This window comes from Hippoglossus hippoglossus, chromosome 9, assembly GCF_009819705.1.
Source record: "Hippoglossus hippoglossus isolate fHipHip1 chromosome 9, fHipHip1.pri, whole genome shotgun sequence".
NCBI classification, from domain to species: Eukaryota; Metazoa; Chordata; class Actinopteri; order Pleuronectiformes; family Pleuronectidae; genus Hippoglossus; species Hippoglossus hippoglossus.
This window is the reverse complement of record NC_047159.1, coordinates 26,294,405-26,356,484: the sequence shown is the minus strand read 5'-3', so window position 1 is coordinate 26,356,484 and position 62,080 is coordinate 26,294,405. Positions and strand designations below refer to the sequence as shown.

At 42.7% G+C, this 62,080-nt stretch overlaps 2 protein-coding genes across 3 annotated transcripts; both read left to right on the top strand.

The window, feature by feature from the left end:
• Window positions 1-7,431: 7,431 nt before the first annotated feature.
• LOC117767770 lies at window positions 7,432-12,701 on the top strand. The gene is made up of 4 exons (XM_034595623.1): window positions 7,432-8,344; window positions 8,677-11,477; window positions 11,815-12,044; window positions 12,350-12,701. Exons 1-4 carry the CDS (start codon window positions 7,432-7,434, stop codon window positions 12,699-12,701), a joined length of 4,296 nt encoding a protein of 1,431 aa, XP_034451514.1.
• An 8,858-nt stretch (window positions 12,702-21,559) lies between these two features.
• Window positions 21,560-54,753, top strand: LOC117767802. 2 transcript variants are annotated; one of them, XM_034595675.1, is made up of 2 exons: window positions 21,560-29,496; window positions 54,227-54,753. In XM_034595675.1, the coding sequence occupies exon 1, from the start codon at window positions 21,582-21,584 to the stop codon at window positions 29,487-29,489; it is 7,908 nt and encodes a 2,635-aa protein (XP_034451566.1). In that variant the 5' UTR covers window positions 21,560-21,581; the 3' UTR covers window positions 29,490-29,496; window positions 54,227-54,753. The 2 variants fall into 2 exon arrangements, with proteins under 2 accessions (XP_034451566.1, XP_034451565.1); XM_034595674.1 differs by lacking the exon at window positions 54,227-54,753 and adding an exon at window positions 30,557-31,747.
• Window positions 54,754-62,080: the final 7,327 nt, after the last annotated feature.

Genomic DNA, 62,080 nt, shown 5'->3' with positions numbered 1-62,080 from the left:
GCAGGCAGGTAGTAGTCAGTCAGGCAGCCAGGTAGAAGTCAGGCATACAGCTAGTATCCAGGCAGACAGGTAGTAGTTAGGCAGACAGGTAATAATCAGGCAGGCAAGTAATAATCAGGCAGACAGGTAGTAGTCAGGCGGACAGGTAATAATCAGGCAGGCAAGTAATAATCAAGCAGGCAGGTAGTAGTCAGGCAGACAGGTAGTAGTCAGGCAGACAGGTAATAATCAGGCAGGCAAGTAATAATCAGGCAGGCAGGTAGTAGTCAGTCAGGCAGCCAGGTAGAAGTCAGGCATACAGCTAGTATCCAGGCAGACAGGTAGTAGTTAGGCAGACCGGTAATAATCAGGCAGACAAGTGATGGTCAGGCATCCAGCAAGTATCCAGACAGACAGGTAGTAGTCAGGCAGCCAGCTAGTATCCAGGCAGACAGGTAATAATCAGGCAGGCAAGTAGTAGTCAGGCAGCCAGCTAGTATCCAGGCAGACAGGTAATAATCAGGCAGGCAAGTAATAATCAGACAGTCAGGTCGTAGTCAGGCAAACAGCTAATAGTCAGGCAGACAGGTAGTAGTCAGGCAGGCAGGTTATAGTCAGGCAGACAGGTAGTAGTCAGGCAGACAGGTAGTAGTAAAGAGAATCACACAGGCCCATAAATAATTAATTCATAACCTATGCTTTTGATTGAACAAGTACATAAATCCATATCAATCGTGATGTATCAAAACAAATATCCTGAGACTTTTTATCGTGTATCTAGCGGAAACACTGAAATATATTTGCCCCATGATAAATACAGTTTATTGTACAATGCTTTGTCCATCTTACCATGTTTCTTATGTTTGCACACAAAAGCCTTCAACATATTCAGGATAAGATGGAACAAGTAAGATCAGAAAACTAGTTTGGAAAAAAAGGTGAATCGTAGCACTCATATTAAAATCCTGAATAAAGTTCACATATTACAATAAATGGAGCGGTGCTTGCGAGCTAGTTCAGGCAGCCAACTGGAGCTGTGCTGCTCCAATCATGTGACATACATCATGTGACATACCTCATTCTCCACAATCCTCTATAATACACACCCTTTATTTGCTGCCAGTGGTTTAAGCCCCTCCACCACTCCAGCATCCACCTGTAGGCTCCGACTGGGGGCTTATAAATATTTGCTCATCACTCCCATTATATCTATGTAATCATATCTTGGGGAGTAATAAAGTCGGAGCCTAGACGCCATAACACCAACATGTTCTGCTGTTGCAATAAACATTTGAAACAGGAACATTCTGACAGCCTGTTTACCTATTCATTTCTTCCATCTTCAATAGTGGGTCTAACTCTGTGTCCTGATCTGTACAAAAACAAGACACTTCATGGGAATGTCCCTGAGGACCTTATTTCACAATCTGCTGCAGATCTAGTTTCAACAAGAAATCTTGCCTAAAATACACATGTAAGTACATGTTTTGAGTGCCTGTGCCTTTTTCTAACATGAGAGAAAAGTCACTCAATGCTCCGTGCCAGCAGTCTGCACAGGACACTGCAGCTTGACTGGTTACACTACAGCCCATTTATCTGATGTATGCATGAAAAGAAACTAAATTAAACATAACAATGTTACTTCACTGACATTTGAATAACTTAATTTACAATTTACAATCAAAAGCAATAAAGCTTCTCTTTTCACATCAAATCAAATTTATTTGTGTAGCCCATATTCACAAATCACAATTTGCATACAGGAAAAATGTAGAAACATCAGAGAGAGTTGCAAATGGGGATTCCTCTCCCAGGATGGACAGAAGTGAATAAAATGCCGTTTCAGTTTTATTCAAAAAATATTCAGTCTTCTTTGCAGATTACACATGACACAAACTCTGCTTTTAAAAAAACGAAGTAATAATCCCACCCTGGCCTCTGACGTAAGCAGTTCTATAAACAAGCAAACTGTTGCTACCAGAGTCCAACCAGTCTTTGTGTTTCGATTGCCAAAGAGCTGGTTCGAGACGGGCACCAGCTCTGAACTGGCCGTTGACTTGCCTTGTTGGAAAAGGGCCGAGAGAGAGCAGGGGGTGAGCGTCTATTGAAAAAATTAAAGAAACAAGAAAAAATCATCCAAGCTACATCACTGATCATCACCCTGCAACACTCCTGACATGCAGAAATATGATTCCACAAAGCATTACTCATAATATAAATTACATATTCAGTACAGTAAATAAATAACGTACAAAGTAAAGTACGATTGCTGATATAATGTGGCAGTATAATACACATTTATTAGGATTTTTTATTGCTGCTTATTTCAAACAGACGTTGTTTTGATTTGAATCTCACCATGTTCACTCAGGATCACTGCTCCTCTACCCAGTGCTCCGACAGTAGCTTATTAATGCAATTGTATAATACTTTAAGTATTTATATTTGACCTTACTTTTTAAACTTGTGTTTTCAGTTGATTCTCCATCTTCCCTCTCCCTTCTCCATTAATCCAAATCAACTGAGCTGCAACGTAAGAATGTATCACAGGTAATAGTCAGACAGACAGCGAGTAGACAGACAGCTAATATCCAGGCAGACAGCTAGTAGTCAGGCAGACAGGTAGTAGTCAGGCAGACAGGTAGTATCCAGGCAGACAGGTAGTAGTCAGGCAAACAGCTAGTAGTCAGACAGAGAGGTAGTAGTCAGGCAGACAGGTAGAAATCAGGCAGACAGGTAATAATCAGGTAGGCAGGTAATAGTCAGCCAGTCAGGTAGTAGTTTCCAGGGAAAGACTCTCCCACCCACGACCTGACTATTCCCTTTGACAACTCCGTGTTAGCCCCCACCCAGACTGCTAGGAACCTGGGTGTGGTCCAGGCTCTGGTCATCTCACGCTTAGACTATTGTTACTCCCTCCTAGCAGGTCTACCTGGTAGCGCCATCCGACCTCTGCAGCTCATCCAGAATGCAGCAGCTCGACTGGTCTTTAACCTAAATTCAGTCACACTACTCCGCTCCTCCGCTCTCTTCACTGGTTACCAGTGGCTGCCCGTATCCGATTCAAAACATTAGTACTTGCGTACCGTGCTGCGAACGGATCGGGTCCAGTCTTCATCCAGGACATGGTCAAACATTACACTACAGAGCACTGGTCCCCTCTTTATTTAAAGTTTATTAAAATTGTACGTATCCTGTGTCCAAATCGCCATTTTACATGAGCTGGTGGAGATTCTCCAGTCAGTCTGAGAAAGGAGCATGAGGATTCTCAGCTGACATGGAGAAGAGGAAATAATGGTTATTTCAGGTCAGCAGGAGCAACTTTACTTACTTTCAAATGATGCAAAATATATGAGGTAATCAAACACTGGAAAAAGAACACACCGTTGGGAAGATTAATGTTTGGCTAATTAAAATAAGGAGCTGGGAAAGTCTTGTAAAATCTATGGAGATGGAAACGTGGGGGGAGTGGCTCATGACACAGCTCTACAATGGAATAAGATTTTACTCAATTAAAATAGCATAGTCAAAAAAATGTAAATCAATAAGTGGTGAATGTTGATATTAAAATAAGTGATTGTTTGTGAAACTGAGAATTGTATAAATACTTCTTTATGAAAAAGGCTCAGGTCACACTGATGATGGAATGTGGACATGTGATCTGATGTGTTCTGATGTGTCTGCGTCTTGTCAAAGGGTTGATCACACCTGTTTAGCTTTGGATGGGAAAATGCCTGAGGAGATGTGATAATTTTCACCCTCTGCTGCTCATGTTACAAATGATGACAGATGGCTGCAGATAAAGACACAAAAGTTTGTCAAGTCCAAACAGGACAAGACTAAGCTGTGAGAAGCTGCTGCTCCCACCATCTCAGTAAGAGGGGAGCCCCTGTACCTCTATACATCCCTACACCTGTAAATATACAGGTCGTAGCTGCTGATCACAGCTGTAGTGTTAAAATGGATGCAAGGATAATTACTATTTACTCTTTATTCTTGAAGGCACTGTTGTTACGTTCACTTACAGGATAACTACAGTGTCTGCAGACTGAAATCTATCACTGTTACATAATCCCTTGTAATGTAAAAAAACTATTTGTTACAATGTAGACTGATATCAACTAATGAGAGCACATAGAAATTTGACCCACAATAAATACAGAAGCCTGATCATCTTCAACTTATCATTAATGGAGAATAGAAGAGCCACTAATCTAAACTTAAACTAAACTTAAAATAAAATAACCTAAGGAATGTGATAAAAGTCTGCACCTCAAGCCTGATCAACGCAGAGCTTTAGAAAAGAGGTGTGTCAGTGGAGGTCCAAAATGCTTGATTGCTTGAATCCATATATAGAGACACAGAACTGTGATTTTTGCTCATTAATAGTGTTGGTATGTACTTTACTGGTACAGTGTTTGTACAAAAGATAACCCTGCAACTCTTATTACACTGATTATACTTTAAAGGGGACATAGCATGCCCATTTTACCACAAGTTGATATGGTTCCTTGGGGTCTTAATGAAATGTCTGTAACATACTTTGGTCAAAATACCACAAGGATCATTTCAAACAGCACCCTTTTTACCCTGTCTAAAACAGCCCTCCACAGAGTGACCTGTTTTGAGTGCCTGTTCCTTTAAATGCTAGTGAGCCAGCTCCCCACTCCCCCCTCTCCCCCCATGATTTTAAACGATATAAATTACATATTTTATATGATATAAATTATCAAATATGCATCCCATACTTTGTATTCCCCTTCAGTTGTCCTGGAGTTTTAATTTTCCCAATCACATAATTAAATGTCCCCCTCTGCCCATCCACTACAAGCACACAAGCAGACAGACAGAGAGAGAAAGAGAGGTGGGGGGGGGGCTATGAAGACCATCATTTACTGCCGAACCCCGACATTCAACGGGTACAACAACAAGCGGAGAAAGCAGAATCGCGGGCTGACCTTATATATACAGTCTATGGGGCTGACCAGCGCGGAGAAATGCACGTCCCGTGTGAACAGCCAGGCGGCTGCGCGCTTGAGAACGGCGCTGCGCTGCCTCGCAGCGGCGCTTCCGCGTCCGGTGTAAACCCGGCATAACGAGTGGGGGGGCTCTGTGTGTTTGTGCCAGTGTTACAGTAGTGCTGAACACTGCGGAAGTCTTCCACACTGCTGGCTGTGTGGCGTTGACACAAATTCCAGCTCACGCATGGGAGAGCGAGCGGTCGCGCCCGAGCAACTGCTGCAGCCTCCCAGTCCCAACGATCCAGACAAATGCCACATGTGAGTGAATCGCGGGCTGACCAGCGCGGTGGGCCAAGGCCATGTAGGGAGACTTCCAGTGCCTTGTTACGACACAAAACCCAGGAAGCTCAATCGAGTCACTCAAGCATGACGTTTCTGACTTAGAGGAACCATAACAAAACGCGCGAGTGTTTTTTTTCCCAGAGTTTTTGGGTTGGTAGACATGCCAGATACCCACATTAACCTGTAGAAGCACTAACAAAGTGGAATTTGCATGCTATGTCCCCTTAACTAAATAATTTGCAGCAGATCACAGGCTATTCTTATATTATACTCATAAAATAGTGCAATAAAGTGTGAGAATATCAATATAAAATATATTAGTTTCCTTACTATTATATTTATAGGAGCAGCATATAAGGAAGAGTAAGGTTTTAAAGTTAATTAAAAGATGTGTAAGTTGTGCATCATTCAACAAACTGATATGATTTTATGGTATATGGCAGGGTTCTTCAACGTTTTTCAGGCCAAGGACCCCCAAACTGATGGAGAGATGGAGAAGGGACCCCCTACTATATATATTGTATAAAATAGTGTTTTATATTAAACTGGGCCATAGTGCCATGTATAAACATAGCCACCCTGTTACTGTGCATTCAATACTAAGCTATTCAAATAATACACAGGTTCATATATTCATGTTTTTATATATGTCGCTGAATGTGTGTGTAGCCAGATGCGCGCTCCCTCCCTGCCGCTGCGGGGCGCTCTACCTGTTCTAATGGCGCACCAGTCATTAGGCGACGTCAGGCGTCCCGTATTTAAGGAGGCGGCCGTGTTTGGCTCGCACTCCTTCCGTTTCCGCTCCTCTCCGGTGGGTCGTGGATAGCGCGGAAGAGCTACCTCTGTAGCCGCGGCGTGGTTGTGCAACAGCCAGCGCCTCCTCTAATTTTCCCCCCTCGTACGCAGCGTGACTGACTGCTGGCGGGGGATCGCTCCGCTGGGGGACCTTCGGGGTGCAGTTGCGGGTCTGCTTTGTAAGTAACGTTGTCTGCCGTTTCTTGCTTCTCTTACCCAAGCTGACTGTTTATGTCATGCAACAGCTGGACTCATCTACGGCTGGGGGAGACTCCCACCCTCCGGGTTGCTGTGACGGTGCCTTGGCTTGCAGGGTGGTGCGTATGGCCCCATTATTCACCCAATTCAGTTGTTGTCATATTAATTATTAAATTTGTTTATTTCGCCCTCCTAGAGGCCCTGCTCCTTCGTCGGCCGTCATTGGCCACCACGTCTCAGACGGACCTGCTGTTTTGGCTTTACCGGAAATTGCACTATCCTAACTCACACTTTTAATGAACTGTGGCAGCTGATAGGAGCACGGCTCCACAGTTGGAGACTGCCCGGGCTCAGGACCAATTCTGTGTGTTCTTGGAGTATTGTCTCGTGCACTGTGGCTCTCCACGCTACACCTTCACGGCGCGTGGAGTGATCACCACAAAGGGACGCCTAGTTTTTTAGCAACCTTTTAAATACTGTTTATATTGGTTGGTATTTCGTTGTTTTGTTGTTCTGTTTTGTTTTGTTGTTTCCACGCGGACATGTTTTAATTATTCTTTTATTGTTGGTCAGGTCAAGCGTTGTATTGCCTGTTGATTGGTGTTCTGTTGTTTTCATTTTGTTTGTTGATTTATGCATTTATTTGGTTATATTAAAGTTCTTTGTTTATTAGTTAAACACGTCTCTTGCCCCGTGATTTAAACGAACCTGTGCTGCTGCACTTACAATAGTTGAGTTATTTCCTGGAGGTGAAATTCCCCAGGTGGCGTTGTGGCAACCTATCACTATCCCCGCTTTCCCACCTCGCTACATTCTGGCGTTGTTGGCAGGGTATCACAGTTAAAGGGGCAGAGACGTGTTTTAGTTTTTTTTCATCCTGTTATTTTGTTGAACTATTTATTGATGGGCGTCTTCTCTGTGGTGTGTGTGTGTGTGTGTGTGTGTGTGTGTGTGTGTGTGTGTGTGTGTGTGTGTGTGTGTGTGTGTGTGTGTGTGTGTGTGTGTGTGTGTGTGTGTGTGTGTGTGTGTGTGTGTGTGTGTGTGTGTGTGTGTGTGTGTGTGTGTGTGTGTGTGTAAAGCCAGAACAGCAGTGTTTAGTCTGATTTAATCCCACGTACCATTTTGTCAGGCTTTGGTGCCGTTTCACCTTGTCAGTATGGAGGAGGAGATTCAGCAGCTCAGGGAGCTTGTGTTACAGCTTAAGGCAGATAACGAACAACTTCGGCAGGCGCGTGCTGCATCTCCGTTGGACCCCGGTGGGGCTGTTTTCTTTCCCTCTGCTGCAGCTAGTCAGGCGCCGGCTGCAAGCGTAGCCGCCGCTGTCACAGAGCGACTGGTTGTGGTTCCTAGAGACCGTAAGTGTCCCATGTTTAATGGCAAGGCAGGCATAGGAATAGCTGAGTGGATAGAGGAGATACAGGCATGTGTGCGTGCTCGTCATCTTTTTGCTGTGGACCAGGCCCTTTTTATGTTTGATCATTTGGAGGGAGAGGCAAAGGAGGAGATTAAGTTTCGCCCTAGTGCGGAGCGGCGAGACCCAGTCCAGGTTCTTGCCATCTTAAAGGAGCTATATGGTTGTGCTCAGTCGTATGTGACCTTACAGCAGGCTTTCTTTTCTCGGCGCCAACTCGAAGGAGAGACGTTGCAAGAGTTTTCCTTAGCTCTCATGGCTTCAATGGCACGGGTTAAGCAGTGTGCACCTGATGGGATGCCTAATTCAGATGTCCTCCTCAGGGATCAGTTCACTGAGCATGTTCTTGACAGCTCCCTGCGCCGGGAACTCAAGCAACTAGTCAGACGCCAGCCTACTGTCACCTTGTTGGAGCTTCGTGGTGAGGCAATTAGGTGGGAGAGGGAAGGTCTTCCAGGGGGTGATAGGGGGCGTAGCTCCTCCTTGCCATCAGCTTATGGTCTCCAATATGGAGTGCAGGGTCGCTTTCAACCCACCCCTCATGTTACTCCACCGGGGCCAGGTTTGAGTGAGTTGATGGACCTTATGAAGTGTCAACAGGAGCAGCTTAACCAGCTCACCCAGACAGTAGCCTCTCTGCAGGCCCCTCGCTCCCAAGGTCAGACTTTTCGTGGTGGTCCTTTAATCTGTAGAAGGTGCCAGCAGCCGGGACATTTTGCTCGGGAGTGTGATGGTGAGCGGGCTTCGTTTCGACGCCTTGCTAATTCAGTAGCTGGGTCGAACCCACGCACCACCGTACCGTCCCATTCCTCCCGCCAATCGGAAAACTGAAGCCCACTGAGCTGCAGAGTCACAGCACAGTTGGGGAGTCTACAGGCTCACAGGAAGGTGTAACAGCTGACTTAATTGCTGCTTGTCCAAACATTACTGTCTTGATCGGAGGAGTCACTGCTTTATGCTTGGTGGACACTGGTTCCATGGTGTCCACAGTTACTGAAAGCTTCTTCCTGGAGCAGTTTGAACCTTGGGGCCACGATCGCCTTCGGTCTTGTCATTGGCTACAGCTGCGAGCAGCGAATGGTCTAGCAATTCCATATATAGGCTACTTGGAGCTTGATGTGGAACTATGTGGCAAGGTGATGCCCCGTTGTGGGATTCTTGTTGTCAAAAACCCCCCTGGTTTTGTGTCTTCTGTCCCTGGCATCTTGGGGATGAACGTGATACGCAAATGCTATCGAGAGCTCTTCGGCGCATTCGGGCCCTCTCTTTTTGATTCACCTTCGGTGTCGCAGGCGCCTGGTCCCGTTATTGCGGCCTTGCAGCAGTGCCATCAGTCTGCCGCCCAGGCTCCAGGGGGCCACACTGGCATTGTGAGAGTCCGAGGCAAGCGAGCGGTGCGCATACCTGGAGGGGTGATGAAACTGGTTGCTAGTACCTGTCCAGAACAGTTCACTAGACAAAGTGCTCTGTTTGAGCCCCCTGAGTCAGGTTTACCAGCTGGGTTGCTAGTTTCACCATGCCTTATACAGGTTGTCCGGGGTACAGTGTACGTCCCAGTGGTCAATGTTGGGACCACCGAGGTTCTCCTTTACCCACGGACTACTCTGGGCGTCTTGAATGCCGCCCAGGTTGTCAGCCTGCCTGCAGGTGTAACTGAGGAGAGGTCAACCTTGGCAACTGTCTCCTCCCATACAGTTGCCCCCTCGGTGTCAGATAGGTTAGAGTCACTAGATCTGTCTGAATTGACTGAGAATGAGCAAGCCAGTGTAAACTCTCTAATACGCAAGTATCAATCCGTCTTTTCAACCCATGAAGGCGACTTGGGCTGCACCAACCTCCTCTCCCATGACATACCTCTGCTCGATGATGTCCCTGTCCGGCAGAGGTACCGGCGTATCCCTCCCTCAGAGTACGAAGCAGTGAAGGTTCACATTAATCAGCTGCTGGAGTCCCGGGTCATTAGGGAGAGCAGTAGTCCATATGCATCACCCATAGTATTGGTAAGGAAAAAGGATGGGAACCTGCGCTTGTGCGTGGATTATCGCCTCCTTAACAGTAAGACCAGAAAGGATGCATTTCCTCTGCCTCGCATCGAGGAGAGCTTGGATGCACTCTCTGGGGCTTGCTGGTTTTCCACCCTCGATCTGGCCAGTGGTTACAACCAGGTCCCTATGGCAGAACAGGACCGACCCAAAACTGCATTCTGTACACCATTTGGCCTTTTCGAGTTCAATCGCATGCCTTTTGGCTTGTGTAATGCCCCAAGCACTTTCCAGCGTCTGATGCAGAGGATGTTTGGTAACGAGCAGGGTCAGTCCTTGCTACTTTATCTGGATGATATTATTGTCTTTTCCTCCTCTGTTGAACAACATCTGCAGAGGCTGGAAATAGTGCTTGGTCGGCTCCAAAAGGAAGGCCTAAAAGCAAAGCTCGAAAAGTGTGCATTCTTTCGATGGGAGGTTGGTTACTTGGGGCATGTCATCACAAGCCAGGGAGTCTCCACAGACCCCAAGAAAATCGAGGCTGTGGCTAATTGGCAGCGCCCCCGTCACCTATCGGAACTGCGCTCCTTTTTGGGTTTCGCCAGCTACTACCGTCGCTTTGTAGAGGGTTTTGCAAAGCTGGCTGGCCCGCTGCATAAACTAGTGGCCGAGCTGGCAGTTACCAAGTCCAAGAAGGGGCCAGGCCAAACGTTGGGTGCTGCATGGACACCTCAGTGTGAGGCGAGCTTTGAGGCCTTGAAATCAAAGTTGGTCTCGTCCCCAGTGCTAATATATGCCGACTTTTCGCGGCCTTTCATTTTAGAAATTGACGCCAGCTATAGTGGGCTTGGGGCTGTCCTCTCACAGCAGACTGACAATGGCGTGAAACCTGTGGCCTATGCAAGCAGAGGCCTTCGGCCCACCGAGCGCAACATGTCAAACTATAGTTCCATGAAGCTGGAATTCCTGGCACTCAAGTGGGCCATGACGGAGAAGTTCCGGGAGTATTTGTTGGGGCATAAGTGCCTTGTCTATACCGACAACAACCCGTTGAGCTATCTCCAATCAGCTAAATTGGGGGCCACAGAGCAACGATGGGCTGCTCAGTTGGCCGACTTTGACTTTGCCATCAAGTATCGTTCAGGTCGTAGCAACAGGAACGCTGATGCGCTCTCACGGCAGTATGTTTCTGGCTCCCATTTAGTTGCTCATGTCTTGCCTGGCACTTCAGTCCCCCTAGGCTTTCAGCAAGGGCCACACCCAGATCCGGTGATGTCTGCAACTCAGTCCCTTGTCTCAGCTCTTCCATCCCACTCTACATCTGAGCTTCATTCCTTGCAGCAGGATGATCCCTTTCTAAAAGATGTGTTTGTGTTTTGGCGACGGAAAGCGCCGCCTACCTTGGCTGAAAGGCAACAATTGTCCAAGCCAGTCATGGCGATTTTGCGCCAATGGGACCGCCTAGTGGAGAAAGATGGGGTTCTTCTCCGCCGAGTCTTCCGCTCCGACGGGGGAGAGGAGTCTCTCCAGTTAATCTTGCCTGCAGTGCTCAAGCAGGAGACCTTGAACCAGCTTCACCAAGAGCACGGCCACCAGGGCATCGAGCGGACTACAGAATTGGTCCGACAGCGCTGCTATTGGCCAGGAATGTCTTCAGACATAAAGACTTGGGTCCAAGAGTGTGAGCGCTGCCAGGTCGCTAAGGACTCGGGCCACGTGCCACATAGTTTTATGGGCCACCTGCTTGCCTCTCGACCCAATGAGATCGTGGCCATCGATTTCACGTTGTTGGAACCTTCCCGGGAACGGGTTTGAAAATGTTCTGGTAATGACAGATGTGTTTAGTAAGTTTACCGTAGCTGTCCCTACACGGGATCAACGAGCCTCCACTGTGGCTCAGGTCTTGGTTCATGAGTGGTTTTATAAGTTTGGTGTTCCGGGCCGCCTTCACTCGGACCAAGGAAGGAACTTCGAGAGTTCTTTGATTCACCAGCTCTGCTCGTTGTACGGTGTCACAAAATCCCGTACTACCCCATACCACCCTGCGGGTAATGGCCAATGCGAGCGGTTTAATAGAACACTTCATAACCTCCTTCGTACCCTGCCAGTATCACAGAAACGGGATTGGGCCTCTTGTCTGTCCCAGGTGCTGTTTTGTTACAACACCACACCTCATCAGGGCACTGGTGAGTCGCCCTTCTTTCTAATGTTTGGACAGGAACCTCGACTTCCTGTGGACTTCCTCCTGGGTCGAGTTCAGGATCCAGTACCTGGCGAGGTGCAGGACTGGGTGGTGGAATATCAAGCTCGACTCAGAGTTGCTTTTGAGGGTGCTCGTGAACGGTTGTTGGCTGCTGCTAACAAAAGGAAAGAGCGGTATGATCAGCGGGTCTGAGATCTACCTTTCACAGTAGGCAAATTAGTGTACCTGAGGGACCACGGTGTTAGAGGTCGTCATAAAATCCAAGACCTTTGGAATTCCGTGGTCTACCAAGTGGTGAAGCCCCCCTGCAGTGATGGAGCAGTTTACACCCTCCCCGCCGTCTTTGGTGGCACGGGATGATGATTCCTCTAGTGCCGGAGACTTATGGGTCTTGGTTCCTGAAACCTTTTTCCCACAGTCTGCAGTGGTTCCAAGTACCATGTGTCTTGACATCCCTCCTGTCATGATCCCATTGCAGACCAGGCCCATTCTGGCAACACCTCCTGCTTTTAGAGGTTCCTCGCCGCCAGCTCCTTCATGGTCCCCAACGGAACAACCAAGTCCCAGGCAGCTGGCTCTGCGTAGATCTGCTCGTTCCACGGCAGGCCACCATCCGAATGTCCCTCGTCTTCCTTGGCCCGCAGATCACCAGGACCATGCTGCCAATAGACCTCCAGGCCCGGTGTCTAACTCCCAGTTGGCCATTTTTAGACCTTGGTGTTAGTCAGACCTTTCTGTCCATCGTCGGGCCGACGATGCAAAAGGGGGGGATAGATGTAGCCAGATGCGCGCTCCCTCCCTGCCGCTGCGGGGCGCTCTACCTGTTCTAATGGCGCACCAGTCATTAGGCGACGTCAGGCGTCCCGTATTTAAGGAGGCGGCCGTGTTTGGCTCGCACTCCTTCCGTTTCTGCTCCTCTCCGGTGGGTCGTGGATAGCGCGGAAGAGCTACCTCTGTAGCCGCGGCGTGGTTGTGCAACAGCCAGCGCCTCCTCTAATTTTCCCCCCTCGTACGCAGCGTGACTGACTGCTGGCGGGGGATCGCTCCGCTGGGGGACCTTCGGGGTGCAGTTGCGGGTCTGCTTTGTAAGTAACGTTGTCTGCCGTTTCTTGCTTCTCTTACCCAAGCTGACTGTTTATGTCATGCAACAGCTGGACTCATCTACGGCTGGGGGAGACTCCCACCCTCCGGGTTGCTGTGACGGTGCCTTGGCTTGCAGGGTGGTGCGTATGGCCCCATTATTCACCCAATTCAGTTGTTGTCATATTAATTATTAAATTTGTTTATTTCGCCCTCCTAGAGGCCCTGCTCCTTCGTCGGCCGTCATTGGCCACCACGTCTCAGACGGACCTGCTGTTTTGGCTTTACCGGAAATTGCACTATCCTAACTCACACTTTTAATGAACTGTGGCAGCTGATAGGAGCACGGCTCCACAGTTGGAGACTGCCCGGGCTCAGGACCAATTCTGTGTGTTCTTGGAGTATTGTCTCGTGCACTGTGGCTCTCCACGCTACACCTTCACGGCGCGTGGAGTGATCACCACAAAGGGACGCCTAGTTTTTTAGCAACCTTTTAAATACTGTTTATATTGGTTGGTATTTCGTTGTTTTGTTGTTCTGTTTTGTTTTGTTGTTTCCACGCGGACATGTTTTAATTATTCTTTTATTGTTGGTCAGGTCAAGCGTTGTATTGCCTGTTGATTGGTGTTCTGTTGTTTTCATTTTGTTTGTTGATTTATGCATTTATTTGGTTATATTAAAGTTCTTTGTTTATTAGTTAAACACGTCTCTTGCCCCGTGATTTAAACGAACCTGTGCTGCTGCACTTACAATAGTTGAGTTATTTCCTGGAGGTGAAATTCCCCAGGTGGCGTTGTGGCAACCTATCACTATCCCCGCTTTCCCACCTCGCTACATGTGCATTGCTGACTGAAAGATAACGTCTTCTGCCTCCATTTATCCTTTCACTACAATATGTTGGATTCATGTTAATGTGTATTTAAAGACATTTAAATTAGTGGAAAAAAAATTGGTTGGAAAAAAAAAAAAAAAATTGTCTAATCAACCAAAGATTTCGCGACCCCTCTGCAGTACCTCCGGGGACCCCCTAGTGGGTCGCGGACCCCTGTTGAAGACCTCTGGTATATGGCATCTCATCTTAAATTAAGCACACAAGAACTTATTGTAGTTCTAATGTGATCACTCACTTGTCAAGTCAACCTATCCGTCATTGTTACTTCAGCAATTAAAAAAATATTGTAGTGGAAATTTTTCTCTCCCGGGTGGCCAACCACCGAAGACTTCTCGGGTCCAGACGATCTTTCAAGGGATCCTGTTCGTGACGCCAAGTTTGTAGTGGAAATTTATCTTGAGATGTGAAATAATGAGTTTCTCAGACAGGAGTTGTCTTTGAGTTTTAATTGTTGGCTCTGCAGAGGGTTACAGTCAGCAACATGGCAAAAAGCAGACAGGAAACATCTGCTGTCTGGCATCACTGTTACAGAAAGAAGAATAATCCCCAGCACCCAGTTGCACAGATAAACATCAACAGGAGGTGAAATTACCAAGTAAGTGCATGAACTTCTGCTTCTGCCCACAGTGTTTCAGGTAGATCTGAAAGTAAAGGAGAAACATCAGAGGGGCTGGACAACATGGCATAAGAATGAAGGTGATTTTCAACCACAATCAGTGAGTGTGTGGCTGGAGAACAGAAGGTTGAAGAAATCTTTAGATCAAATGCACTCAGACTGGGTGGATACATTACGTCAGGCTTAGTTGTGGGTTGCCAATCAACGGTAGCCTGGCATGATCTGACAAATGGGCCTAAGTCGTGCCACTGGTCATCATGGGATTTGGAAAGCGAGATGTGAGGGCTGGAATTTGAGACGCGAAATAGTGCCATCTGCTGGTCAGTGAGTGAGATGGCAGCTGCACTTCTGGAACCAGACCAAAAAATATTGGACACATTCAGAGAATCATTGGGAAAAGGCAAAAACAAAGATTCATAAACGTGATCTGGTGTGTCTGTCACATGTGAGGTGCAGTGCAATGAATCAGTGTGCATAAAATCAGAAAAAGGGGTGACGAGAGAGTGTGACGTGGAGAGCAGATCAGTTGAGGTATTTATAGGAAGATGCCACTGATATACAAACAGCTGCTCATGTGTGGTTTGTGACATGAGAAAAGGAGGTGAAGAGGACTCATGCGTATCCGTCACTCCATCAGGGGAGGAGGCCTAACGCAATCATCAAATCTCTTCCTAATAGATTAATTGGGCAACAGGGAGACAATAGAAAATCATGTTTGTCAAATTGAACCGTGCACGGGAGAGGTTTTGTGAAATTTTCCTTTACTCTTGCGCCTTGAGAGAAAATTAAGCGACCACTCATTTCAGGAGATGAGGGGAAATCTGACATCCTAACCACAGAATAACCTGCACCAGAGTCGACCATGAAATTGTGTTTGTGACTGTTAACACACAGTTCGAGTTGAGGCATTTTCTTAAAAGCATCATTATTGTATTTAACATTATGTGTGTGTGTGTGTGTGTGTGTGTGTGTGTGTGTGGTTATTACAGCAAGCTGTTCTTCATTGCATGAGCGTGTGTTTCACTTCCCTTTTTCTGCTCCTCTGTGGGTAAGCGAGTCGTCTTCTCTCCGCCTGCTCCCCCCTCACTTCCTGTATTTCAGTCAGTAGTGAAAGTTCTTGCCCACCCCCCCTTCCTCTTGATGCTGGGGGCAGTCCCTTCCCCAGTGTCCTTTCTGTCTGCAGATGAAACACTTGTCTCAGCCCAGTGGGAGGCGTCGAGGGAAGCCTCGCCCACGGCCAAGTCCTCGACCGTGACTCTCTCTTCCTTGTACAGTGAAGTTGGCTCTGCTGTCGCCGCCATCTTGCCTACGGGGCCCGTGGCCCCGTAGGCCAGTGCTGACACAGCCTGCATCATGGTTAGCTGTGCTTTCTGGAACTGTTGATCTTTTTTCTGCTGACCTTTGTCTTTGGCTTCTTTCTGCTGATGTTCAGCCTGGCGCCTGACTTCTGTCAAGCGAGCATCCTCAAGCCCAATGCAGGGGCGGCCTACGTCTGCCCATAGTGGAGGAAGCAGACCTTTCAGGAAGGCCTGTTTCAGATGTGTTTCATAAGCACCCGGTTGGTCACCCAGTTGATCAAACAGGACAGTCAGACGAGTCAGATAGTCAGCGACTGACTCTTCGTCGGTTGGTAGAGTCTGGTATTGTCACTGCATCATATTGAGGAGGGTTTTGTCGTTGGGGAGGAGGAGAGCAGGCATCGAGGAGAGGACCACCACACCCTGTAAATGAAGGATACAGATACATTTTTATTTTTTTAACCTTAGCCATTTGTTTAAACGTTTGTTTTCTGTCCCTACATTCTGTTTCTTTTTCCCACATTTCAAGACATTTCTTATTATCTTCTGTCTTTCCACATTGTGACCTTGACCTTTTTATTGTTTTTTCTCTTACGAGTTTAATTTTGTCGACACTTAATGGCCCATTATGAGGAAAAGCAAAGTCTCTGGACCATGTTGGAAGAAATGTCACACTTTTCCGTCCCCACTTCGCAATCATGGCGTCCACACTGTGACCATCTGGGACTATTTCTTCCGTCACTACCCATCTTTATTAATTGAGTGTACGAAATCGTAATCATTCACAATTTCCCTTTCACACTCAATTTAAGACGTGGACGTCTCCACGAATCCTTGTTTCTTTCTCCAGCAAAACTAGGTAAAATGCCATCACTGTTTTACGTTAGAATTATTCTAATCGTAATTGATTGTTTCGAGGACTGGTCAGATAAACATCATTAACAACAATAATCCAGAGACAATGACTAATACACCTATTCCAAATAACACCATAAACGTGTTATTTCCTATGTCTGTTTGATTTTCTATTTGAGAAATCATCTAAACAGTCATGAAAAATCTGAATTTCAACATCTCACCGGATATAAGATGACCAAAGAGAGGTCTTTGGATCCCTGTGAAGAAGGTCTGGAACCCCAGTCACTTCGGTCCTCTCGTCTCTTAAATGTCAGAGGGAGAGGCAGAAGATTTTTCTCTCCCGGGTGGCCAACCACCGAAGACTTCTCGGGTCCAGACGATCTTTCAAGGGATCCTGTTCGTGACGCCAAGTTTGTCGTGGAAATTTATCTTGAGATGTGAAATAATGAGTTTCTCAGACCGGAGTTGTCTTTGAGTTTTAATTATTAGCTCTGCAGAGGGTTACACAATCAGCAACATGGCTCAGAGTGCAACCACGAGTAGCTAAAAAGGAAGGTTTTTATACAATGTGATAAACAGGAAATATGACAAAAAGCAGACAGGAAACATCTGCTGTCTGGCATCACTGTTACAGAAAGAGGAATCAACCCCAGCACCCAGTTGCACAGATAAAGGTCAACAGGAGGTGAAATTACCAAGTAAGGATATGAACTTTGAGGTTGCATCCGCTAAGTGCACAGAAAACAGTCAAAACAGTAGTAAGGCATTCTTCACGGTAGTAAGACATTGATCAGTGGAATTTTCCATTACACTATAAGTCCGACCCATGGATCCACCCCATTAAGGTGTGGTCAACAGTATATAAATCAGGTACATTTGAAAAGGTGGGTCTGAGACTCACACTTGTCTCTGGAGGAGGTATGAAGCTTACAGATGATAATCTTTTTCATTTCACTGTATCTCATTGTTTGTATGGTATTAATGTCTGGAGCATTTGTCTGATACAGGTGTGTCTGTTCTGTGTGCTTCTGTCTCACTCAGAGAGGAGTTCATGAGCTTCAGTGTCGGCTGCAAACTACATTGACAGTAAGTACATGATTTTATTCTGGAAAATGTATTTTGAGCTGCATGCTTCCCAGTGAACTTATTACAAACTGTTTTGTTTACAAATGAATTGTTTTGTGTGATTGTGATTATTGTGATTAATGTATTTGGACACTAGCCAAGACTTAGATGTCCAAGATAGATGTCATGTCATATGTCAGGGGATCATGCCATTGAATTATGTGCAGCATATGTTTAGACAGAGTCGAGACGTTAACAATTATATGCTTTGGATAAAAACCCCTTACAGGACAGGTCTCAACAAGTAGTGGTTAACGGTACAAATATCAGCAGCGCTGTGCTCATTTCAATAACTGTCTATCCAAGTGTATCAGATCATGTCAGCCAAAATCAGAAATCAGTCACAGGAGACACATCACAGCGCAATGATTTAATTTTACATTGGTTCTTTAACCACATGAAATATGTTTACTTTGATCAGTTAAAGATAGGGTTGGAAATATTTGCAAGAACAGGCTACACTTTGAAAATATGCAACCGATACATTCCCCTTCAATCGGTCCTTTCATCAAAGCTCCGCCATAAAACATATGAACCTGCACTGACTGACTACTACTAGAATCCAACGATTCTTTGACTCACACGCAAATTTCGGACTATAAACTCTGCTTCAGCGTTGTATGTCTGTCTGGCTTGTGAAGACTCTGGTCATGTGCAGTGAGAGCACGGGTAGGCTGGTTGGTTAGTGACAGACAGACACGCCCACCAATCATTTCATTTGGTCCAAATGATTGGTCCTGTGAGGGCCACAGACACTAGCTTCCATCTAAAATCTTTTTAAATTTTATTTTATTGATGACTGTCAGGATGTGAAGAGGATTTCAACAAATAAAATGGAACGTTTTTCAGAAACAAATTTCGAGCCCTACCTTTAACTATTGTTAAAATCATACATTTACTATGATAAATACTTCTGTTATATTGTAACTACATTAGATATTGCTATTGTCTAACTCTAATTACATGAAATACTTTTACTGTGATATTTTAACCACATAAATTACATTTACTTTAATATTTTACCTATGTTTAGGACCTTAACTGTGATATTTAGTTACATTAAACACTTTAATTGTGTTCATCAAACTACATTAAATACTTTGTCATGATATTTTCACTCCATAAAATACTTGTACTGTCTATTTTAGCAACATTAAATACCTTTACTCTAATATTCTAAGAAAATCTTGTTCCATTACTGTCATATTTTAACTACATTAAATACATTCACTTTGATCATTTAAGTAGATTAAATATTATTGCCATACTGTTACGTCCCTAAGACGTCTAGGGTATGAGGGACAAAAACAAGAAAACAGTAGGATGCGTTTTAAATGAAACAAGTATTTATTAAACAACTATAGGGTTAAAACAAAACACCCTTCTCAAAACGGAAGTGGAAAAAGAAACACAGAAGAACACTTAACTATGCACAATATCCACAACTTCGAAAAGAACTTCGTAAACAACTCCACACCGGAACACCAATACGGCCACACAGTATGTCCCCACGCAACTTCTCCAAACTGCCGTTTGGCCCACTGGCAACAGCTGATGCTCTGCTCAGGGTTTTATTGGCCACACCCTGATTCCAGAGTGGCCTCAGCTGTGCCAGTGGAGGTGCTTCCAGAGCACCCACCTGGAGGAGGAGAGAGAGAGAGAAAGAAACAAAACACGGCACGTAACACATACATTAAATAAACTTTTATTGTCATTTAAAAAATTAAATATTTTGACTTTACAAAATACTTTTATTGTCATACTTTAGCTTCATTAAATTATTTTACTGTGATATTCTAACCACATGAAATACTTTTGCTGTTCTTTTTTAACTACATAAAGGAGCTTACTTATATCATCATACTTAAAGTGCTAAAGTACTTTTACTGTCATACTGTAGCTACATCAAATACTTTTACTTTGATTGGTTAACTGCATCCAATGATTTTGCTTGATACTTGATTAAACACTAATACTGTGGTTCTTAAACTACATCAAGTATTTTACTATCATATGATAACTATATCAAATATCTTGACTGTCATAATGTAACTGCAAATAAATATTTTTACTGCTATCCTACTTGATTCTGCGAGTAGGATAGCAGTACTTGCGTATTTAATCAGAGTCTGAGTACAATTTTTAAAGTAGATGTCAGGTAAAATAACAAAATATAACAGAAGGCTTGACTCTTGGCTGGGTCCATATTTTAACTCCAGTATCAGTATCAAGTGTGAAGAATAAATACAACTCTCTTCAATTTTGATATTACACTGAGGGAGAATGGGCTTGCAGGCATTAACACACAGTTCACATGAATACACTAAACACAACCAGCATCAATCAGTTGCTGCAGGCGTAAAAACTTAATATTAGTCATTTCCTCCATTGTTATGTTAAACTCTGTTATTTGCTCATCATTGGGCTTGGGAAGTGTTACCCCCTCCCCCCCAAAAAAACCCCAACTATTTATTATGTATGCCCCTAATATTCCATGTACATATTTTAATTACAGTGTTAGTCTCAATGATAGCACAATAATAGCTGAGGGCAGTTGTACTAACCATGCTGGTCATGTCAGTAGGATTCTTAGGATATCCTGACATAAAAGGTAAAACATTTTTAAGAACCTAAGTACTACAAGTGATATCCACAAAAGCAGCTGACATGAATTCAAAGTGAGAGGAGTGGAAAAGAGGTTTATAGTGAACATTGAGTCACTGCTACCATCTACTGGTGCAATCGGTAGGGACGGTGAAGAGGACAATCTGAGCTTGACACTCAGTTTATAAAGCTTTTCTGATCATAGTAGTGCAGATGTTTCTTTGTTGTATGAACGCTAACCAGTCCTCAGGGGTGGCACTGGATCTAGCCTTGGACATGGCTTTGTCTCTGTTGGCAGACTGTATCTGTTTTTAATTCTGTGACATTTGAAGGGGGCGTGTCCGTTAGCAATAACACTAAAAGGCTGGGAAAAGTTTTCCAATCTCTTGGCTGGATTAGAAATGGAGAATATTCTTGAAAATTAATGATAAAGGGAAGTCGCTCTTTATAAGAGTGCTAGATGCTGCACGTTTCACCATTACTAACGCAGTACCTGTTTTAATCCTGTTTGGAATGGGCTGTGTACTTGGTCTGTTCCTCGTCATTAGTGAGTCCTCCTCAAACATTATCCTGTTATTTTTTAATGTTTGTGTGCTGGATGGCTTGTGCATAGCTTTTTATAAGCAGTCTATGGGACAGAGTGAAGTTAAAAAAAACTGTGTGTTCATCCTACCTGGTTTATCTGCAAGGAAGATTTGATAGTCAATGTTTTTCAAAAAATGAAACTGAATGGTGAAATGGTTTGTGAATGATGAAAAAAAATTATCAAATAATCTGGTAGCAATTTAGACCCACAATTTAACCCATTTGCCAACTGCTGTTGAATTTGATCTGAGGACGTAAAAGAGGACATGTTCAACTCGGTCCTCAGACTCAGGCCCATTGCCCTGTCCCCACTGACTGCTACAGTGCACTGGTCACCTGTTTATTACATTTTTATTGAAATTGAACATACTGTGTATGCATAAATTCGACACTGCCCTTCCCTAGGACAATAACAACACACATACCAAGTGTGAAGTTGATAAGATGAATGGTTTGTGAGATATACATTCCACATTCAGACAGACAGGCAGACGTTTGTAGAATTAGAAGGTAGATAATAATGTCATTAAGTTCAATTTTATAAAAATAGTTGTTGGTAGTAATTAAATTGTATGTGTTTGTGTATTTCTTTTATCTTTCAGGAACTATCTGGTCACACTTCATTGCTTAGCTACCGAGAAATTAATTAAAAATGGGGAACGTACCATCAGAGAGTAACATGGGCAACAGCCTGAGATGCTGTGTATGTGATAAAGTCTTGCCTCCGTGCCATTCTTTTGACAATTTGTACCAAACTACTCTCCATGGCCAACATGTTCATGTCTTCAATGGAGGAGAATACTACAGACCAGTCGGTCACAATAATCAATACAAATGCCAACATTGTTTTTTTAAGCAAATCGAAGATGAGGAACAAAGGAAGAGAGAGGAGGAGAGGAGGAGAGAAGAAGAGAGAAAGAGAGAGGAGAAGAGAAAAGAAGAGGAGAGAAAGAGAGAGCAGCAGAGACAAGAAGAGGAGAGAAAGAGAGAGGAGCAGAGAAAAGAAGAGGAGAGAAAGAGAAAGGCTCAAGAGGCTGAAAAGAGGAGACAAGAAGAACTGAATCAAAGGCTTGAGGAATCACAAAGGCAAGCGGAAGAGCATGAAGAGAGCACCATAAAAGAGGAACTTGTGTCCAAGCGACGCGTTCTAATAAGCCATCTGGATGAGTTTGATGCAAAGTACGAATCTGATTATGATGATCTTCTGGAAACTCTTTCATCAAAATGCAGCATCCCGGTGTCAGACCTCAGTCTGGTTCAGCTGAGTGCTGACCAGCTGGGCAGCATCCTGTCAGCCCTGGACAAACTCCTGTTTGATGAATGGATCAGTGCTCCTCCATCTCTGAGCACTCTGCAGCATGCCCAGGTGTTAATCACAGAGCTGTGTGCCCTGTCCCTGGAGATATCTGAGGGAGTTTCCCTGAAGGGCATCTCCAATCATGTGCAGTCCCTGGTGAGCCACATCAGCCAATCAGCATGCAATGTCTCTGAGAGTTTCCTGCTGACTCAAGCCCTGTACCTGAACCTGATGCACTTCTTCACTGACCCTGGCAGCTGTGATGCAGCTTTCATAGCTAAACAATGGGCTGAGCAGGACCTCACAGCTGAAGATCTCTTTCTTATAGAATTCTTGGGCACACTCACAACATCACTACAGAGTGCAGTTGGAAGAGCATCCACGTTCATTTTGAAGATGGAGATCCAGTGCTTGGAGCTTCTCCTATCCACACTCACACATCTAAATGGCAAGGAGAGACATGTAGGATTCAATGAAATACTCCTCAGAATTGTGCAAACAAACAAATGGACACCAACTGAGGCAGTGACTCTGCTCAAAGTGCTGTCAGAGAAATATAAAGAGGATGCTCCCATCACTGAAGTGCTCACATTAGTACAAGTGTATGACCTATCACCAGAGTGGACAGATGACTCCGGACACTCCCTCACCCAAGCTCTGGACGTCCTTGGCCCTGAGAGATTCCTACTTGACTTCTGTAAGACTCTCAGAAAACAAGATGAGAGCAGTCTAGATTCAGCTCTAGCAGAATTAAAAACACTCAATAACTTAGATGATTCTGTTGTCACCATGATGAAAAACATTACCAATGGTGTCCTAAAATATTCAGAAAATGCCCCAAAAGGTGAACCTTTTATGAGAGATTCCTTTAAAAGTGGAAACCTGACTGCAAATGAAATCCAAAACTCACTCTCTCAGCTGTGCAAAGCAGTGTCTGACACCAAAGGCTGGTGGCCAACAGTGCTGCAGATGCTGAGGTGGTGTGTGCTGGTGCTGACTGAGAAGGCCGCAACACTAGGATTGGTTGGTGTGGAGTTGGACCCATGTGTCACAGCCATGTTTGCAGCCACAAAAGTCCTCATGGGAAAGAAAGTGGACATTGTGTTGAGCTCTAACATTCACTCACTCAATCAAACTAAAGAGTGGTCTGACTTCTACAAGCACCTGGGGATTTCACTCAACACAAACTTGAGGAGAGATAACACATCATTGATGGATGTCTATGAAGCCGACATTGTGTATGGTACAATGGACGACTTTGTGTCTGATTACCTTCAATGTGGCTTGAAGGGAATGGAAGGGGGTAGCCCTCTCCTTAGTCGAGGATTTCTCATTGAAGACAGATGCCTCAGTGCTTCCTATAATCTGGAACTCTCAGTGCTCAAGGAAAATGATGCTTTAGTGTTTGCTTCAGAGACTCTGCAAAGCCTTATGGGTATGTTTTACAGTGAGGAGATGGAACTGAGAGACAGATTTATCAAGGCTCTTTTTCAGGTCCTCCATTCTCACCTTAACAAACGCACAGATGAAGACAGTAAAGTCATAGCCATTTCACAAAAATGCACTGGAAAAGATTTGCCTTCCAATAAGGTCTACATCCTGTCCATTCTTGAGAAACTCCTCCAAGAGTTTAGTGGAGAAACGGAATGTGAGAAACAAGGGGCATCCCTGGTTGGCAACTTGTGTTTGGAGATTCTTTTTTCCCATGCAGGGCAATTCCAGATGGTGTCAAACCTTACAGCACAAAAAAGATGGTCACCAGAGGAAGTTGTAGCCCTCCTTGTAACATTAACTGACCACCATCACGATAAAGACTGTATTTCTATCATGAAGATTTTACATCTGATAGAAACATATCAAGTGTCTTCTAGGTGGACAGATGAGAAGAATCAGTCTCTCCTTGAGCTCTTGAGCATGCTTGATACTAAGAAAGTGATGCAGCATTTGGAAAGAGGCTTTGAAGATGAGGAAATAAAAAGCCTTGAGTATCTTTTTGATGAAATACGGCAGATGAAAAACATTGACGAAAAAACCCTGGAGAAGTCTTATTCTATAGTAAAGGGGGTTCAAAACATGATTAAATCTGGTGAAATCAAAAAACACACTAATCTAAAGCAAGCTAAGAAGCTGAGTCATAGCACAAACACAGAGGACTTGCAGGAGATCCTGGCAGTCTTATGCAATGCTGTACATGTGTGCAATGCTGAAGAAAAGTGGTGGCCCAGAGCCACTCAGTTAACAAGCTGGTGCTTCTTGGCCTTGTCTGACACTGGAAAGCTTCTGGAGATGGGAACTGGAGAGGGGAAGTCATGCGTCATAGCAATGTTTGCAGCGCTGCGTGTATTCCGGGGCGAAAAGGTTGATGTGGTGTCCAGCTCATCTGTGTTATGTCAAAGAGATGCAGAAGAATGGACAAACTTCTACAAGTACTTTGACATCACGGCTGACACAAACACAAACAAGACTAAAGATGAAGATAGAAAAAAATGCTACCAGAAGGACGTGGTCTATGGAACAATTGAAACCTTTGCTGCAGATCACCTTCGCCAGATATTTGAGATGAAGGATGTGAGAACAGATCGCAGCTATCAGTGTATCATCATCGATGAAGTGGACTCACTGCTGTTGGATCAGGGAGTGCAGCTGACATATCTCTCCAGCCCCATGGTCTCCATGCAGCACCTGAATGTTATCCTGGCCATGATCTGGGGCCATGCCAGCCAGTATGGCTTCTTGTCCACAGGACACATCACATTCGTACAGGGTCCCCCTTCTTCATTCTACAAGAGCATATTTGACTCAATTGACATGGATGGAATAAATGACCCCATGGACGTTTTACATATTGCTGAAGAGTCAGGGATTGTGCATAAGGGATTTACAGAGGAAATCTACAATAGCGAAAAAGATGAACTTCTCAGGAAACTGAAAACTGTGAGTCTGGATGACGTGATCGATTTCTTCCAAAAGATTGAGCAGTATGTCCCCTATGGTTTCACTGTGTACACGTTAGATGATAATGGATTGCTCTCTCTTAGAAAGGCCACACCATACAACAACCCCGACATTCCAGAACTTACATTTCTTGTTTTGGATGATGGCTTGTGTTCTGCTCTCTATGATTCTGAGGAAATTCTCGCCAATCCCATCACAGAATTCATCTTAGGAAAGATTCAGTACACTCCATGCACAAACAATACAGGGAAAATCAGCATCCCTGGATTCTTGAAAAATCTGATAGAGAGTAAATTGCCAGTTTGGGTTCAGAATGCCTTTCTGGCAAAGAGACTGAGGCAAGGACGAGAGTATGTTGTGGAAAATGACTGTGTCTGTCCCGTTGACTACAGATCCACGGGTATTGTGGAACTAAGTAAGAAATGGGGTGACGGCCTGCAGCAGTTTGTTGAGATCAAACACCAAATCAAAATGAGCACGATTTCAACAGTGACAAACTTTATCTCTAACCTTTCCTTTTTTGAAAAATACAATGGGAAAATATATGGGACCACGGGGACACTGGGGAGTGAAACTGACATGCTGTTTTTGCAGGATCTATATCCCAATCTCTCAGCCTGTAAAATGCCAACTTTCAACCGGAGGAAATTATTTGAGGTCAAGGGCAACCTGGAGACTTCAGCTGAAGAGTGGAAATCTAAAATTACTCATGTGGTTATGGATCAAATTTGCCCAAATTCATACAGAGAGGGGAGAGCAGCCTTGGTGATCTGTGAAACTATTACCAAAGCCAAAGAGCTCTATGATACGCTAAAAAGTGTCATCCCAGGTCAAATCATTCTCTACAGCCGGAGTGACAAAGACAGTTTGAGCAAAATAGATAAGAAACTGGATCCTGGGGATGTCATTGTTGCCACAAACCTGGCTGGACGTGGCACCGACATCAAAGTGTCTAAAAAGGTGAACAAAAATGGGGGATTATTTGTGGTCCTCTCCTTCCTTTCTGAGAACACAAGAGTGGAACTCCAGGCATTTGGCCGAACTGCACGCAAGGGTAAACCTGGATCTGCACAGATAATCATGACCACTGATCATCTACAGGAGTCCCTCAAGACAGTGTCTTCTCTGGAGGAGGCAAAGGAAACAAGGAATAGACTTGCAGCAGAAAGGACAAATGACATGATGGCTGATATAACTGAGATGAAACTGCGGGAGGACCTTTTCGCAGAGTACTGCAAGACCCTCCAGGGAATTTACAGGAAAACCGATGGAGATGAGGAAAGAGTTGTTGTTGCCGTCATGAATGAGTTCTGGGGGATTTGGTTGCAAACTAAATCAGAGGAAATTGACAACTTAAAAAGAAATGAATTGGAAAAGAGCTTGAAAGCTGATTTGTCCCTTGCACAAAGTCAGTCTCAAAGTCAGACTTCACCATGCTCCAGCATTTACCACTACATCAAGTTTGGGAATCTCGCACTGGGCGAAAAAAAATGGGATGTCAGCATGAAGCTATTTGAAAAAGCAATGGGACAAGATGAAAGTTGGGCAGCCATAGCTTTTTACAATCATGCATACTGCTCTATAAAACAGCAGAAGGGAGATTACCTGACTACGGCCAGCAATGATCTCAAGAAAGCACAGGAGTCTCTGAAGTACCTCAGTGAGGAATGCTTGGTCTGCCTGCAGTTTGTAAAAATATCTTCTGCTGAATTAAAAAACAGTGGACAACCAACCAGCCTTGAAAAACAGTTAACAACCAAGTGCAACTTGTTCAGCTACTTTGATAAAAACATTTGTGAGGCTATCAAGAAGCTGAAGGAAATAAAAGACAAAGGAAGGGATGCAACAACCAAGAAATTACCCATGTTCTCCCTGGTGTCAAGCACAGATGAAGATCTCCAAATAGAGGCCTACAATCTGTACAGTAAAGGTCTGGAATATGTGTTTTCCGTGGAAGAGCAGCCTCGGTTCCCATGGGAAGCTCTGCTGGTGTTCTGTCTCGGAATTCTGCAGATTGTTGGAGGGGCACTGCTCACTGCCTTTACGTTTGGAACATTAGCTCAAGTCGGCATGGGGCTGATCGTTGAAGGAATATCAGACTGCATCACTGGCATTGAGTCCATGATTACAGGAGAATTCAGTTGGCAATCATGGGCTATAGAAAAAGCAATATCTATTGGTATTTCTCTCATTGGGTTTGGGGTTGGAAAGCTGGTTACAAAGGGCTTCAAAGCTGCTAAAATGTTGGTCAAGGGAATAGGAAAAAAACTTAAGTCATTACCAAAGTTTTTCTCCAAACAGGTGAAAGAAGGCCTTAGCGTTGTTACAAAGACAAACATGAAGAATGCAGTGAAACAAACAGCCAAGAAAATGGCAGAAGAAATCATTAGCTATGCATTTGGGAAGGCAGAAGATGCTGTATTGCAAGAAATACTGAAAGGCATTAAGAATGAGATGACAAAGGGTATTGCAAATGATGTAAAAACCAACATGGAAAAGGATCCTTTGGCTGGATTGGTAGACTCCATTTTGCTCTCTCACCTTGAGGATAAAAAACAAATGTCTGATCTCCTGCAGGATAAGAACAGAAAGAGCAAACTTCTGGGTATTTTCAAGCAGATAAGCAAAACAGCCTTACAGCCATTCTACGCTGACCTCGAATGGCAGAACAAGCTGAACTCATCCATCGCCACGGTGATTGACAATGCAGCATCAGAGGCCAAAGGCAAAACACTTGCAGTTCTGAAAGTCATTCAAGGCATTCACATTGCCTCACTCGCAGCAGAAGCCACCAGTACAGTGCTCAGGCTTTCAAGCCAGTTTTTCTCCAACCTTCACAAAGAGCTGAATACATTTAAAGAGAAAAAAAAATTGACAGAGAAAGTGAAACGAAATGATCTGTCTGCTTCAGAAATGAAGATCCTGAAAGACTTCAAGCAGGATTTAGCCAACGAAACCAGTGCTTTATTAGCAGATGCTTTGGTAGAAGTGTTCCACCAAAAGTTCTCCAGTCACTTTGTTTCCAATGCTGTAGGCCAAGTGAATAATGTCATAGGTGGTTATGTAAGAACTGGCTTGAAGAGTGAAAAAACAGAGGACAAACTCAGGGCTGGACAAAACAACAGATACATCTCATACATGTCAGTAGACATGAATTCAAAACGTAAACAGGACAGAGAGTCTGGTAAACGCTCAGAGTCTCATGCTGAAAAGATCAAGGACTCCTCGACAGCCACTACTATTCTTGATATCAGAGTCCTTTCAGAAACCACTGGCACTAAGGTTGTCATCCTAACACAGGACAGCCATGGCAAGCTTACCAAAATGCAGGAGCTGAGCCCGAGCACCAAATCTGCCAGTCAAACGGTGACACTGATTTACACACCAAAGAGTTCACAACACCCAGATGGCCATTATGATGTGTCCATCAATAATAAGACGGTGAAAGTAACCAGCAAAGAAAAGAGCAGCCTGTTTCATGCTTTGGCACAGGGCATGAAACCAAAGGCCACCAAAGAAGAGATTGCCTTGGAAGCAGGCCGTCTCCGATCTTTGGAGGCTGACACTCTAGTGAAACACTCGGATCGATGGGAGCCTTTCATCAAGTACAAAGAGAGGACGGATGAAATCAGAGGAGGGGACTGGTATATGGCAAAGGAAGCTGGACTAAAAAAGACAGTAAAAGAAAACAAAAAGGTGATCAAGGATGGAAAAGTGAAAAAGTACAACGACTGGGTAAAACATGTAAACAGCAAGCCAAGCACTGGACAGTTCATCAAAGCAGCTCACCAACCACCAGTGAGTAGTATATCGCAAGCTGGAAAATTGAATCAGAATAGCAAATTAGCCAAAGCAATGCTTGAAGTGGCAACAAAGTCAACTGCTGATGTGGAAAATTACAAAGGCCTTGGACTTCCAACTATTTATGTGCCAACAGAAATACAACGTGAGTTTCCCAGTACAACAACAAACCAATTCAGGAAACTATTGGCTCGCACAATCAGCCAGGATAATGTTGTGAGTGCCCTAAAACTGACCATTCTAGGTGCAATACCCAGATTCAAGTTCAATAGTGCCAAGAACTACAGAGACTTTCGGAACAACCGAGTGAGTAAAACCAGGCTTGCCATTTTCGAAAGAAACTTTGAGCAACATTCTAAAGATTTGGTCAACAAATGGTTCCACCATCTTCAAGACAAAGGTGTCATGACAAAGGCTGATCTTGACACCCTAACTGCATGGATCGACAAAAAGGGCTACGAGAATCAAACTGACCCACACAGGAAGCAAGTCTCCAAACTCCTCTAATGCAAAGGTAATATGACATTTAATCTAGAGTGTTTGATAAGGGAGTCTGGTTGGATGGTAAATGTAAAAGAGGCACGTGTTCACAGAGCAGCTTTGCATCCCATGCTGTAGCCATACCTGTGGGAAGAGACACAAATTGGTGATCAAAGTTATGATCAGATCATAAATTTTAACTTAACTTTTAAATGTAACCTCTCTCGACTAACCAGGCATCTGAGTGTCAGCTGAACATGTGCTCACTTCATTTCCTTCAAACAGCATCAGCAACACATGCTTGGCACCCTATCTGCATGGCACCAAATCATAAAGGATAGTTGCCATGTGGATCAAAGGAGCAGTGTGTAGTCAGATTGATAATGTAGTTTAATTCAAGGATGACAAAAGGTTTTTAGAATACTTATTCCAAGAGGATAGAACATTTTAAAATATGATCTCTTCTTTGTCTATCCTTTGCTCCAAGCCCAATTTAAGATCAATATGAGATTTAGACTATTTCCTCATACTTGTATGTATGTAGCTCCTGAGAAATGGTCTTCCTCTTGTCTCAACCTGATCCTTATTCCATATCTTTAATGATCCGACTTCTGTCTCTTCCCATTAATCTTTATTTGTGTCAGTGAGAACCAAAACACAATGTGACGTGAGCCTACACAACTTCTGGAATTTGTTTCAGTGATCAAATTCAAATCAAAGAAGCCAATGAACACAGTGTAAGAATTCCTGGTCATGATGATTCATCTCAAATAGAGCTTGTCTCTTGCTCCTCATTTCTCCTACAAAGGGAAGTTCAGGAGAAAAAAATAAGATGATTTATTTTCCAAGAGAAAAATGATGGATAATCTTGGGCAGCAAAATTTTCCTTTATTTTTATAGTATTTACTAAAATGTGGAAAAAACCTGACAAAGATCCCACTCTGGCACAAAGTGGCATAAATGTGCAAGTTTTACTTTTTGTTTTTGTGTATTCACTAAAACGTACACACAAGAGATGACTTACAGTGAATGGTCTACGTTATTATGGTTAGCAGTTGATCTAAGTGAAAAATGTACTTGTGTTCTTTTGACAGTGGGATATTGACACCTGACAATATGGCTGGCAAAGAAGTCAGGAAAAACTACAGAGGTCTACATACCTGTCATGACGTTCGTGTAGACACCTGTCGGTGTTCATTATAAGGATGTTTTTTGGGGGTTTGGTAAATTTATATTGTTTGGGATTTAAAGCTATATCTTATCATACATTGGAATTTAGTATTCACATGAAAATGTTAGAGTTGCAACTTGCTATATAACCCAAAGATTACAGCAAGCATATCTTATCCTATGTATTTCACATGTGTTTTAGATAGCCTGTTTTAAAGTAAGTCTGAAAAAGTGAATTCCATGGTAAAATATTTTGTCTGCCATTGGTTATTCAGATCGCTAGAACAATCATACATGCCATCAAGAAATCTAGATGTGTAATCAGAGAAATCCTAAATGCTCTTCTGCGATGGGATAAGTGTATTTCAGGCTAAGTTGTGTTTATTGTTGCTTATGTCCCATTTAAAATGGGATTTTCTAGCCTTTTAACTTTGATTGTATTCATTTTAAAATGATTTAACAGACTTAAACCATATAATTGAAACACAAGAGATGCTCTGTGGCTCTTTGTAGTATCCACATGATTGATGTGCGTTAATACAAGCTGTTGTTAAACTGAAGAGCATTCATCTATTCCAATGTGATCCTCAACTAAAAAGGAATTTTCTCTTTATTTTCTTTCATTTTATTTGTATGTGTTAATTTTGGGGTTTGGGTGAAGGTGTGGTGTGGGTGTGGGTGAGGTGTTTGGTTGTTGAACTGTAAGTATGTTTGTTCAGATATATGGTATATATACACTGTCTGACATCTATCACATCTATAATCTTCAGCTGTCTTATACAATGAAGAATTTGTTGATGTTCATTATGGTTGGGAAAACTTAATAACAAAGTGTGTGAAATTTGTAACACTAGAAGACTGCGGTATCAGTCATGACTCCATAAACTGAGATCTACTGGAGTGACTAGATTTACTCTTGACAGTGTCACTAAAACTCAATTCTGAACTTCCTGTGCAAGTATATTTGGGATTTATAGGGTACTGCATACCTGACATTCTAATCCCAACCCTTAATCTGCACTGTCTATTCCTTTATAGAGTGTTCAGTCGTATATTCTTTGGCTTGTCAGTGCTGTGTGAAAATCTCAAAATAAATCAGAATATCAACAACATAAGTATTGGTGTTTATTTCAGCAAAGGTTCCATCTGTACAGCTGCTTAAGGCAACCTGAAATAAACTGACCTGTCTTATAGAATTCCAAATATAGTCATGTGCATTATACATACCATGAAAAATGACTGTACTACAAACCCATGATATGGCTGATAATAAATAAAACATTACCCATGATAGAACTCTAACACAATCAAATAAAATGAAGTACAAAAATACAATGCAACACTTTAAATGTTTAAGCACAACGCATCTTAGATTGTTGAAGGTGCAGTGGGTTAACATTGGAGTCAACTTAAAACAACCCTGTGTGTCACTATACAGATGCCTTGTGCTTATCTGTGAGACACAAGCTGATCAGCCAGTCCTCAATGACCTGAAAAACAAGCAGCCTCGACACTGTTCCCAATTTTGGTCTCCAGATGGCAGTAGACGACATGAAATAATACAGCGTCAGTCCCTTCATTCACTCATCTATCCCAGCAGGAGAGAAGAAAGTATCTTAGAGGAACACAGGTTTTGACTTTCAAGCCATTTTTCTGTAACAATTATAAAAGTGTTTCAAACTATCTGATCAGTCCCTGGAGTTTGTGGGGCTGACGGCAAATACATGGAAAGTTGACCAGAATGCTGTGTTGGCAATGCACTGAAATCACAGCTGTGGGAACATTCATTCATCTATCCACTCCATACTGCTCTCTGAGCCTATAGGTCACAGAGAGACCTTCCCCTCATCCTTTGGTGTGGTGGTGGGATGTGGACCCCCAGGCAGATGGTTTGAGGAAAGATCTGCATGTGTGTTTGTGTTTCATCCATCCCCTCCTCCACCCTTCCAAGTGGGTAATCAATTAAATGCATCCTAACCACCACCATTCCCCCGTTGCTGCCCCTCCAAGCCGTCCATCGAGTCAGCAGATCCCTGTGAGCAGATGCAGGCCTACGGATATGACTCAGTGTGGATGTTTTGCATTTTCCGGGGAGGGGGGGGGCTTGAGCTGTGCTTTGGGGGAGGTAGGGGTAGATTGACCCAAGGATCTCAGCGCACACACAGAGTGAATATATTTACATCTCTGTATGTGCTGAACAACTTGGGGAAGCCTCTAAAAGTGCGTAAGCAATCATTTGGCACTGGACTGATCCTTGGCTAAGATATTGTTGCTATACCTTCAATTCTACTGCGGCACATATGCAGATCACTGTATTAACTGTAGAAATATCTTAAGTATCTGTCAGATTTGATCCGCTCCAATAGAAGACCAGTGTCTGTCTCAGTTGACCAGAAGCTTGTTTAAGCCTTAAATATGCCTTAAATAACACTGAAGCTAAAGCAACAAGCCCCACACTTTATGTCAGCATCCTGTTTAAATAGAAATGTTACACAGACAACACAGAGGTTACATTAACACTTTATTGTTTGTATCCTCAAACAGTATGTTTCACTTTTACAAGAGAAAATACAAGTCAATCAATCAATCAATCAAATCAAATTCAACATTGATGAGATAAGATGGTGTCTAACATTAATGGAGAGGTGTCTGCCATTAGTTTAGTCTTTTTTCTAAATTGCAAATGTGGAATCCCAACATAAACTGCAACCCAAAAATTAACAATCATTAAGAAATATAACAGAACAATGATATACACAAAGTAAAATAATTAGCATTATAATGGTCACAGCTTGTATTGTCTTACTTAAGTGTTTTCTTTCGTGTTTTTGGTATGGTGTCAATTTCTGTTTTCCTTCTCAGACTTCATTTGTGTGTGTGTGTCAGTGTAACGGGAAGCAGATTGTCTATTTTCAATTAGTTGCTTGGTTACAACTACAACAATTATTATTAGAACTATTATTATTATTATTTGTCATCATTATTGTTATTATTATATTAAATGGTTCTGTTATCATTAATAACAGTTCACATCTATGATTATCGCTCCTATTATTCTCATTATAACAACCAGTCTGTCAGAGGTGAAACAGGATGGTCCCTGGTCTCTCTCTCCTCTCTCACCACTGGTGGTCGAGCCATGACTGATGAGAACCTACCCAATCAAAATGTGAATGTGGACATCTATGTTTCAGTGCCTCAGTGTCTACCTTTCCACACAAAGACACATTCCTGGAGTTTTCAAACTGAAACGGCACCATTTTCAAACTCTTCTGTTTGTATGGGTTAGAAAGCTCTAGAGTAGTGTGGACACTTGCATGTAAATGTAACAAAGGTGATGCATTGTTAAACCAAAATGTAGTAGTATGTATCTAGCCTTAATGATGACATTGGTCCGAAACCCATCTGTGGACAAATGATATCGGGGCTGCTGCTGTTCTAGTCATCCAATAAACTGTGTCACATCCTGCAAGGAACTCTGGGAGATGACCATAAACTGCTTGCGCTGTTTGTGAGTAGCCATGCCAAAGATTTTAACCCTCGTGTTGGTCGGATTGACCCAGAGTGTGTGTGTGTCTGTGTGTGTGTGTGTGTGCGTGCGTGAGTGAGTGCGTGTGATCATACGCAAGCCCTGGCTGGTCAGGGTCAGGGTTAGGGTGACCCAAGGATTGTCATTATCCAATTCTCCTGGGGTAATTGAGACCAATGGTTTGTCATTCTCGATTCTCCTGGGGGGTCATTTAGACCCCCAGAGAGGGCGCTGTGGTGCTCTGTGGGGTCATTTAGACCCACACCTGATTCCAATTAAAATCTAAGGGGGTACATTAGACCCACATAGAATTCTCCGTGTGCCACTCTCCCGGACCATGGCACGATGTCACGTCAGGAGCGTTTCACCAGAGAACAGGTTCTCCAACAACTATTCTCCCAGCAACCATCCTCTGAACCTGAAGAGGACGCGAAAGAGCCAGACCGAGAAGCGGCCGGACAAGGAGATGGAGAAGCAGACCGAGAAGCAGACAGAAAAGCAGACCGAGAAGAAGAAAGAGAGGACGGCAACGACGGCGACGACGACGACGACGGCGACGAAGACGACGACGGTGACGACGACGACGACGGTGATGAAGACTACAGTGGGTGATGCTTCTGCAGATTCGTCATCCTTGGAAGAAGAAGAACAAGACCACGGCGACACCACAACCACCACCACCGGACTCGTGGAAAGAGAGACCTTCCCGTCAAGAAACGGGGAAATAACATGGTCCTCGAGGGCGAAGCCACTGCTCCTCCTCCTCCTCCTCCTCTGCTGCGGCTCAAAGCGGGGTCCCCCGGGGCCCCACGATCCACGCGACATCCCGCACCGGTGACCTAGCCTCGACGTTCTGCTTGTTCATCACGCCGACGGTAGAAAACATCATCCTGGAGATGACGAATCGGGAGGGTCGTCGAAAATACGGCGAAGAATGGAAAGGGATGAACGAGACCGACCTGCGCGCCTACGTAGGGCTGCTGATCTTGGCGGGCGTGTACAGGTCCCGGGGCGAGGCCGCTGCCAGCCTGTGAGACGCCGAGAGCGGCCGGGCGATATTTTGTGCCACGATGCCCCTAAAACTCTTCCACACGTACTCCAGACTGCTGCGCTTCGACGACCGCGAGACGAGACGAGCCACGGACAAATTGGCGGCCGTGCGAGAGGTCTGGGATGCGTGGGTGTCGCAGCTACCGCACCTCTACAACCCGGGGCCTGAAGTAACCGTGGACGAGCAACTGGTTCCGTTCAGAGGTTAGTCTTTTTTTTTGATTTAAAAAAAAAATATTATTATGTTATGTTATGTTATGTTATGTTATGTAGATAGCAGCTGCTATCTTCTCCTCCTGTTTTTCTCCCTAGGCCGGTGTCCATTCCGTCAGTACATGCCCAGCAAGCCGGCGAAATACGGGATCAAGTCGTGGGTGGCCTGCGATGCGAAATCAAGCTACGCTTGGAAGATGCAAGTGTACACCGGAAAGCCGAGCGGCGGACACCCAGAACGGAACCAGGGGTTGCGGGTAGTGCTCGATGTAACGGAGGGACTGCACGGTCGTAACGTCACGTGCGACAATTACTTCACCTCCTACGAACTCGCGCGGCAGCTCCTGGAGAGGAAGCTCACCGTGGTCGGCACGGTTCGGAAGAACAAGCCCGAGCTCCCGACCGGGCTGCTCGCGGTGGCGAGCAGCCAAAGGTGGCGTGGACAACCTAGACAAGGTGATCGGAACGTACAGCTGCAGGAGAATGACCGCACGCTGGCCCCTGGTTGTCGTTCACAACATTATCGACGTCTCTTCCTACAACGCCTTCGTGATATGGAGAGAGATTAACCCAGACTGGATGCCGGGCAAGCGGAACAAGCGGAGGGTGTTCCTAGAGCAGCTGGGAAAGGCTCTCGTGACTCCGTTCATCGCACGAAGGGAGCGCATCCCCCGCATGGAAGCGTCCGCCGCGGTTGTGAAGGCTGTAAAAGCCGCCGCACAGAGAGCTCTTGACTACGACGCTCGACCCGAGCATCCAGCCTCCTCCATAGCCCTAGCAGCAGCCCCGCTCGGGGCGAGTAAGAGGAAGAGGTGTCAGATATGCCCCAGGACAAAGGACTGTAAAACTCACACCATGTGCCGCGGGTGTAACAAATACATCTGCAAGGGCTGCTCACTTGTCTATTGCCCTACGTGTGCGTCCTAATATGGGGTGGGCTATGTGAGGGGGCCAACAGCCGGGGGAAGCAGGGACAACACAAGGGTTAATCAATCTTCATCACTGATTTTTAAAAATCAATACTACTAGCCAAAGATAACCGTGAGGTGTCTGTAAGTTGTTCTCTGTTCCAACACTACAAATTCTATATTTTTTCAGTCTTAATCTATGCACAAAAACCAAAATTATTTGTTAAATTATTGTCAGACAACAAAATTATTTGATAGTGGCTCATAATGTTTGCATTGCAAACTACCAATGTCCATTATATAAAGCACCTTCCACAGACAATAGTCACAGAGTGCTTCACAATGAAAGAGAACAAATCAGATAGAAACAAATAAAGAAACTAAAATAAGAAATAGCTGATAAAATATACATGAGGAGCACTTTGTTTTGCCTCCTTCTACAAATGAACTCCTTGTGACAAACATCTGCAGTTATTCTTAACATGTATTCAAACACAACATTACAGGAGAATGGTTATTCGGCGCATTTGTGTACATGTTGATAGCTTCGAGTTGGTTGATGAAACAGAAGGACTGCTGCCACTAAAGGATGGTCTTTACTGAAATGAGATGATCTTCTTCCTACCCTGCCTCCAGTCAGAGAGATAGTCAGTTACATCATCCAGTAGATACACTAAACTTTCCCACAGTGAAGTCTGCTCAGCAGAAAAGAATAAAGCTAAATACAATTCAATCATTCAAATGGAGCCAGAGTGGTGTTTACTGTCAGTCACTGTGTTGTTAGCCAACAGTAACAATAAGCAGTTAAAACAAGTGCTGTATCCACACTAAACCAGCATCCTTCTGCAACTGAAAACAGCACAAGGCATTAGGCGTCATAGATTTGTGTAGGGGGTGCAGTAGTTAGCAGGTTAGTCCACCTACAACAGATGATGACAGCGGGTGAAGGAAGGAATCGTTTTAGGTGCCCTAGTGCCAAGTTAAACAACTGGAGAGAGATATAATGAACAGTCTGCAGTGAAATCCAACACACTGACATTGAAAACAAATACATTTAGCTTTATTCATACTGAACCTCATCAAACCATCTCATCAGTTCATCAGTTCTACTGGAAATAAATAATCAGTCAATGTATTTGTAATAGGTTGGAAATGCTATGCATTTAGTTTTTATTTTAAGAGATACCCCCCCTATTTTTTGGAAGACAACTGAACTATTCTAACAGTTTCACATGACAATTATACTCCACGTCAGTAGGTGGTGCTGTTGGTACAGCGGTGGATCCTGAAGGGCGACTATAAGCACAGGCTCAGCGCATGTGCATCTCATAATAAATGAGTTCAGTCTGAGCAAGACGCTAAACTTAGTCTCCTCCCTTCTTAAATCCACAGAGACTATATCTATGTATCTATTGGTTACGCAGCGCTCCCTAGCCTGTGTAACCCTGGCTGCCGGTCCAGATTTCCCCTAGGTCTGGCGCCGGTAACACAAACACTGTACCAGTAAAGTACATACCAACACTATTAATGAGCAAAAATCACAGTTCTGTGTCTCTATATATGGATTCAAGCAATCAAGCATTTTGGACCTCCACTGACACACCTCTTTTCTAAAGCTCTGGGTTGATCAGGCTTGAAGTGCAGACTTTTATCACATTCCTTAGGTTATTTTATTTTAAGTTTAGTTTAAGTTTAGATTAGTGGCCCTTCTATTCTCCATTAATGATAAGTTGAAGATGATCAGGCTTCTGTATTTATTGTGGGTCAAATTTTTATTTGCTCTCATTAGTTGATATCAGTCTACATTGTAACAAATTGTTTTTTTTACATTACAAGGGATTATGTAACAGTGATAGATTTCAGTCTGCAGACACTATAGTTATCCTGTAAGTGAACGTAACAACAGTGCCTTCAAGAATAAAGAGTAAATAGTAATTATCCTTGCATCCATTTTAACACTTTATCTGCAGCCATCTGTCATCATTTGTAACATGAGCAGCAGAGGGTGAACATTATCACATCTCCTAAGGTATTTTCCCATCCAAAGCTAAACAGGTGTGATCAACCATTTGACAAGACGCAGACACATCAGAACACATCAGATTACATGTCCACATTCCATCATCAGTGTGACCTGGGCAACATTGAAGAATCTTCCTCTGAGCCTTTTTCATAAAGAAGTTGTCGTGGAAATTTATCATGAGATTTGAAATAATGAGTTTCTCAGACCAGAGTTGCCTTAGAGTTTTAATTATTAGCTCTGCAGAGGGTTACACAGTCAGCAACATGGCTCAGAGTGCAACAACGAGAAGTTAAAAAGGAAGGTTTTTATACAATGTGATAAACAGGAAACAAAACAGAAAGCAGACAGGACCGTCTGCTGTCTGGCATCACTGTTATAAAAAAAAAGGGGAATCAAATCCAGCACACAGTTGCACAAAGGTCAACAGGAGGTGGAAGACATTGATGTTGTATCAGCTAAGTGCACAGAAAACAGTCAAAACAGTAGGAAGACCCCGGACAGTCAAAATCGTAGCCGGGACCCCGGACGTCGGCACTGGAGTGACGTCTGCCGGGACCGCGGCACTGTTTACCGTTAGACCAATTTTGCGGAGATTTTAATCCATTAAAAGATCGGTACACAGCTGGACGGATCTTAGTTCGTCCGCTTGGGTACCGAGTGGTATAGTCCCCGCAAAACTGTCTCTGGCGGTGTTTGAGATCTCCTCTGATCATTCTTTGCATGTTTCCTTTTCTCTCTCTCTCTCTTTTCTCCTAAACCCGCCTGCACACACGTTCTGACCTGCATCCACATAATTCACGTGTTATACCCGTTCGGGGACTTAGATAGTGCGATCGCATCTCGACGCCATTCGGCGGTTTGAACCACGAGATAAACCAAAGCATCCCTTTGTTCTCCATTCCCTGTTGGTCAAACCACGAGTTTATACCGCCATCTTGAATTCGATCCTACGTCAAATCGCGTGGTTAGACTGCCATCTTGAATTCAGTAACACGATACCACGCGGTTAGACCGCCATCTTGAATTCAGTAATACGACGTCATCCCCCGTGACTTCGTACGCCATCTTGACTCCCCCTTCTCTCTCTCTCACACACACACACACACACACACACACACACACACACACACACACACACACACAGACCTACACACAGGTATTGCATGTGTGTTATAAATCGTGTTAGGTGCTAGTGTTGTGATCTTTGATATAGTGGATTCTTGTTAGGATAATAGTCATTAATTAACATTGATGTTATTATCTTTAATAAATTCTATTGTATTTAAAGTACCGGTATTTTTGTGATTATTTGTGAATATGTATGTGAATACAGCTGGAACATGATAGCCAGTGCTTGAACTTTAACCTTCACTGTTCATTTTATAATCATTAATAGTAAATATTGAGATTTTATGAGACTGATCTTTACAGATTGATTGTTGGTCCCTGATACCAGGGTGGTGCCCCGTCTTTTATAAATTATAATTACAGATTTTATTATTCTTAATTGATAATTTTATTGTTTTTCATTAATAATTTCATTATTCTTGATTGATAACTTTATCGTTTTTAATTAATAATTGTATTATTTTTAATAAATAATTGTATTATTTTAATAATCATATTTTATGATTATTAATTAGCCAACATCAAGTCTACCTACTATTGCACAACACCATATACCATAAAATCATATCAGTTTGTTGAATGATGCACAACTTACACATCTTTAAATTAACTTTAAAAACCTTACTCTTCCTTATATGATGCTCCTATAAATATAATAGTAAGGATACTAATATATTTTATATTGATATTCTCACACTTTATTGCACTATTTTATAGAGTATAATATAAGAATAGCCTGTGATCTGCAGCAAATTATTTAGTTAAAGTATAATCATTGTAATAAGAGTTGCAGGGTTATTTTTTGTACAAACACTGTACCAGTAAAGTACATACCAACACTATTAACCCTTGTGTTGTTCCTGGGTCGAATTGACCCAGAGTGTGTGTGTGTGTGTGTGTGTGTGTGTGTGTGTGTGTGTGTGTGTGTGCGTACGTGCATGTGATCATCCGCAAGCCCTGGCCGGTCAGGGTTAGGGTGACCCAAGGATTGTCATTATCCAATTCTCCTGGGGTAATTGAGACCAATGGATTGTCATTCTCGATTCTCCTGGGGGGTCATTTAGACCCACACCTGATTCCAATTGTAATCTAGGGGGGTACATTAGACCCACATAGAAGCCGGTGTGCCATTCTCCGTGTGCCACCCTCCCTGACCATGTCACGATGTCACGTCAGGCGCGTTTCACCAGAGAACAGGTTCTCCAACAACTATTCTCCCAGCAACCATCCTCTGAACCCGAAGAGGACGCGAAAGAGCCAGACCGAGAAGCGGACGGACAAGCAGATGGAGAAGAAGACAGAGAGGACGGCGACGACGACGACGAATGCGACGAATGCGACGAATGCGTGGGTGGGGCCACGCATTCTACAACCCGGGTCCCGAAGTGACCGTGGACAAGAAACTGGTTCCGTTCAGAGGTTAGTCTTTTTATTATTATTATGTTATGTTATTATGTTATGTAGATAGCGGCAGGGACAACACAAGGGTTAATGAGCAAAAATCACAGTTCTGTGTCTCTATATATGGATTCAAGCAATCAAGCATTTTGGACCTCCACTGACACACCTCTTTTCTAAAGCTCTGCGTTGATCAGGCTTGAGGTGCAGACTTTTATCACATTCCTTAGGTTATTTTATTTTAAGTTTAGTTTAGTTTAAGTTTAAGATCATTTTTTTCATTTCACTGTATCTCATTGTTTGTGTGGTATTATTGTCAGGAGTATTTGTCTGATACAGCTGTGTCTGTTCTGTGTGCTACCGTCTCACTCAGAAAGGAGTTCATGAGCTTCAGTGTTGGCTGCAAACGTCATTGACAGTAAGTACATGATTTTATTCTGGAAAATGTATTTTGAGCTGCATGCTTCCCAGTGAACTTATTACAAACTGTTTTGTTTACAAATGAATTGTTTTGTGTGATTGTGATTATTGTGATTAATGTATTTGGACACTAGCCAAGACTTAGATGTCCAAGATAGATGTCATGTCATGTGTCAGGGGATCATGGCGTTGAATTATGTGCAGCATATGTTTAGACAGAGTCGAGATGTTAACAATTATATGCTTTGGATAAAAGCCCCTTACAGGACAGGTCTCAACAAGTAGTGGTTAACGGTACAAATATCAGCAGCGCTGTGCTCATTTCAATAACTGTCTATCCAAGTGTATCAGATCATGTCAGCCAAAATCAGAAATCAGTCACAGGAGACACATCACAGCACAATGATTTAATTAGGGCCCGAGCACCGAACGGTGGGAGGCCCTATTGAAATTGTAAGGATTTTTCTTATTAGGGCCCGAGCACCGTCGGTGGGAGGCCCTATTGTATTTCGAAGGATTTGTATTTCCCTTTTGGGGCTTTTTCAGGGCCTAGACATGCTCAAATCGTTACCAAAGTTTGCAGGGAATTCAAAACCCCAAAACGTTATTGTATTCTGGAGTAATTTGAAATGGGCTTGGAAAAATGCCTCAACAGCGCCATCTAAGGAAAAGCCCCTCAGTTAGCTTTCGCCGATCTTCACAAAAATCGTAGCCCAGGTGTATCATGACCAGACAAACAAAAAAGGTCAGAGGTGCAATTGGAAAAAAGCAACAGGAAGCCCGCCATTTTGACTATTTTCCACATTTTTACTTTGACGTACTTGTCCCAGGGCTTTCATCAGATCAACTTCATATTGAGATGAGTGTCATTTAAACAAGATGGAGATAAAAAACTAACTCAAAGATCGTTTTTTCGTCACACGGTGTGACCGTGGCGTGGCGTCAAAGTTTGATTACACGCCATCAAAACATGAGGTTCTGTATCTCTGACATATTTGTTCCAATCGAGTCCAAACTAGACATGTAAGACAAGAGTCCCGGCTTGGTGACATCTACACAGAAATCTTGACTTAAAATCACAGCGCCACCTGCTGGCTACAGGAAGTGACATGTTTTTACTTTAATGAACTGCTCCTGGCTGCTTTACAATACACAGCTCAAAAGAGCTCAGTCAAGTCATTGGATCATGGTCAGAATTGTGACATTTCCTCTAACTGTGTAAACATTGAGGTGCGGCGAAGGTTCATCCTTCGCCAAAGGAGACGATGTTGTCATTAGGATGCATCAGTAGGATGCGTTTTAAATGAAACAAGTATTTATTAAACAACTATAGGGTTAAAACAAAACACCCTTCTCAAAACGGAAGTGGAAAAAGAAACACAGAAGAACACTTAACTATGCACAATATCCACAACTTCGAAAAGAACTTCGTAAACAACTCCACACCGGAACACCAATACGGCCACACAGTATGTCCCCACGCAACTTCTCCAAACTGCCGTTTGGCCCACTGGCAACAGCTGATGCTCTGCTCAGGGTTTTATTGGCCACACCCTGATTCCAGAGTGGCCTCAGCTGTGCCAGTGGAGGTGCTTCCAGAGCACCCACCTGGAGGAGGAGAGAGAGAGAGAAAGAAACAAAACACGGCACGTAACACATACATTAAATAAACTTTTATTGTCATTTAAAAAATTAAATATTTTGACTTTACAAAATACTTTTATTGTCATACTTTAGCTTCATTAAATTATTTTACTGTGATATTCTAACCACATGAAATACTTTTGCTGTTCTTTTTTAACTACATAAAGGAGCTTACTTATATCATCATACTTAAAGTGCTAAAGTACTTTTACTGTCATACTGTAGCTACATCAAATACTTTTACTTTGATTGGTTAACTGCATCCAATGATTTTGCTTGATACTTGATTAAACACTAATACTGTGGTTCTTAAACTACATCAAGTATTTTACTATCATATGATAACTATATCAAATATCTTGACTGTCATAATGTAACTGCAAATAAATATTTTTACTGCTATCCTACTTGTAGGATAGCAGTACTTGCGTATTTAATCAGAGTCTGACTACAATTTTTAAAGTAGATGTCAGGTAAAATAACAAAATATAACAGAAGGCGTGACTCTTGGCTGGGTCCATATTTTAACTCCAGTATCAAGTGTGAAGAATAAATACAACTCTCTTCAATTTTGATATTACACTGAGGGAGAATGGGCTTGCAGGCATTAACACACAGTTCACATGAATACACTAAACACAACCAGCATCAATCAGTTGCTGCAGGCGTAAAAACTAACTTAATATTAGTCATTTCCTCCATTGTTATGTTAAACTCTGTTATTTGCTCATCATTGGGCTTGGGAAGTGTTAACCCCCCCCAAAAAAATGTATTATGTATGCCCCTAATATTCCATGTACATATTTTAATTACAGTGTTAGTCTCAATGATAGCACAATAATAGCTGAGGGCAGTTGTTGTCCTAAATCTGTATTCACTTTTAAGTCCATAACGACTTTGATATTTTTGAGTCCATAAAATCAATGCAAGCAAATATTTTGTCAGCCCTATAACTTCCATATTGATGTCTTTTCATTAATAAATGTAGCCTACTAACCATGCTGGTCATGTCAGTAGGATTCTTAGGATATCCTGACATAAAAGGTAAAACATTTTTAAGAACCTAAGTACTACAGGTGATATCCACAAAAGCAGCTGACATGAATTCAAAGTGAGAGGAGTGGAAAAGAGGTTTATAGTGAACATTGAGTCACTGCTACCATCTACTGGTGCAATCGGTAGGGACGGTGAAGAGGACAATCTGAGCTTGACACTCAGTTTATAAAGCTTTTCTGATCATAGTAGTGCAGATGTTTCTTTGTTGTATGAACGCTAACCAGTCCTCAGGGGTGGCACTGGATCTAGCCTTGGACATGGCTTTGTCTCTGTTGGCAGACTGTATCTGTTTTTAATTCTGTGACATTTGAAGGGGGCGTGTCCGTTAGCAATAACACTAAAAGGCTGGGAAAAGTTTTCCAATCTCTTGGCTGGATTAGAAATGGAGAATATTCTTGAAAATTAATGATAAAGGGAAGTCGCTCTTTATAAGAGTGCTCGATGCTGCACGTTTCACCATTACTAACGCAGTACCTGTTTTAATCCTGTTTGGAATGGGCTGTGTACTTGGTCTGTTCCTCGTCATTAGTGAGTCCTCCTCAAACATTATCCTGTTACTTTTTAATGTTTGTGTGCTGGATGGCTTGTGCATAGCTTTTTATAAGCAGTCTATGGGACAGAGTGAAGTTAAAAAAAACTGTGTGTTCATCCTACCTGGTTTATCTGCAATGAAGATTTGATAGTCAATGTTTTTCAAAAAATGAAACTGAATGGTGAAATGGTTTGTGAATGATGAAAAAAAATTATCAAATAATCTGGTAGCAATTTAGACCCACAATTTAACCCATTTGCCAACTGCTGTTGAATTTGATCTGAGGACGTAAAAGAGGACATGTTCAACTCGGTCCTCAGACTCAGGCCCATTGCCCTGTCCCCACTGACTGCTACAGTGCACTGGTCACCTGTTTATTACCTTTGTATTGAAATTGAACATACTGTGTATGCATAAATTCGACACTGCCCTTCCCTAGGACAATAACAACACACATACCAAGTGTGAAGTTGATAAGATGAATGGTTTGTGAGATATACATTCCACATTCAGACAGACAGGCAGACGTTTGTAGAATTAGAAGGTAGATAATAATGTCATTAAGTTCAATTTTACACAAATAGTTGTTGGTAGTAATTAAATTGTATGTGTTTGTGTATTTCTTTTATCTTTCAGGAATTATCTGGTCACACTTCATTGCTTAGCTACCGAGAAATTAATTAAAAATGGGGAACGTACCATCAGAGAGTAACATGGGCAACCGCCTGAGATGCTGTGTATGTGATAAAGTCTTGCCTCCGTGCCATTCTTTTGACAATTTCTACCAAACTACTCTCCATGGCCAACATGTTCATGTCTTCAATGGAGGAGAATACTACAGACCAGTCGGTCACAATAATCAATACAAATGCCAACATTGTTTTTTTAAGCAAATCGAAGATGAGGAACAAAGGAAGAGAGAGGAGGAGAGGAGGAGAGAAGAAGAGAGAAAGAGAGAGGAGAAGAGAAAAGAAGAGGAGAGAAAGAGAGAGCAGCAGAGACAAGAAGAGGAGAGAAAGAGAGAGCAGCAGAGACAAGAAGAGGAGAGAAAGAGAGAGGAGCAGAGAAAAGAAGAGGAGAGAAAGAGAAAGGCTCAAGAGGCTGAAAAGAGGAGACAAGAAGAACTGAATCAAAGGCTTGAGGAATCACAAAGGCAAGCGGAAGAGCATGAAGAGAGCACCATAAAAGAGGAACTTGTGTACAAGCAACGCGTTCTAATAAGCCATCTGGATGAGTTTGATGCAAAGTACAAATCTGATTATGATGATCTTCTGGAAACTCTTTCATCAAAATGCAGCATCCCGGTGTCAGACCTCAGTCTGGTTCAGCTGAGTGCTGACCAGCTGGGCAGCATCCTGTCAGCCCTGGACAAACTCCTGTTTGATGAATGGATCAGTGCTCCTCCATCTCTGAGCACTCTGCAGCATGCCCAGGTGTTAATCACAGAGCTGTGTGCCCTGTCCCTGGAGATATCTGAGGGAGTTTCCCTGAAGGGCATCTCCAATCATGTGCAGTCCCTGGTGAGCCACATCAGCCAATCAGCATGCAATGTCTCTGAGAGTTTCCTGCTGACTCAAGCCCTGTACCTGAACCTGATGCACTTCTTCACTGACCCTGGCAGCTGTGATGCAGCTCTCATAGCTAAACAATGGGCTGAGCAGGACCTCACAGCTGAAGATCTCTTTCTTATAGAATTCTTGGGCACACTCACAACATCACTACAGAGTGCAGTTGGAAGAGCATCCACGTTCATTTTGAAGATGGAGATCCAGTGCTTGGAGCTTCTCCTATCCACACTCACACATCTAAATGGCAAGGAGAGACATGTAGGATTCAATGAAATACTCCTCAGAATTGTGCAAACAAACAAATGGACACCAACTGAGGCAGTGACTCTGCTCAAAGTGCTGTCAGAGAAATATAAAGAGGATGCTCCCATCACTGAAGTGCTCACATTAGTACAAGTGTATGACCTATCACCAGAGTGGACAGATGACTCCGGACACTCCCTCACCCAAGCTCTGGACGTCCTTGGCCCTGAGAGATTCCTACTTGACTTCTGTAAGACTCTCAGAAAACAAGATGAGAGCAGTCTAGATTCAGCTCTAGCAGAATTAAAAACACTCAATAACTTAGATGATTCTGTTGTCACCATGATGAAAAACATTACCAATGGTGTCCTAAAATATTCAGAAAATGCCCCAAAAGGTGAACCTTTTATGAGAGATTCCTTTAAAAGTGGAAACCTGCCTGCAAATGAAATCCAAAACTCACTCTCTCAGCTGTGCAAAGCAATGTCTGACACCAAAGGCTGGTGGCCAACAGTGCTGCAGATGCTGAGGTGGTGTGTGCTGGTGCTGACTGAGAAGACCGCAACACTAGGATTTGTTGGTGTGGAGTTGGACCCATGTGTCACAGCCATGTTTGCAGCCACAAACGTCCTCATGGGAAAGAAAGTGGACATTGTGTTGAGCTCTAACATTCACTCACTCAATCAAACTAAAGAGTGGTCTGACTTCTACAAGCACCTGGGGATTTCACTCAACACAAACTTGAGGAGAGATAACACATCATTGATGGATGTCTATGAAGCCGACATTGTGTATGGTACAATGGATGACTTTGTGTCTGATTACCTTCAATGTGGCTTGAAGGGAATGGAAGCGGGGAGCCCTCTCCTTAGTCGAGGATTTCTCATTGAAGACAGATGCCTCAGTGCTTCCTATAATCTGGAACTCTCAGTGCTCAAGGAAAATGATGCTTTGGTGTTTGCTTCAGAGACTCTGCAAAGCCTTATGGGTACTTTTTACAGTGAGGAGATGGAACTGAGAGACAGATTTATCAAGGCTCTTTTTCAGGTCCTCCATTCTAACCTTAACAAACGCACAGATGAAGACAGTAAAGTCATAGCGATTTCACAAAAATGCACTGGAAAATATTTGCCTTCCAATAAGGTCTACATCCTGTCCATTCTTGAGAAACTCCTTCAAGAGTTTAGTGGAGAAACGGAATGTGAGAAACAAGGGGCATCCCTGGTTGGCAACTTGTGTTTGGAGATTCTTTTTTCCCATGCAGGGCAATTCCAGATGGTGTCAAATCTTACAGCACAAAAAAGATGGTCACCAGAGGAAGTTGTAGCCCTCCTTGTAACATTAACTGACCACCATCACGATAAAGACTGTATTTCTATCATGAAGATTTTACATCTGATAGAAACATATCAAGTGTCTTCTAGGTGGACAGATGAGAAGAATCAGTCTCTCCTTGAGCTCTTGAGCATGCTTGATACTAAGAAAGTGATGCAGCATTTGGAAAGAGGCTTTGAAGATGAGGAAATAAAAAGCCTTGAGTATCTTTTTGATGAAATACGGCAGATGAAAAACATTGACGAAAAAACCCTGGAGAAGTCTTATTCTATAGTAAAGGGGGTTCAAAACATGATTAAATCTGGTGAAATCAAAAAACACACTAATCTAAAGCAAGCTAAGAAGCTGAGTCATAGCACAAACACAGAAGACTTGCAGGAGATCCTGGCAGTCTTATGCAATGCTGTACATGTGTGCAATGCTGAAGAAAAGTGGTGGCCCAGAGCCACTCAGTTGACAAGCTGGTGCTTCTTGGCCTTGTCTGACACTGGAAAGCTTCTGGAGATGGGAACTGGAGAGGGGAAGTCATGCGTCATAGCAATGTTTGCAGCGCTGCGTGTATTCCGGGGCGAAAAGGTTGATGTGGTGTCCAGCTCATCTGTGTTATGTCAAAGAGATGCAGAAGAATGGACAAACTTCTACAAGTACTTTGACATCACGGCTGACACAAACACAAACAAGACTAAAGATGAAGATAGAAAAAAATGCTACCAGAAGGACGTGGTCTATGGAACAATTGAAACCTTTGCTGCAGATCACCTTCGCCAGATATTTGAGATGAAGGATGTGAGAACAGATCGCAGCTATCAGTGTATCATCATCGATGAAGTGGACTCACTGCTGTTGGATCAGGGAGTGCAGCTGACATATCTCTCCAGCCCCATGGTCTCCATGCAGCACCTGAATGTTATCCTGGCCATGATCTGGGGCCATGCCAGCCAGTATGGCTTCTTGTCCACAGGACACATCACATTCGTACAGGGTCCCCCTTCTTCATTCTACAAGAGCATATTTGACTCAATTGACATGGATGGAATAAATGACCCCATGGACGTTTTACATATTGCTGAAGAGTCAGGGATTGTGCATAAGGGATTTACAGAGGAAATCTACAATAGCGAAAAAGATGAACTTCTCAGGAAACTGAAAACTGTGAGTCAGGATGACGTGATCGATTTTTTCCAAAAGATTGAGCAGTATGTCCCCTATGGTTTCACTGTGTACACGTTAGATGATAATGGATTGCTCTCTCTTAGAAAGGCCACACCGTACAACAACCCAGACATTCCAGAACTTACATTTCTTGTTTTGGATGATGGCTTGTGTTCTGCTCTTTATGATTCTGAGGAAGTTCTTGCCAATCCCATCACAGAATTCATCTTAGAAAAGATTCAGTACACTCCATGCACAAACAATACAGGGAAAATCAGCATCCCTGGATTCTTGAAAAATCTGATAGAGAGTAAATTGCCAGTTTGGGTTCAGAATGCCTTTCTGGCAAAGAGACTGAGGCAAGGACGAGAGTATGTTGTGGAAAATGACTGTGTCTGTCCCGTTGACTACAGATCCACAGGTATTGTGGAACTAAATAAGAAATGGGGTGACGGCCTGCAGCAGTTTGTTGAGATCAAACACCAAATCAAAATGAGCACGATTTCAACAGTGACAAACTTTATCTCTAACCTTTCCTTTTTTGAAAAATACAATGGGAAAATATATGGGACCACGGGGACACTGGGGAGTGAAACTGACATGCTGTTTTTGCAGGATCTATATCCGAATCTCTCAGCCTGTAAAATGCCAACTTTCAACCGGAGGAAATTATTTGAGGTCAAGGGCAATCTGGAGACTTCAGCTGAAGAGTGGAAATCTAAAATTACCCATGTGGTTATGGATCAAATTTGCCCAAATTCATACAGAGAGGGGAGAGCAGCCTTGGTGATCTGTGAAACTATTACCAAAGCCAAAGAGGTCTATGAAATGCTACAAAGTGTCATCCCAGGTCAAATCATTCTCTACAGCCGGAGTGACAAAGACAGTTTGCGCAAAATAGATAAGAAACTGGATCCTGGGGATGTCATTGTTGCCACAAACCTGGCTGGACGTGGCACCGACATCAAAGTGTCTAAAAAGGTGAACAAAAATGGGGGATTATTTGTGGTCCTCTCCTTCCTTTCTGAGAACACAAGAGTGGAACTCCAGGCATTTGGCCGAACTGCACGCAAGGGTAAACCTGGATCTGCACAGATAATCATGACCACTGATCATCTACAGGAGTCCCTCAAGACAGTGTCTTCTCTGGAGGAGGTAAAGGAAACAAGGAATAGACTTGCAGCAGAAAGGACAAATGACATGATGGCTGATGTAACTGAGATGAAACTGCGGGAGGACCTTTTCGCAGAGTACTGCAAGACCCTCCAGGGAATTTACAGGAACACCGATGGAGATGAGCAAAGAGTTGTTGTTGCCGTCATGAATGAGTTCTGGGGGATTTGGTTGCAAACTAAATCAGAGGAAATTGACAACTTAAAAATAAATGAATTGGAAAAGAGCTTGAAAGCTGATTTGTCCCTTGCACAAAGTCAGTCTCAAAGTCAGACTTCACCATGCTCCAGCATTTACCACTACATCAACTTTGGGAATCTCGCACTGGGCGAAAAAAAATGGGATGTCAGCATGAAGCTATTTGAAAAAGCAATGGGACAAGATGAAAGTTGGGCAGCCATAGCGTTTTACAATCATGCATACTGCTCTATAAAACAGCAGAAGGGAGATTACCTGACTACTGCCAGCAATGATCTCAAGAAAGCACAGGAGTCTCTGAAGTACCTCAGTGAGGAATGCTTGGTCTGCCTGCAGTTTGTAAAAATATCTTCTGCTGAATTAAAAAACAGTGGACAACCAACCAGCCTTGAAAAACAGTTAACAACCAAGTGCATCTTGTTCAGCTACTTTGATAAAAACATTAGTGAGGCTATCAAGAAGCTGAAGGAAATAAAAGACAAAGGAAGGGATGCAACAACCAAGAAATTACCCATGTTCTCCCTGGTGTCAAGCACAGATGAAGATCTCCAAATAGAGGCCTACAATCTGTACAGTAAAGGTCTGGAATATGTGTTTTCCGTGGAAGAGCAGCCTCGGTTCCCATGGGAAGCTCTGCTGGTGTTCTGTCTTGGAATTCTGCAGATTGTTGGAGGGGCACTGCTCACTGCCTTTACGTTTGGAACATTAGCTCAAGTCGGCATGGGGCTGATCAGTGAAGGAATATCAGTCTGCATCACTGGCATTGAGTCCATGATTACAGGAGAATTCAGTTGGCAATCATGGGCTATAGAAAAAGCAATATCTATTGGTATTTCTCTCATTGGGTTTGGGGTTGGAAAGCTGATTACAAAGGGCTTCAAACCTGCTAAAATGTTGGTCAAGGGACTAGGAAAAGACCTTAAGTCATTACCAAAGTTTTTCTCCAAACAGGTTAAAGAAGGCCTTAGCGTTGTTACAAAGACAAACATGAAGAATGCAGTGAAACAAACAGGAAAGAAAATGGCAGAAGAAATCATTAGCTATGCATTTGGGAAGGCAGAAGATGCTGTATTACAAGAAATACTAAAAGGCATTAAGAATGAGATTACAAAGATTATTGCAAATGATGTAAAAACCAACATGGAAAAGGATCCTTTGGCTGGATTGGTAGACTCCATTTTGCTCTCTCACCTTGAGGATGAAAAACAAATGTCTGATCTCCTGCAGGATAAGAACAGAAAGAGCAAACTTCTGGGTATTTTCAAGCAGATAAGCAAAACAGCCTTACAGCCATTCTACGCTGACCTCGAATGGCAGAACAAACTGAACTCATCCATCGCCAAGGTGATTGACAGTGCAGCATCAGAGGCCGAAGGCAAAACACTTGCAGTTCTGAAAGGCATTCACATGGCCTCACTGGCAGCAGATGCCATCAGTGCAGTGCGCAGGCTTTCAAGCCAGTTTTTCTCCAACCTTCACAAAGAGCTGAATACATTTAAAGAGAATAACAAATTGACAGAGAAAGTGAAACAAAATGATCTGTCTGCTTCAGAAATGAAGATCCTGAAAGACTTCAAGCAGGATTTAGCCAACGAAACCAGGGCTTTATTAGCAGATGCTTTGGTAGAAGTGTTCCACCAAAAGTTCTCCAGTCACTTTGTTTCCAAGGCCGTAGGCCAAGTGAATAATGTCATAGGTGGTTATGTAAGAACTGGCTTGAAGAGTGAAAAAACAGAGGACAAACTCAGGGCTGGACAAAACAACAGATACATCTCATACATGTCAGTAGACATGAATTCAAAACGTAAACAGGACAGAGAGTCTGGTAAACGCTCAGAGTCTCATGCTGAAAAGATCAAGGACTCCTCGACAGCCACTACTATTCTTGATATCAGAGTCCTTTCAGAAACCACTGGCACTAAGGTTGTCATCCTAACACAGGACAGCCATGGCAAGCTTACCAAAATGCAGGAGCTGAGCCCGAGCACCAAATCTGCCAGTCAAACGGTGACACTGATTTACACACCAAAGAGTTCACAACACCCAGACGGCCATTATGATGTGTCCATCAATAATAAGACGGTGAAAGTAACCAGCAAAGAAAAGAGCAGCCTGTTTCATGCTTTGGCACAGGGCATGAAACCAAAGGCCACCAAAGAAGAGATTGGCTTGGAAGCAGGCCGTCTCCGATCTTTGGAGGCCGACACTCTAGTGAAACACTCGGATCGATGGGAGCCTTTCATCAAGTACAAAGAGAGGACGGATGAAATCAGAGGAGGGGACTGGTATATGGCAAAGGAAGCTGGACTAAAAAAGACAGTAAAAGAAAACAAAAAGGTGATCAAGGATGGAAAAGTGAAAAAGTACGACGACTGGGTAAAACATGTAAAAAGCAAGCCAAGCACTGGACAGTTCATCAAAGCAGCTCACGAACCACCAGTGAGTAGTATATCGCAAGCTGGAGAATTGAATCAGAATAGCAAATGAGCCAAAGCAATGCTTGTGGCAACAAAGTCAACTGCTGATGTGGAAAATTACAAAGGCCTTGGACTTCCAACTATTTATGTGCCAACAGAAATACAACGTGAGTTTCCCAGTAGAACAACAAACCAATTCAGGAAACTATTGGCTCGCACAATCAGCCAGGATAATGTTGTGAGTGCCCTAAAACTGACCATTCTAGGTGCAATACCCAGATTCAAGTTCAATAGTGCCAAGAACTACAGAGACTTTCAGAACAACCGAGTGAGTAAAACCAGGCTTGCCATTTTCGAAATAAACTTTGAGCAACATTCTAAAGATTTGGTCAACAAATGGTTCAACCATCTTCAAGACAAGGTTGTCATGACAAAGGCTGATCTTGACACCCTAACTGCATGGATCGACAACAAGGGCTTCGAGAATCAAACTGACCCACACAGGAAAAAACTCTCCAAACTCCTCTAATGCAAAGGTAATATGACATTTAATCTAGTGTTTGATAAGGGAGTCTGGTTGGATGGTAAATGTAAAAGAGGCACGTGTTCACAGAGCAGCTTTGCATCCCATGCTGTAGCCATACCTGTGGGAAGAGACACAAATTGGTGATCAAAGTTATGATCAGATCATAAATTTTAACTTAACTTTTAAATGTAACCTCTCTCGACTAACCAGGCATCTGAGTGTCAGCTGAACATGTGCTCACTTCATTTCCTTCAAACAGCATCAGCAACACATGCTTGGCACCCTATCTGCATGGCACCAAATCATAAAGGATAGTTGCCATGTGGATCAAAGGAGCAGTGTGTAGTCAGATTGATAATGTAGTTTAATTCAAGGATGACAAAAGGCCATGTTTTTAGAATACTTATTCCAAGAGGATAGAACATTTTCAAATATGATCTCTTCTTTGTCTATCCTTTGCTCCAAGCCCAATTTAAGATCAATATGAGATTTAGACTATTTCCTCATACTTGTATGTATGTAGCTCCTGAGAAATGGTCTTCCTCTTGTCTCAACCTGATCCTTATTACATATCTTTAATGATCCGACTTCTGTCTCCCCCCACTAATCTTTATTTGTGTCAGTGAGAACCAAAACACAATGTGACGGGCTTACACATGAGCCTACACAACTTCTGGAATTTGTTTCAGTGATCAAATTCAAATCAAAGAAGCCAATGAACACAGTGTAAGAATTCCTGGTCATGATGATTCATCTCAAATAGAGCTTGTCTCTTGCTCCTCATTTCTCCTACAAAGGGAAGTTCAGGAGAAAAAAATAAGATGATTTATTTCCCAAGAGAAAAATGATGGATAATCTTAGGCAGCAAAATGTTCCTATATTTTTTGGGTATTTACTAAAATGTGTAAAAAACCTGACAAAAATCCCACTGGCACAAAGTGGCATAAATGTGCAAGTTTTACTTTTTGTTTTTGTGTATTCACTAAAACGTACACACAAGAGATGACTTACAGTGAATGGTCTACGTTATTATGGTTAGCAGTTGATCTAAGTGAAAAATGTACTTGTGTTCTTTTTACAGTGGGATATTGACACCTGACAATATGGCTGGCAAAGAAGTCAGGAAAACTACAGAGGTCTACATACCTGTCATGACGTTCGTGTAGACACCTGTCGGTATTCATTTTAAGGATGTTTTTGGGGGGTTTGGTGAATTTATATTGTTTGGGATTTAAAGCTATATCTTATCATACATTGGAATTTAGTATTCACATGAAAATGTAAGAGTTGCAACTTGCTATATAACCCAAAGATTACAGCAAGCATATCTTATCCTATGTATTTCACATGTGTTTTAGATAGCCTGTTTTAAAGTAAGTCTGAAAAAGTGAATTCCATGGTAAAATATTTTGTCTGCCATTGGTTATTCAGATCGCTACAACAATCATACATGCCATCAAGAAATCTAGATGTGTAATCAGAGAAATCCTAAATGCTGTTCTGCGATGGGATAAGTGGATTTCAGGCTAAGTTGTGTTTATTGTTGCTTATGTCACATTTAAAATGGGATTTTCTAGCCTTTTAACTTTGATTGTATTAACTTTAAAATGATATAACAGACTTAAACCATATAAGTGAAACACAAGAGATGCTCTGTGGCTCTTTGTAGTATCCACATGATTGATGTGCGTTAATACAAGCTGTTGTTAAACTGAAGAGCATTCATCTATTCCAATGTGATCCTCAACTAAAAAGGAATTTTCTCTTTATTTTCTTTCATTTTATTTGTGTGTTAATTTTGGGGTTTGGGTGAAGGTGTGGTGTGGGTGTGGGTGAGGTGTTTGGTTGTTGAACTGTAAGTATGTATGTTCAGATATATGGTATATATACACTGTCTGACATCTATCACACATCGATATAATCTTCAACTGTCTTATACAATGAAGAATTTGTTGATGTTCATTATGGTTGGGAAAACTTAATAACAAAGTGTGTGAAATTTGTAACACTAGAAGACTGCGGTATCAGTCATGACTCCATAAACTGAGATCTACTGGAGTGACTAGATTTACTCTTGACAGTGTCACTAAAACTCAATTCTGAACTTCCTGTGCAAGTATATTTGGGATTTATAGGGTACTGCATACCTGACATTCTAATCCCAACCCTTAATCTGCACTGTCGATTCCTTTATAGAGTGTTCAGTCGTATATTCTTTGGCTTGTCAGTGCTGTGTGAAAATCTCAAAATAAATCAGAATATCAACAACATAAGTATTGGTGTTTATTTCAGCAAAGGTTCCATCTGTACAGCTGCTTAAGGCAACCTGAAATAAAATGACCTGTCTTATAGAATTCCAAATATAGTCATGTGCATTATACATACCATGAAAAATTACTGTACTACAAACCCATGATATGGCTGATAATAAATAAAATATTATCCATGATAGAACTCTAACACAATCAAATAAAATGAAATACAAAAATACAATGCAACACTTTAAATGTTTAAGCACAACGCATCTTAGATTGTTGAAGGTGCAGTGGGTTAACATTGGAGTCAACTTAAAACAACCCTGTGTGTCACTATACAGATGCCTTGTGCTTATCTGTGAGACACAAGCTGATCAGCCAGTCCTCAATGACCTGAAAAACAAGCAGCCTCGACACTGTTCCCAATTTTGGTCTCCAGATGGCAGTAGACGACATGAAATAATACAGCGTCAGTCCCTTCATTCACTCATCTATCCCAGCAGGAGAGAAGAAAGTATCTTAGAGCAACACAGGTTTTGACTTTCAAGCCATTTTTCTGTAACAATTATAAAAGTGTTTCAAACTATCTGATCAGTCCCTGGAGTTTGTTGGGCTGACAGCAAATACATGGAAAGTTGACCAGAATGCTGTGTTGCCAATGCACTGAAATCACAGCTGTGGGAACATTCATTCATCTATCCACTCCATACTGCTCTCTGAGCCTATAGGTCACAGAGAGACCTTCCCCTCATCCTTTGGTGTGGTGGTGGGATGTGGACCCCCAGGCAGATGGTTTGAGGAAAGATCTGCATGTGTGTTTGTGTTTCATCCATCCCCTCCTCCACCCTTCCAAGTGGGTAATCAATTAAATGCATCCTAACCACCACCATCCCCCCGTCGCTGCCCCTCCAAGCCGTCCATCGAGTCAGCAGATCCCTGTGAGCAGATGCAGGCCGACGGATATGACTCAGTGTGGATGTTTTGCATTTTCCAGCGAGGGAGGGGGCTGGAGCTGTGCTTTGGGGGAGGTAGGGGTAGATTGACCGGAGGATCTCAGCGCACACACAGAGTGAATATATTTACATCTCTGTATGTGCTGAACAACTTGGGGAAGCCTCTAAAAGTGCGTAAGCAATCATTTGGCACTGGACTGGTCCTTGGCTAAGATATTGTTGCTATACCTTCAATTCTACCGCGGCACATATGCAGATCACTGTATTAACTGTAGAAATATCTTAAGTGTATTTTTGCTTAATTTGATGAAGGCTGTCAGATTTGATCTGCTCCAATAGAAGACCAGCGTCTGTATCAGTTGACCAGAAGCTTGTTTAAGCCTTAAATATGCCTTAAATAACACTGAAGCTAAAGCAACGAGCCCCACACTTTATGTCAGCATCCTGACATAAAGTAGATAGAAAATATTACACAGACAACACAGAGGTTACATTAACACTTTATTGTTTGTATCCTCAAACAGTATGTTTCACTTTTACAGGAGAAAATAAAAGTCAATCAATCAATCAATCAAATCAAATTCAACATTGATGAGATAAGACAGTGTCTAACATTAATGGAGAGGTGTCTGCCATTAGTTTTGTCTTTTTTCTAAATTGTAAATGTGGAATCGCAACACAAACTGCAACCCAAAAATGAACTATCATTAAGAAATATAACAGAACAATGATATACACAAAGTAAAATAATTAGCATTATAATGCTCACAGCTTGTATTGTCTTACTTAAGTGTTTTCTTTCGTATTTTTGGTATGGTGTCAATTTCTGTTTTCCTTCTCAGACTTCATTTGTGTGTGTGTGTCAGTGTAACGGGAAGCAGATTGTCTATTTTCAATTAGTTGCTTGGTTACAACTACAACAATTATTATAACTATTGTTATTATTATATTAAATGGTTCTGTTATCATTAATAACAGTTCACATCTATGATTATCGCTCCTATTATTCTCATTATAACAACCAGTCTGTCAGAGCTGAAACAGGATGGTCCCTGGTCTCTCTCTCCTCTCTCACCACTGGTAGTCGAGCCATGACTGATGAGAACCTACCCAATCAAAATGTGAATGTGGACATCTATGTTTCAGTGCCTCAGTGTCTACCTTTCCACACAAAGACAGATTTCCGGAGTTTTCAAACTGAAACGGCACCATTTTCAAACTCTTCTGTTTGTATGGGTTAGAAAGCTCTAGAGTAGTGTGGACACTTGCATGTAAATGTAACAAAGGTGATGCATTGTAAAACCAAAATGTAGTAGTATGTATCTAGCCTTAATGATGACATTGGTCAGAAACCCATCTGCGGACAAATGATATCACGGCTACTGCTGTTTTAGTCATCCAATAAACTGTGAGTCACATCCTGCAAGGAACTCTGGGAGATGACCATAAACTGCTTGCGCTGTTGGTGAGTAGCCATGCCAAAGATTTAAATCAATCTTCATCACTGATTTAAAAAAATCTATACTACTAGCCAAAGATAACCATGAGGTGTCTGTAAGTTGTTCTCTGTTCCAACACTACAAATTCTATATTTTTTCAGTCTCCACCATCAACTACACTGGGTCTTAATCTATGCACAAAAACCAAAATTATTTGTTAAATTATTGTCAGACAACAAAATTATTTGATAGTGGCTCATAATGTTTGCATTGCAAACTACCAATGTCCATTATATAAAGCACCTTCCACAGACAATAGTCACAGAGTGCTTCACAATGAAAGAGAGCAAATCAGATAGAAACAAATAAAGAAACTAAAATAAGAAATAGCTGATAAAATATAGATGAGGAGCACTTTGTTTTGCCTCCTTCTACAAATGAACTCCTTGTGACAAACATCTGCAGTTATTCTTAACATGTATTCTAACACAACATTACAGGAGAATGGTTATTCGGCGCATTTGTGTACATGTTGATAGCTTCGAGTTGGTTGATGAAACAGAAGGACTGCTGCCACTAAAGGATGGTCTTTACTGAAATGAGATGATCTTCTTCCTACCCTGCCTCCAGTCAGAGAGATAGTCAGTTACATCATCCAGTAGCTACACTAAACCTTCCCACAGTGAAGTCTGCTCAGCAGAAAAGAATAAAGCTAAATACAATTCAATCATTCAAATGGAGCCAGAGTGGTGTTTACTGTCAGTCACTGTGTTGTTAGCCAACAGTAACAATAAGCAGTTAAAACAAGTGCTGTATCCACACTAAACCAGCATCCTTCTGCAACTGAAAACAGCACAAGGCATTAGGCGTCATAGATTTATGTGCAGGGGGTGCAGTAAATGGTAAATGTTTTGTATTTATATAGCGCTTAGCTGATGACCACTCAAAGCTCTTTACAGTACAGTTTTACATTCACCCATTCACACACACATTCATACAGTGCATCTATTAGCAGCACTTTTTTGTTCTATGAGGGGCAATTTGGGGTTCAGCATCTTTCCCAAGGACACTTTGGCATGCAGATGGGGAAGACTGGAGATTGAACTGCCGACCTTAAGGTTGGAGGACGACCGTTCTACCCCTCAGCCACAGCTGCCCCAGTAGCTAGCAGGTTAGCCCACCTACAACAGATGATGACAGCGGGTGAAGGAAGGAATCGTTTTAGGTGCCCTAGTGCCAAGTTAAACAACTGGAGAGAGATATAATGAACAGTCTGCAGTGAAATCCAACACACTGACATTGAAAACAAATACATTTAGCTTTATTCATACTGAATCTCATCAAACCATCTCATCACGTCATCAGTTCTACTCGAAATAAATAATCAGTCAATGTCAAGCAATGTCATGAGATGGATCAACACTCACTGGAGCAGGTATTCAAGCGAAAGCCACGACTGTCCCTGTGGCCTAAGTCTGCCACTTACTCTATAATATATATTAGGTGTCATGTCTGTGGATGTACAAGAGTGCAACACAAAGCACATGAAGGAAAATCGAAACTGAAGATGTGAGGTACAGGTGTAATGCTAATCTATGCATGTTCTTAGTATGTGCGTTGATGCATGGGTGTGTGAGTGTGTGTGTGTGTGTGTGTGTGTGTGTGTGTGTGTGTGTGTGTGTGTGTGTGTGTGTGTGTGTGTGTGTGTGTGTGTGTTTAAGCACTGTACAGTTGACTGTCACATGTTAATATCCTGCTGTAATGGCAGCTTTTAAAAGCAGATACGTATCAGTGACAGAGGGAAAAAGGCGATGAGGAAGGTTGGAGGTGAGAAACAATGGTGAGCAAGATGACATGACACTTAATATCAGTACAGCTGCTGATGTTGTGTAAAATATGGATGCACATGCTGCGTGGAAAACCTGAGAAGAGGACTTTACTCGCTAGTCTGATACTGTGATGATTTTCTACACGTGTTTTTCTGATAAAGAAACCACAAAAATCGACAACAACCCAACAATAAGTATTGTGTATGTCACAGTCTGATTTATCTTAGTACTCTGTATAACAGAGCATAAGTTATTGTCTGATTAAACCTATTAAAGACACACACAAACACACCAGAAATGCTAGAAATGCTCACTAGAGCTCTGGATATGTATTAAATCACCACTAAAAATAGTCCCGAACAAATGTCCAACTTTTTACGGAAACTACTTCTGCACAGGAGTCAATGCACAGGAAATGGATACTAAATAATGCAAAAATAAATGAGCGAGTTAATGACAATGTAACATTAACCCTCATCCTAAAACCTTGACGATAACTACAAGCAAAACCATAAGCATAACTAAACTGAGTTGAAAACTACTAAAAATGGGAGATTCTCTTTTTGGAAGGTATGAGAAGAAAAGTGTTAGCCTGAAATTATATAATTAAATTATTATCTGATCCAGTAGAAACAGCGGCAACATCAGCAGAACCTGTTTCTTCCAACATGGGTTTCTTCACCTCCAGCTTAGAAACCTCAGCCCCTACATCTTGTCAGTCATCATGACTGCATGCACAGCACAATAACTCTACAGAATGTGAAAAACCTTCACTTTTTAATTCATTGCCTCACATTTCTGCATCCCCTGCCTGTGTCATCTGTTGGACCTCTCATGATATTCAGACTGTTGACGACCAACAAAAAGCTTCTGCTTCCCTGCAAACCACAGCTGAGCAGCTCAGAGCGAGGGAACCTTGCAGACTGCTTGTACATTAGCCTGCACCACTCCTCTCTTCCTATACCATGCGAATGGCTGCGACAGGCACCGTTGCTATGGCAACACGCTCCCATTTTCCCCCCATGATGCCGGATCCATTCGGAATGGAGCTCAGATTGCATGCTCAGATCCGGAGGTGCAGGAGGATGAGAGTATTATGGTATGGATCCCATGCAGACAGAGGCAGGGAGGTGTTCAGCATTGATTCCTACACACAAGCGCACACACACAGGACTCTTTACAGGAGCATGTATGGCAGAACGTACATATAAGAAAAATCTATCAGAAGACATCAATGTATAAGACAGAGCTTTGAGCTAAAGAGCAACTCACAGCCTTTGCCCACATCAGGTTCTATTATATTTATTCATTTCTTTCAGTAACAGATGCTATGATCTGGGAATTCTTCTCTTTCAGCCACTCTATTTTCTATAGCTTACAGACTCCCTGGTTCAACATTGGTCTGTAATGTCTATGTTCTATGTGCACACAGTTTCCCTGTAAGATGATGGATTGTTAGGGACGCAGTTTGAATAATCCGGCTCATAGGCACTGAATACTGTATGTTGGTGCTCAGGAGGTCAAATGTGGTTCATCCTAACAGGAGAGTAGAGATGTATTTAAACAAAGAGGATTAGACATCATGTCAGAGCCATGGGTTGCACTGCACAGTGACATAACCTGTTTCCATGTTTATATTTAAAGAATATAAACATATTATGACAGAAGTGAAGAACCCAGAGAGAATAGTCACCAACTGTGCAGTTCCCCTCAGTGTTCTGGAGCTTTGTAGCATCATTCAGCCTCTGGTTTTATGGCCCGCAGCTTCAGTGGAGCATTATTTTGGTGGAGTCTTCCATCGTGTGAATAAAAACACTTCTCCAAATTAATATTAATGTAACTTTGTGTTTGATTGTGCTGAATGTGTCGGCCAGAGGTTTGCCATAAATTATTATGGTGAAGATATTAGCAATGAGTTGCTACCTGATTTATGTCTAAAACGGAGTTTACATCACACAAACACAAACCATGTCCTTTCACAAACCAGGTCTTTAGATTTTTTTATGTATTTACTTATCTATTCATTTTGGATTGGTTGTGTAATTTTGGGCCTGCGCTTATGTTTGTCTTAATCTTGCATGCATTTATTTCTGTGGTATTAATTTGATTTGGTTAGTGGTTGAGGTGGTGAACTAAAGATTGTCAATCGTATTGTCATGTTGTGAAGGAAGATGGAAGCAGACGCCTGGCTGCCTTCAGTCCATTCCCTCTTTGGTGGTGTACGGGGAGAAGAGAGGGTGTGGATGAGAGAGTGAGTGCACCTTCAGGTCATTTCAGTAACAGGATAATAACCACTATAAAGTTTTCAGGTCAAGAATAGCTAGTTACATTTTTTAAATGATTTGTAATGGCCATTTGGAACGCCACACAGAACTTGCACTTATTATAACGACTGTATAATGACTGATGCTGTTGTTCTTTTTATGAAGGCAATCTCCATTTAACCACAGCTACAGAAA

What these genes read in the sequence shown, in the direction of transcription:
- LOC117767770 (XM_034595623.1), top strand. Translation starts at nt 7,432, where the DNA reads ATGGAGGAGGAGATTCAGCAGCTCAGGGAGCTTGTGTTACAGCTTAAG. An exon ending in GCAGGCCCCTCGCTCCCAAG is followed by an intron (nt 8,345 to 8,676) that starts GTCAGACTTTTC and finishes TGGTGTCCACAG; the next exon opens with TTACTGAAAGCTTCTTCCTG. An exon ending in TGGAACCTTCCCGGGAACGG is followed by an intron (nt 11,478 to 11,814) that starts GTTTGAAAATGT and finishes TGTCTGTCCCAG; the next exon opens with GTGCTGTTTTGTTACAACAC.
- LOC117767802 (XM_034595675.1), top strand. Translation starts at nt 21,582, where the DNA reads ATGGGGAACGTACCATCAGAGAGTAACATGGGCAACAGCCTGAGATGC.